The following is a 65174-nucleotide window of genomic DNA, read 5'->3' as shown; positions in this document are numbered from 1 at the left end:
GCTAAATGCTAGTTTAAAAAACATGTACATAGAAGATAGAAGTACTTGACTAATACTGAAATTGGGCAGGAAATAATAATAAAAGAGCCACATCTTGTAAAATGAATGTTCCTGATGCATTATTTCTAGTAGTGAGCTTTATTCAAGATTTTACAAGAAGGTCACAATAATCTTTTAACTGGCTTGTGAGGCTTGAAGCTTTTCTCTAAATGTCATTTTGGGAAAACTATGGTTTAGTCATCAGTTCCTTGCTTGTTTACCAAATGTCTCACTCCTGCTTATTGAATCTCCTCATGCCATTTGCTCACGTAATGGCCGTTTAAGCCATTAGTATATCCCGCTTTATCCATGTGGCATTTCCACTCTTTGCTGGCTGGGCAGCTCACTGGGGCCGACGCCGAGAGGCTCCTGCGTCACAGAGAAGTGAATACGCCTTTTCACATATATCACTCAAATGTCAGAAAACAATCACTGGCAATTATTTTTCCAAGTTGCTTTTCCATTAGACAACAAGGTACATGTCCTTGATAGAAACTAGGCTGCTTAGTGTATCACTTAGATTCCTAAATCCATTTGGCAACACACTTTATGTGACATCTGCCTAACTGCAGAGTGTCTGGAAATAGAAGGCTACATCGTTCTAGCTTATGGCATCATAGGGGAAAACATGTCTCTAAATGATGGTTGTAATTAGTAACTCATACATATTGGTTGTGTAATGAGTATGTATCATCATAGGCACATGGTGTAATAAAGATTACAATATATGTTATCTACGCAAGAGAGAAAGGAAAAGAGAATGTCATTGGGTGCTGTTAAATCACATAATTTCCTCTCGTAAAAACACCATTAAAGAGGCCCTATTATGCTTTTTGGTGTTTTCCATTTCCTGTCGTGTGTTATAGGTTTGTGTGCATGTAAATGGTCTGCAAAGGCTAGAATCCCTGTGTTCCCTCGAGAGGGAGTTTCTGGAACATAGTGACACCACTTTGTAACTCTTGCACGCTAGCACTCCAACACATTGTGTCTCTAAGCGGTTGACCAATCACAACAGAGCCGGCCTGCTAACCAATCAGAGCAGACTGGGCTCTGGTTTAAACAATCACAGCAGACTCTGGTTTCAGACAGAGGGTGACAAGAGGTGCTGCAGCACAGGCAGTATGAGAACAATAAAGACCTTTTTGAATATTAAAGCATGGAGACATGTCCCAGTAGAGACAGTTAAAGGTGGGGTAGGTAATTTTGGAGAAAGCAGCTCGAGTGCGCTAGAATTTGAAAATACACAACCGGAGAAAATCTGCCACTTCCTGACAGAGCCCCTCCTCCAACACACACGAACGCACACATGACCAATGAGGGCACGAGATAAGTTTGTGCACAGATGGAAGGCTGACAGGCAGGTAGGCCATCCAGTTACTTTAGCCGGGCCGGCTCAGATGATTTGTCGTGCTTTTTACAGTATTACGGCTTCCATAGATGAAATTTTTTTATGGATTTTTTGTCAAAGCACTTCAGATATTCATTGCTATCGGGATGTTAAGAGCATTCCATGGAATACAACAAAAAGTCTATCTCGAGCCAGTTTCTCAAACTTACCTACCCCACCTTTAATACAACTATGAACCTGAACAAGAGCATAGTACGTCCTTAACATTGTATACCTTGTGTTTCCTGCCATGGATGGGTTGTTATTATGCACTGTATACGGCAGAAGGGCCAAGATAAAAGTCACATACTCCAGTGAAAACCAATTCCATATTCGATTAAGCAATTGTGTGTGTTGCTTTTGTTTTATGCATGAGCATAGCTTGTTCTGAAATCACGTCCTGCTTAGTGAAATAGCCTCCGCTGTCTCCCAGGTGTCCTCGCGCCTTCACAACAGCAAAGAAAAAGTCAGGGATGAGGTCATTTTGATAGATGGCACAAATCATATTCTTGATTAAAACACACGTTTCATATTCACCTTGCAAGACGCCACAAGATCAATCTAAACAGCAACGCTCTGACAAAAGACGGCATAAACACCACCTCGTTATATTCACATCTAACAATGACAGCCTTGCCTTGCAACAGTGAATATGTGAAGAATAAATACATCTTTGTTAAACCAGCAGGTCTCTTCTGAAGCCCAAACAAGTAAAGGGCCTCAGAAAGGAGGCTTATCAAATATGTGAAGAAAGGTAGAAAAGTCATGCTGTTAAATGTCATGACGCTTACATAAAAAATGTACTAGTAACCTCAATTGGCGATAAAAAAAGGTGATGAAACGATTTAATTACATATTGGAATTCTTTCAATATTTTTTATTACAGAAAGTGCAAAGTCTGCATTTCCAGTTCACATCAGATCAATTCAGTCGTTATAAGCTACAGAGGAGGCAGCTAGCAAATCTGTCAAACACACAATGTAAATCCAACCAGTGACGTAGCGCTGTGGACAGCTAGGGGCCACATTCTTATTGATGGAGCCATAAACCCACCGTACACATCTCCTACATGTGTGTGGAAGTGTAACGCGTGGAAGAGCTGCTTTATGGTGCACACCGTACACACTCATGAAGACACAAACAAGTGAATAAAGGGAAAGCTCACACGGGTCGCTCACAGAAAATGACCAACACAAGGTGACCGGAGAAAAGTGGATGCCGCATCCAGACCTACAGCGAAGAATTGGCAATCATCAGAGAGCCACAGCAAAGACTTATGGGATAGAAAATGTGGGCCCTAGGGGAGGTGTGTTAGGCTGATGGGGACAGAGAGGGGGAAAGAGAGGGGGGGGGGAGACAGTCGTCACTAAAGTGTGAATGACACCGCAGACAGCTGTGAAGAGCCAGATAAGAAGGAAGCGGGGGAATGAGAACGGACATGCGAGCTGGCGGAGAGAGGAAGAAAGTGACAGAGTTTGATAGGAAGGGGATCATAAAGAAGCAGATAGAGTGAGCAGATAAAATACGAGAGGAGACGGAGCGATGAGGGGAAAGACAATAGGCCTGAATGGATGTGCTGTAAGGACAAGCTCAGGAAGAAGAACTAAAAAGCAAGAACAGTTTGTCAGTTTAAAGGACCGAGTTGAGTTAAGCTTAGTACTAAGTTCAAGTAAGAATGTGTTTATTGTACACCGGTAAATGTGTGTGCCCGTGCATGTTTCTGTGTCTGCGGTATTGTGTTTGTTGACTTGTGAAGCCCTCTGAGATAAATAGGATTTGTGATTTTGGGCTATATAAATAAACTTCAATTGAATTGAATTTAAATCATTCATAAATACATATCCATACATTTTCTGCAAACACACGTGTTGTCAAACATCCAGATCTAAAGCCTGCCGTTTCAAGATGAGCAGCAACAGGTGCCGTCATTCAAAGCCCAGTCTGGAAAACACATGTGGAGCACATTTAGATTAAATTAGATGAATACATTTTTCCCACAAATGATTCTTTATGCAAAAACAAATTGCACATACATTAAAAATATAATGTAAAATGTAACACAAACAGTAAATATACATATTGACAGTAAAAAGAAAAATATATAGTTTTTATCAAGTATCTATATCAGGGGTGTCAAACTCAAGGCCCTGGGGGCCAAATCCGGCCCGTGACTTCATTTTCTGTGGCCCCACAAGAGCTTGCAAAGAATATAATATGTTTGTTATACGGTTACATGCCGATTTACAGAAGCACGTTGCCCATAAACTACATGTCCCACAATGCATCTCAAATTTGACTTTTTTCTCAGAATTTGACTTTTTTTCTTCTAAATATGACTTTTTTCTTAGAATTTGACTTTTTTTAAATGTCACATGACTTTTTTTAAATGTCACATGACTTTTTTTCCAGAATGTAGCTTTTCTTTTAAAATCATATTTTTCCATTCTCACTGAAGAGACTTGCAATTATTGGCCCCAGACTTCTGCTTTCAGACATAGCTAATTATTAAGTTATTACCCTATCTGATAACAATCTAATGAAGAGGCAATGATGTAATATAATACATTATTTTATATATTTATATATGTATTTTTATATAGTCTTAAAGTTACAACCGGCCCTTTGAGTTTAGCCCTAATGCTGATGTGGCCCGCGATTAAATTGAGTTTGACACCCCTGATCTATACACAATATAAATATAACTGTTACCCTCCAGCCTATAAAGATGAGATTAAATGACAGCAGATTTAGTTTATTAATCCCTTATTTTAACTTATTTGTGTTACAGCAGCAGTTTTTCAAGGCTTTGTACTGTACGATGTAAAAATATCATAAAATATCATAAAATAAAACATAAACAGTAAATATAAACATATCAACAATAGAGCTAAATATGGAGTATATTTAAACAACATTATATAAATGTGCAATATTGAAAATATACTGACAAAATACATACAATTATGAAACAGATTTCAAACCAATATGAATGTTTTTGAAATGTTGTCAAGTTGGTGAAGAAGGCATATTGTGTTTTTTGGCAGTTTCTGGAACAGTAGCACGTTTCTACTAATGAAAATATGTGTGTCATTGTAGCGCATCTGACGGCCACCGTATCTCTGTCATCATATCAGTAGTGAGACCAGTAAACCCCTGGAACCTTTTCATTTTGGATTGGATCATGTCCATTCTTCTCAATCAGTCATTATTGCGATTAATTTATAATATTAATTCATGTTCTGGCGGCTTGATAATAAGACGGACAGATGATGAACCATTGAGGATTACTCAGATGTGAAATATAAGTAGCTGTCCTGCTGGTAAATGGAGGGTGAAGAGGAACACTGTCCATTCTTATCATAGGGGGGGGGGCTAGGCCATCAGAAGTAAGACAGAGTGTTAAAAGAAAGAATGAAATGGACTGTGTGGCGAGATAAGTGCAGAGATGGAGCTTAGTCATCTCTTCTCCCTCATGTCATGCTCCTGGCTCTCTTTACTCCGTCTGTCTTACATTTCCAATCGTATGGTTTCCATTCTCGCTGATTTGTTTGTCTTTCATTCTTTATTGACGCTTTTGTCGTCCCCACAGTGAACTGAGAGACATGGAGAGTCATTCATAAATTACATGCAGGAACAGAATTGTAAACAAATAAGTGAGGAAGATAGTCCGTGTACCTTCCTGTCAATTGTTTTTCTTTCTTTAACAAGTTAACAGAAAAGCCAATGCAATTCTTTTTTGGTTTATTTCTTTACATTTGCAAAAGGGAAATATGTGACAAGTCTAAATGAAAGAGGAACAGGTATTAAGCTGTGTATTAAAGAGCAGTGTGTGTGTTTATGTGTGTTATTTGTCAAAATGTCTCCTTAATGCAAAGAGGCCTGTGATGTATGTCATGGTTTTACTTCCTGCCCACACTTATAGTAGACAAATAAGGCTTATCGTTAGGAAGAAAAACGAGGTGTGTGTGTGTGTGTGTGTGTGTGTGTGTGTGTGTGTGTGTGTGTGTGTGTGTGTGTGTGTGTGTGTGTGTGTGTGTGTGTGTGTGTGTGTGTGTGTGTGTGTGTGTGTGTGTGTGTGTGTGTGTGTGTGTGTGTGTGTGTGTGTGTGTGTGTGTGTGTGTGTGTGTGTGTGTGTGTGTGTGTGTGTGTGTGTGTCATGCTTCTTGACAGCTCGAGCAGCTTCTGGCCTTTTGGCTGACCGCCGCAATCTGACCTCACTGGCAGTTAATCAAAGTCATATAAGCTACCATTCATCATCATGGATTTACACACACAAACACACACACACGTGCAAACGCACACACACATTATTATGTACATGGATTACATCTGTACAATCCTACACATGCACACACAGAGCAGCCTCAAGTGTCACATTGAGGAGACATGTTAAAGCCTACAGAACTTAAGGGTTACATGTGAGTCAGCATGTGTATGGCAAGCCATTTGAGTATTTATTCCATATCCTTGATATCAGACGGCAGCTGCCTTCACTAGTTGGCTCTTTGATTTCACTTGTTAGATATATGGTCTAGTTAGGCACTCTGCTTTACTAGTTAAATAAAACATTACACTAGTCGCTCTTTTTCAGCAACTAGTGGCACTTTAGTCCGACTGGTTACCACATATGCCTTACTAGTGACGCCAGGAGCAGCACTAGTAACGCCAAAGTCCCAACTTGTAAGCTTTTTGAAGAACTAGTCGCCCTCTGACCGTACTAGTGACTCTACATGTCTTACAAGTTAACTAGTGCGCTGCAAAAGCTCTGACATGTTAACTTTACACAAAAGAAGCAGAACTAGTTAACTAAGAGCCAACTAGTGTAGGCATCTGCCGTCTGATATCAAGGATATGGAATAAATACTCAAATGGCTTGCCATACATATGTGTGTTGGTGTCATGCTGACTCGTTGCATTCCAATTAACACACATGGATAGAGCAACATTTTACACGATAGGACAGACGACATGGGGGCAAAGAGAGAGTGAGATCATATGTACATGCACAACACCTGTATAAACACTACAGGAAATGGAAAACCTCAAAAGCAGAAAGAAGCCTCTTTGAGTTTGACACTTTGAACTTATCAAAGCACAGAGAGCGCAGCAACTCAACAGTGTATATATTTGTGCTCAACAGAAAGTAAAAGCATTGGAAATGGAACAGCATTCAACAATGGTCGTGTTGTATCAACCTGGTAAGGGTTACTTCTGTAGAAAATGGACTCAACCTCCTTACAGTGAGCCGGGCGGTTCTGGGCCGAACGCCCAGAGCAGCTTCCCATCGACAGTAAAACATTTACAGTCTTGACACCGGGGTTTTCCCATTTGTATGCTTTATATTTCTACTTTATTTCTCTCATCTTTATTCTTTTATCAGCCTGTTTCTCCTTTGTTTATGCATTGCATCCCCTATACACCTTCTCCCATTGCTTTCGTTTTTATTTCCCTCTTCTCTCCTTCTCTCGGTCTAAATGTTTTTGGAGAGCTGTTGTCTGTTGATAAATGTATTCGATTTCACTCCCTCTCTGTTTCTCTCTCTCTGCAGGAGACGACGGGTACTCTTCTTAATCAAAGTGCCTGGCCCAGAGCTAACCCAGCGCACTACAAAGTCGTATCATCATCAGCATCATCATCCATGGGAACCGATCAATAATTCAGCATGCTGCCCAGTGCATCACCAGACGCTTGGCCGCGTACAGCTGAGAGCTCTCATACATAGGAAACAGAGCTACTCACTGAAGACCAATAACAAGGATAAAATGGCAAATACAAGCCTATAATCCCCAGTAAGTGAGCAACGGTTCTAGCCCTGAGGCTTTAGGGCTCGCAGAAGTAGTGTACTTCATAGAGTGGCCTTTGAAAAGCAGACACAGTAATCAAGGGGATTTAAAGGAGCAACAGGGCAATCACAAAGGTCCTTCCCCTCGGGCACTATGGATAATATGGGAGCAAATCAAAATACTGTGGAGGGATTTATTTATCTTCTTGTTGCCATTTTGTTCCTTTTTTTAGTTCAGTGAAAAGCCTCACAATCTCCAGTTATACTTTTGCTTTTAGGAGCTGTTAAATCTGAACTTTGAACCTCAGAACAATCCAAAGTAGCATTAGCATACTCAAGTCAATCAGGATGAGCACATTTATCTCTATGTATGGGTATGTGTGCTTTATGGGCTTCACTAATCCACTTTTCTTTGGCAAAGAAAGGCAACAGAAAACTATGAGAGGTTACCTTGAAACTCCATCTGATCCGGAAAAAAAGGTTTGATCATTGCAGCTGCCAACAGTCAAGGTCTACTGCTTCTAACTTTCTCTGAGGAGGAGGAGGAGGAGGAGGAGGAGGAGGAGGAGGAGGAGGAGGAGGAGGAGGAGGAGGAGGAGGAGGAGGAGGAGGAGGAGGAGGAGGAGGAGGAGGAGGAGGAGGCTTTGTATTTTATTGAGTGCTTCTTCTGTTCTGTCCTCCTTGTCTCCAGGCAGAACCTCCTGGAGGTTATAAGGAACTCTGCTTCTTCGTCTTATGAGATGTGTTTTCAGTCAGCAGGGGGTTCTTGCCAAAGAAGCACATGTTGACCTGCACTGCTATTGAAAGAGGCATCAACAATATAGTGCTGAGCCACGAAGAGTTTCTGCAATTGACATTCTGAAGCTACAAAACACAGGGGTGAAAATCACATCCACAGGAAGGCTGACCGATCCTCTTCTTTTCAGATTTCACTCACTTTGACTGGACATCTTCTGTGTGCCTCAAGGCGGGACACCCACTGTTTCTCTCGGTGCACCCACAGAGCCACCGTGGAGAGCTGATGCAGTGATTTGCATCCTCGGGCCATATCAACCCAACTGTGAGGCAGCACTGTGACAGGTTAAAAGCACAGAGGGAGCAAAGAGCGGCCCGGAGCAGCCTCGTAAGGAAGCATCAGACGAAGGGAAGCGGGGCAGTTTACGACTGACATCACACATCCTTTACTCCTAAGTACGTATCAAGGGATTTCAAGCTGTTTGCCTGTTTGTGCTCACCGCCTCAGGGATGCAAGGCAGAAAAGTACCTTGTGGCCAACTTATTTTGTAAGGAGGAATTGCTAGCATAAAGCATAGCTAACCCTTCAGAGAGTGCTAGATTTCTTTTGTCAGGTGCATATGCCACAGTAGCTAAATTGTATCACATAAATAGTCCGTCAACTGAAAAGGCACGACCCTAACGTGGAGACATATCACTTGGGTGGAGAGGAAGCACTTGGTCCTTAATGTGCCCGAACTATGAAGAGTCTCCTTCTGGTAAGCATGGCTCCTGACGTTTGGCACTGATGAAATGTGGCAGCAATATACGTTTAAGAGGGAGAGAATCAAGTGCTTGAAAGAGTGAATTCAGCACGTCATTTTCGGAAAGAAAAAACAAACAAATTGTCAGGGATTTTACAATCACTGTGAGAGTTTATCCACTGAGCTGCCCTAACCGACTCACTGCTTTGTGTTCTGCAACTTCAAGTGGAAAAATATCCTTTTAATCGAAGTGCTATAACAGGGTGTCCGCGGGGTCTTAAAAAGTATCAAAAGTTGATAAATCAATTTAGCGAAAATGAAGGCTATTAAAAAGTATTAAACGGCATTTTCCAAGGTTTTACATTTTGTAGCTTGTTTTCAATAAGTATATAAATGGTCCAAAGAGGTTGTATTCTACAGTCTGCCTGAATGTAATCATTGCGTAGGTGTGTAGTGTGATTCTGTGTAGTTTATTGATGGCATCCCGTTGGATTTGACGTCATCTGAACAGGACATCGAACGCTCACTGCTTGATAGCGCGAAGGTCCGTTTACGCCGGTTGTTAAACAACATCGTTATGGGGAAATGCAAGTCTGCGTCCAAATGGTTGGAAGATAAGGAGGAAGGACAATCAATACTGTATATAGTCAATGTGAGTAAGTGTTGCCAATGTAACCGGTTAGAACTCCAAGTGGCGATGAGGTCTTAAAATGTGTGGAAAGGGTCTTAAAAGGTATTGCATTTGACTTCAGAATTCGTGCATATACCCTGTATAAAGATGGTTGGATGTCTCTCCCATTTTGTGTCATACTTTTATCTGATGTTGGGTGGGAGGGTGTTGTCAACCCTTCGTAGTTAAAGAGAATGGCAAAAACACAAAGCTACGCACTTGTGTTTGACCAAAATGCAGTCACAAGGATTACAAACAGCTCTTACTAAAATATTTTCAAATAAATAATTTGGAATTTTTCATTTTCAAGTGTCATCGGGATGATTGGGATCATACTGCCCCCCACAGGCTGGGGAGGAAGCAACATGTGAGAAAAGAAAAGTACTTTTAAAATCTTTTGGGTATGATGCAGAGGTACTTTTCAAGTACATGGACTGTCCTTCAACTCTTTCTTTGCTGCGCCTTACTGTCTGTGTCTCAAACACATGCCCATAAAACACACACACACACACACACACACACACACACACACACAGGCAGAATTGCTGTGCAACACACATAGTCATACACAAAAAAAACTCACACACGAGGAGACACAGTCACACTAAACTCTCAATCCCGCAGGGACTCAAACCTCTGATATGATAAATGGAGTATGTGTTCCTATTCAACGTGACAAGCACAAGGATACACACACACCCCCTCACAGCTGGACAGCGAGGAAAGTGTCAGGGGAGCTAATTACGAACAAGAATGACAAAGAGTGTGAGGTGTAACATGAGGGTGAGGGAAGGGACAACGCAGAAGTGGAAGAAGTCAAAGGATGAATACAAAGGAGATGCTTCTCGGAGGAGATGCCTTCAAAAGTTAACTTTTATACTGTAAATGGGATGTCCATCACCTATTAGGAGGTTAGCCAGTCTGCTGTATAGTGGTACAATAGGGGTAAATACATGTATGTGGTGCCTATAGCCTGAGCCCCATGATATGATAGGATTCAATACGATACCATACAAGACAATATGATTCGATCTGATACAAGATGACACAATACGATACAAGACGATGTGATACAACACGATGATACACGATACAATACAATGCAACACCATACAAGACGTTACAATACGATACAATGCAAGATTACAAGACAAGATAAAATGCCATACAGTACGATCCAATACAATAATACTTTACTTTCAAATCAAGTACGACATTTTTCTTGCGTTACAACAGCTCCATTTGCAAAATCAACAAGAACAAATATAAGGACATGAAACAAGGAAACAGACAATTAACATGCTCTTAAAATCACTGAGGACAATATGTTCAAGACCCTTTGCTGTACATTTGACCTGGGAATTAACTTTGTAGGATTGACTGCACAAAAGGATGTTCACATGCTTGTAATGACATTGCCCAATACTTTTCCGATCCAAAGTATATTCTGTAATGTAATGCGATGTAAGCCTACTGTAGAAACACCACAGGCCTACATGCATCCATCCCATGTTTTAAAAGTATTTCCTCAGTTTTTACATAATGAATGGGACTAAAACGTGATGTAATGAATTATTTACATTGGACACAGTGGCACTTAGTCTTGTTCTCACACCGAATAATAAAAGGTAGCCTAGGAAAAACCCATAACATGATAAGAGTCGCAATTATCCTCTTTTAGAAGAATCTAACCACCACTGCGTCTAGCTAATGCAAAGCCTACATTACTGGTCCTTCTATTAATTGGAGATTAATCAGTTATCCATAAAACTTCAAACTCCAACTATGTTCCATGAAGCTCCTGTAGCTAGCAGCACTAACTCAGAATCTCGTTAAATCTAGCAGAAAATTGCCAACTTTCTTCAAGGGGGGTTGTATGCATTACACATTGTAAAGCCCCTCAAGGCCATGTATTGTTTAATATTGGATTATTTATTTAGAAAAAACACAACCTGACACTTTTAACTGGATTTAAGGAAGCGTGGTCCATAAAAACACCTGATTCTGCTTCATGGAGAGCAGATGGCTATTTTTCCTGCACCCATTGTGTATTTTTCAGAATCTGAGATGCTGTATGAGGGCTTATTTTTCCAAACAACTCAGGTGAGCCTTCCTCCCACACCACCACAGGCTCTGGTACTACTGATGCACACTTGCACACACACACACACACACACACACACACACACACACACACACACACACACACACACACACACACACACACACACACACACACAGAATCACTACCTCAAACAAATAGACTGTAATGCTGTTACCGCAGGCCCAAATATTGCCAGCTCACACAGCTGATGAAATATTCTCTGTTTACTCTCCTCCAAATGTCCTGCTAAATCCAGCGTGTGTGTGTGTGTGTGTGTGTGTGTGTGTGTGTGTGTGTGTGTGTGTGTGTGTGTGTGTGTGTGTGTGTTGTAGAGTTATATTTGTATTTATTCATGTTAGCAAACTATGGATAAGCTTAAAATGAGAATAATTTGGGTAAAACTGTGAGCTGCATTTGGGGCCTGTTGACATGTGTTTTTGAGGACAAAGGAAGATGGGGGAAGGTGAGAGCATGTCCTGATTTGCATTCAACTTAGAACGAGCTACAGTGGTTGTGATGTTAAGAGAGGTCCCTTGGGTTTCTCTGGTGGTTATCAACAGTAGCAGTTAAGTGAATACTGTTCAAACAATACCTGTGTTTGTGTTTTATATTGATTTCTCTGTTTTATCCTTTCATAAATGTAAGGACTACAAATGGCTATAAACATTCTGGGCTGGTTGGAGTAAACAGGGTTTTATGGCTCTGTGGGGGAGGTGTAGGTATGCAGGCCTTGAGACCTTTTGTTGGAAAATGAGCCTGTTTGGTTTCCTGCTGCGTTTCCTGCTGCGTTGCGTCTCCCAATGAGATGACCTGAAAAGATGACCAGCTGACCTAACACCAAACCCCTCCTTCTTACTCTGGTATATATCCGGTGGATCCCTGGCGTTCGGCCTCTTCTTCACATGCTGCCCTCGGGTGAAAGTAGCTCTGTAGTATGCGGACTAGAGCAGGAGTAAGCCGGCATTACTCCTTAAGCATTACAATATAACTGTAATATATCATGTTGTATTGTAATGATTGTATTGCATTGTCATATTGCCATTAAAGTAGATTATTGTTAACGGTTACTTTGTAGATATGGATTCCTTCCTGTATTATAACCAGCTTCATAGGAACGCGCGGAGATTTGAAAAGCGGACCAGTTATCCCTCCAAATCTCCAACAGTGTGTGTGTGTGTGTGTGTGTGTGTGTGTGTGTGTGTGTGTGTAGAGAGTGGATCCTAAAATAACACAATGTAGCGAAGGCCGCTACCTAGGGCAGAACAACATTTAGACTAACATATATAAACACAAACAAACACAAGGATGACATGATTAATACGTTATTTCGTCCTATTGGCTGTTTCCCCTGTAAATATATCAAGGACGCATAGCCTCATTGAAACCCAGGCTTGACTGATAATTTATGTTTTTCCAGAATAATACATCAAAGATACTATTTCCTTCAAGTTTAGTTCCTTTGCCAAGGACGTCAGGTCCAATCCATATCGGAGAAAGTTTCCCTTTGAACGTGCCAAAAGGTGCAGAAATATCCACCAATGTGTGTAACGTTATATCACCTGCAATCCCTTTCTATAGCATTAGTTGAGAAGAAAGTTGTCCTGTAAAGGCTACCATTACTGTAAGTATAGTATCAGTTCTATATATCTTGTCTGGCACAATGGAACCAATCAGATCATCCCTCAGACCAGCTAGTTTGTCTTGCAGACAAGCTAAAACAGGCAATCAATGTGATTGAAGGGACATGAATACATCAGGGATTCGGCCTTACTGTTCATGCCCATTTTCAGTATTGGTATCTTATACCAGGACTGGATTTTTTTTTTTTTCAGATGAAATAACTTCATACAGGAGCAAACTCCAAAGAAAACCCTTGGTTGATAGTCATGTATTAGCTGATAATATGTCTTGATGTCTGAGGACACATTTCAGTTTATGAACTTGAATCAATTAGACGCCTAACCAAGAGAGGAAAAGACCGGAAACCACAGGAGTGATTTAACTAAAACGATAATGACACTCCTGGCAGATTAAGACAAACCTAAAAGACATTAAGATTTACAGCTGAGTTAACCTTTTTCAAAATTGCCTAAAGATGTAACAGGGAATATCGTGTGCTGAATGATGTCAGTGTGATGACATTCAGTCAGGGTGATTGTGGTATAAAGAAAACGTCTGTGTCCATACAAATGGCTTCATGTTGGGAACTAAATGCTAACATTAGCATTCTAACATGCTCACAATGCCAATGTTAACTTGCATATGTTTTACAAGTGTAATTATTACTATGTTCATCATTAGTTTATCATGTTTGAATACGAAAAATGTTGGCACAAAACCTAAAGTACAGCTGATGCTGATAGGAATGTATTTTGCTTTGTAGGTATATGAGTATATGGTCATCGATCGAAACACTATCAATCCCAGGGGGAAATAAGGTTTTGTGACAGTTTACCATTTTAGAATACAATAAGGGTTAGGGTTAGCAGCTTGGAGCCTTTCCTGAGTGGGATTTCCTCCTGTTTGTCAAAAGGCAAGGGAAAATGATAAACCTACAACAATTACCAACAAATTAGAGAGACGAAATTGACTGTACCTCATCACAATTGCTCCACATTGCTATGAACGTGAGGCTATTAGCTGAGAAGTCGGATGCCTCGGATGAAAAAGCAGACAATGAAGCTGACTCCAATAATAGTAAGCACAACATTTAACTGCTGATGCAAATGGGAGAAAAATTCAGTATGCAAACATATATTGATGTCCCTGGTTTCTAATTTCCCTTTTCAATTGACGTGTTTTCATTGCACCTACTGTTTGGATTATCTGACATTCCTGCTGGATGATTTTGAAATGATTACTTGAAATGCTTCGAATACGAAAACTTATTGCCAATTACCAAAGTCATTGCCGCTTTGTGAGTTTACTGAATGGGATTCCTCAACCAAGGCAGAAAAAGCGAGTGTAAACATGAAATTGGACTTTAATGATATCAATTACGCTGTGTTTTCTGTTTATGAATTGTATCCCATATGGAATACGTTTATTGTAACGTTTTCCGGAAAGTTTTCTGAGGATGTTAAAGTATCGTCTCTGCTTGGAAGCCTTTGGTAGGAAATCCATTTGATCAAATACTCCACAAACAAAAGGTGAAAACAGTTTGTGAGCAAGAAAAGGAGTATGTTATAGCGAAGAGTTAAATGTTGGTGTTGGGTGTTAAAACTAAGAGGCCATTGAACGGTTCATGGACCGGGCAGAATGCTGATGGTGACGCTGATGCAATATTCCAACTCGTTACTTTCCACAACTATTAGAGTCGTCTCCGATGAGAAATGAACGACGCGGAAAGGCATTAGGAATCGATTTAAGGACTCTCTTCACTTATGCTCTCTCTCCTACACACGCCACACGCACGGCTATGTTCATACACAGTCGCCCAGGTGCACCCACTCTCGCTGAAATCTCCCGGACAAACTCCTGCTTTCTCACACTCTGTGTAAATCAGTCAGCAAAAGCCCATTGCGTTGACAGCAGACATATGAGCAGCAGACACAGAGTGTGCAGGCTTATCAACCATTTAGCAGCCGATGACCTGCGCAGGGAATGGCCCCTATCATGATAAAGTGTCTGATCCTTACACATTCAATTACAGGTCAGAGGGCAGTGGGCACATCAGCGTGCGTCATCCATCACCTCTGCTATTGATTGCCCTGCGATAAGCCTGTATGTGTGTGTATTGGTCGGAGTGGCGGGGATATGCATGCTGCTGGAGGCAATGAGGGGTTGTCTTGATTTTGGTGGACACCATAATTCAATTTGAAGGGCACAAATGTGTTCTGGCCTAATTTAAGCAAAAATAAAAAATACATTTGGCATAAATGAAGCAGAAAAAAAGCATGATTAGATTTGTGAGAAACAGATGTTGGCAGACATTGTAGTGAATGACCTTTCTGTGTTTTTAATTTCTGTAATCCCAGTCCGTGGTTGTCGTCTGGAATTATGTGATTGCTTTAATTCCCCGACTTCATTCAAATGTTTCTTTTATCTGACTTGCACATATTTTTTATTTCTCCTTTATTCCGCTTTAACAGCACAAAATAAGTACAAAATTACGGTAACACTTTACGATACAAAGGTACACAAAATGTGCTTAATTACTGCTTAGTTACTGAGGAACTACTCATTAACTAACCATTAACTATCTAGTCGTTCCTGAGTAACTAAGGTACACAAAATGTGCTTAATTACTGCTTAGTTACTGAGGAACGACTAGGTAGTTAATGGTTAGTTAATGAGTAGTTCCTCAGTAACCAAGCATTAATTAAGCACATTTTGTGTACCTTATTGTAAAGTGTTACCAAAATTACAAATGTACAATATCCTCTTATGATCTAACTGCAGCAACCCATCTTTGGGGAAAATATTATAGAGGCCCTATTGTGCTTTGGGTTGTTTTCCCTTTTTGTGCATGTACATGGTCTGCAGAGGCTAAAATCCCTGTGTTCCCCCCAGAGGGAGTTCCTCTCCAACACACTCCCCTCCTGCCTGAAACGCCTCCATTGGACAAGATAAGTCCTATACTCATACTTATTATTCTTTCTAACCATCCTGAACGCACATCTTTTCTATTATCTATTGCCAGCCATTTATTGTGTAACATTCACAGTCTCTGAACCTCATTGTTAGACAACGTCTGAATAACACACACATGGTGAATCCTGTTGCTCATACCTCTGCACTCTTTAAATAGTTTACATTCAACATAGTATGTCGTACAGATGTTAGAAAAACACCGAAGGCTGATACCCTGCTTTCTATCATTTGCTATTTTCATATCTGACAGATGCACATGGCTCACATCTTCAAAAAAGCATTTATTTCCAGCATCATTCCTGAGATAGACTATCCTCCCTGCCTGGACACTAATCTCCGCTTACTGATCAGTCCACTCTCTCGCCGCCCTGCACATTATTATACGTGATAGATTTCATATTCTCGGCCACACTAGAGATTGCAGCTCATTTACTGGTCATTGGTCACCTATTGTTATGAAGGTTGGGGTCCCAACTGCATATCAGGCACTAATGAAAAGAATTAACAAACTGCCTAGCATCACTTCTTAACTGTAAAACAAGAATTCAACATACTTCACTTCAGAGCATTTAGTTGTGGATACTTCATATGCGAACACTGAACTGAGTAAATCTGCCCTCAATTGCTCTGCACTTATGGGAAGCTATGGTGTTTCATTAATTCAGAATGTTTGCAAGCTAAGATTTAAAGTTGCTCCATAACTTCAGTTTTTTGCTGCGTTTTGCTTCTGTCCGTCATACAGAAATAAGCAACTCATCCAAGATCAGTCAGCACATCAAGGGGCAAAAGGTATACAGTTGGTATTGGCGATAAACATAATATTACTTTTTGAGGGTGATCTCACAGAATCCCAACAACAATGATAATTCTGCTGCGAGAGCTAATTCATCTGATAAACGCATGAATGAACATAATATCAAAAGTCTATATATTGTATATGAAAGCATAGCACAAAGGGAAAGTGAGGTGTTGGAGTGCAATAACAAAACGTGTTGTCATTAGCTGAAACTGGCTAAAAAGAATACATGTCAACATTGGTTTTATAATAACTCTTACTGCCAGAACGGTAGACAAGTAGGCACTGCAAGTATAGGGGGTTATTTAATCATTCTTATTTAAATTACAAGAACCAGCGATAGTTAGCTAGTAAGCTTACATTCGCAAGCAAGCTTATTAGATGGCTAGCTTATGTTGGCTAAACTAACTTCATAGATAGCTAGCAAATGTTAGCTAGCTTGTAAAAGAGATGGCTTAATTTCGCTAGCTTGTTTGATAGATAGATCTATAGGATATATAGGCTTCTGTACATATATAGCTATTGTTCGCTAGGCAGCTGCTTAGATAGTTAGCTAATATTCAGTAGCTAGATAGCTAAGGTTTGATTGACAGGTTGATTTAATTAAATCTCTAGGTTAACTTGTTTTTATACATTTCAACATTGGGGACCTTTGTACATTGGCAGTGAGATTAAAAACCCTCAGTATTAGCTTTAGTATGGCGGCCGACCGGCCAAAATGCTTCGGTACTCTTCGGCACGAAATATACAACCAATAGAAATACATTGCTTCTACAATCGTTCTGTGTCAGAATAGTTTTTTAAATAGTTTTTTCCTTCAAATTTGTTATTATTGCTTTTAAAATCGTTCTGTGTGACACGAAAAAAATGCAGAAATCGTGTTGGTGAACACGAATCATTTGATTATTTTCGTGACTTTAACACGAAATGCCGTGACACTGTGTTGAATGCAGGGCCGGCCCTTGGCATAGGCAGTATACTGTAGGCGAATGCTAAGGGCGCATCAACCCATCGGGGGCGTGGAAAATTGAAAAAAATAAATAAATAAAAGTTAGAAATTCAAAAAATATATATTTTTTTAATTTCATAACACAATTTCCCGATTTTGGATCAACAAAGTACATCTTATTATCCTATACTAACAGAACTACGCCTATATTGCGTACAGTGCCCATAAACTATGGCACACCCCCCCCCAAAATCAAGTTGAACTGTCCCAGCCCCAGTAAAAACCAGAGGTTTATGTGAAATTGTTCTTTTTTGGAATAATGGTTTTAGTGTGCAATTATAGGTTTTAATTTTGTATTGTCTTAATTTAAAATAAATCAAACTCCCAAAAAAACGTACACAGCTTCTGTGTGCTTTTATTAACATTGGAATTTACTGCGTAAGCGGCCGCGGGGTGAGAGCTTCAGAGAGCTCTCTCCTGAAAGACTGAGAGGCTCTGATAACCTCAGCTCCGTGAGGTAAAGGCACACCTTTATATAATCATTATAGTTATAAAAAAATAAGAGAATAGGTGAAAAACAGGTATAAAATACTATATAACAGTACAAAAAAGTTGTTATTAATAAACAAGAATACAGTTTAAAAGGGCAGTGATTTGTAAAGTATCCATTAAGAAAAAGAAAATCTGCTACCAGTTCTGTTTCAAATAGATCTCCTGATGTTGCTCTCAAAGTGCACCAGATTGATGCTTTTAACTTCAATATTTAAAAAAATCCCCCCGGACCCCCCTAGAGGATGTTAGGTCCACCCCCCACTTAAATCATGTTCAAATGGATAGGATACTTAATACAGTTGCACACATCTTGTGTCCATATCTTTCTGTTTTGGTGGTCATGCCACAACCGTGCACGTGCATGCATGCGCGAGTCATAGTGAGTGTCTGCTTAGGCAAAATCTTGCCTAGGGCAGCAAATTGGTCAGGGCCGGCCCTGGTTGAATGTATACAATGGTGCAAGTGCTAAACCATTGCACATAAGCCTTTCAACTGGAAGTAGGGTTTCAAGTTTCAAGAGCAGATCTTGCAGAATGTTTCACAACGAAAATCTAAATTGCACTTGAAAAAAATACTGACATGAAATGCAAACACCAGATCTTAAATCCAAAGTAAAAGTTTAAAAAAGTTTAGGAGGAACAAGCTCAAAAGCACATGTATCTGGTTCTGGGTATCACTTGGGAGCATTTTGTATAATGTAAATGCATTAATTGAATGCAAGTTTATCTTTTCAAGAAAAATAAAACATAACTCATAGAAACATTGATAAAAAGCAGTAAAGATCTAACAAGAAGAGGGTATGAGAACTAAGAAAGGTTGTTGAAAAGCACTTATAAGCACGGATGTATGGATTTGTCCATGTGGCAGAGAGCTGTCAGCAGTTTTCCACATCAGCAAATTCTGTCTCCTGCTTCATAGCATGTGAATACGTCACTTCCAGCAACTCGAAGGCTCGGAAATGTCCTCATCATGTCCTGTCCCCCCTCCATCAGTCTCTCTCTCTCATTAAAAAGTATTCACACTCAGCATGTTGGCATAAAATCATAAATTCATGGTGCTAGATGATTGGCTCTCAACATACACACACACACACACACACACACACACACACACACACACACACACCAAACTCACGTGCCTACACATCTCAAAAGGTGGAGGCATTCATTCCAGGGAAAACCTCAAGTGTTGCTGTTTTTCTCTCGATGTCAAGTCTTTTCAGTTCAAAACAGTCAGTTCCAAAACAATGGTTGAGGAATTGCACAAGGAGACGTTCTGTCTTTGGTGGTGCAGAACTAATCAATATGCCGATACAAATTAAGAAGCAGCATCAATGGATATGAGCAGGAGATAAAAAAAGGGATCTAGTGCCTTGCTTCTTGTTTTGAAGTGGGAATATAATAGAGGTGTGAAAAAAAATAAGAGCAGAATAAAAGAAGAGACGAGTTTGGGTCTGCGCTCGTGTATTTATATGTACGATCTTTGCACAGCGGCAGTGCCTTAGCTCAGTAGCACTGGAGCATGTAGTGTAATCAATAGCACTTCAGCCAGAGAGCAAATCAATGGAGGCTGCGCTGTAATAGAACGCACGGTCAAGGGAGAAGCAGCGAGATAGAGAGCAACACAAAAATATGTGAATGGAGGCCATGAGAGACGAGGGAAAATAGGTGGGAATATGTGACAAGGAGTATTTGAGGATACAACATGTATCTGAGCAGGATGGAAAATAGAGGAATGTGAGTAAATATAGGTGCGATGTAGACAAACAGACATTTTTGCATAATTGTGCTTCATTGTGAGCTTGTTTAACCCCCTGTGAGGCTTAAGAGAAGCAATACTCAAAACTCACCTGTTCAAACTGGCATTTTCTTTATAAACTGTGCCCTGTTTCCTTTTGTGTCCTCCTATAGTCCATTTCCTGTTGTTTGTCTTGTCTTACCCCGGCTGATACTTCACTAAATCCACTGTTTTAATTGTTCCCTATATTGCCCCTATGCCCTGTAAGGTGTCCTTGGGTTTTATGAAAGGCGCCGCCCAAAATAAATGTATTATTATTATTATTATTAATACAAGGAACGAGAGGGAAATTAACAAAAGAACAGAAAAAGGACAAAGAATGAAAGCAGCTTGGGAAGCAGGTACAGACACGTATGGTTGCATAAGTCTGAAAGAAATGTGAGTGAATACAACCTTAGTGTAAGGTAGTTCTCTTTCTCCTGACCTGACCGGTGACAGCAATATGATGCAGACATGACTTCCGCCCTCTCAATTATTGGAGTTCATTTTGGGTCCACTGAACTTCAATCGGCACTGTCTTTTATTTCCTTTGGGATTTTTAATGGCAGTTTCACCATACTAGCCGTGGAACGACATATATTTGAAATAAAACACCAGAGCGCTCTTAAAGCCCAAGTTGTGTTTTCAAGTTTAATTGTATGGAACAGACTGTGAAGAAAGCCATTGTGGAGGCGTGTGTCACAGAAATAAAGCACTTTACAGAAGACTTTATAGATAAACACAGGTACTGTACAGCCACAAAAAAACACTTACAATGCAAATGTAACAGCGTTTAAATGACAGGCGCTGATGTGTTGAGGGAGGGTTGGATTACGTCGTATTGCTCATTCCTGCTCACTGGAGTATGCTTAGGGAAAATCTTTCTGCCACTCAAAATCTGTCTTGCATATTATATATCTTATCTGGCTGGGCAAAAACATGTCGAATCACAGAAAACTGAAGAAAGCTCTTGCTGGTTTGCTGTGCAGTGGTAAAAGGACGATGTAGATATTTTGTTTGTTGAAAATTGTTGCTGAGAACCATGAAACCGATGGTTGCATCTACTCCAGTAGGGAATGAGTCCTCACCCCAAGTGAAGGAGTTCGAGGGATGGGACAATGGAGCATGAGATGGGCTGGAGAATCAAAGCAATAGGAGCTTTACTCGCACCGTTGTGACAAAGAGAGCCAGAAGGCAAAGCTCTCAATATACCGTTCTACCTCCCTTCGTAAACTCACCTATGGTCATGAAGGATGGGTCATGAACCCAAGAACAGATAACAGCGGCTAAAAACTAAATTCTCTGGATCGTGGCTGTCATCTCCTTTAGTGATAAATTGAGAAGTTCAGTCATCAATGAGAGACTAGGAATAGAGCCCCTTCTCCTTTGCGTGAAAAGGAGACAGTTGCCTCCTTCTTAGGGAGGTGTTTCAGGGCATGCCAATGGGAGAAGACCGAGGGGCAAACCAAGGACAAATAATAGAGATATAACCAGGGATTATATCTCCACGCTGGCCTTGGAGCACCCTAGAATCCTCCAGTCAGACCTGGTCGATGTGGCCAGAGAATGGGAGTCTGGGGCCCTCTGCTGGAAACGCTTCCTCCACGACCCGACTGTGGTGGACAATGGATCAATGGAAAATTGCAACCTGATGTCAATAACCTCCACTAGAGGTGAACGTCCAGCATTCATTATTTTGGTTTAAAGGTCAGCTATTCAGGAACAAAGATTCTCTCTCTTTTTGTCCTGATCCATTTCTATAAAAACCTGTCTGAAAATGAGCTGATCAGATTTTGGCCACTTTATGATGTCATAACGATTTGTTGGCTTGTGTAACCATGAGCCAATCACCAACCAAGGTAACCCCCCCACCTTATCACCTGAATCTCCTCCTAGAGCACCATTGAGTTCTTTGTAACCAAATCTCTCTCAGAGGGGCGTGGGGAGGGGCTCCTTATTTTCATCTAAAGTCACAGACAGAGAATCAGCACTTTGGAAACAGGGCTGAAACAGAGGGGATTATGGGTAATGCTGCAATGATCTGTTTGGTGTTTGGAGCCAAACACTTCAGAGACATGTGTTAGGGAATAATTCTCCTGGACTCCTAGATATCTAACCTTTTTGCCCTTTGACGTTTATGACCAACCCTGACGTCTGTTATCTCCCTTAAGGAAAGGGGCTGCTTCAGCCATATGTTGTTGTTCCCATTTTATGACCAGGCAACTCTCGGTCACAAATGGTTTATTGTTGTGGGTACACTGGAACACTACCTTCTCTGTGTTTATGGGCTCCAAGGTGTGAAATCTTCGAGGCCATAATTGTCAGACGCAAGTAATTCAGTGTTCCCAGATGTTTAGGCTATCTCCTCAAATATGTTGATTACTCTCTGCTGAACCAGTTAAAAGGTTTAGCAAGAGAGAGACGCTTCAGAATTGACGTGGCAACTCTCCCGTGCAGTCAGATCGTGACTGTGTGAATTGTTTTGTGAATCCTCCGGCCGAAACTCCTAAATAAACCATCAGTGTTTGACATAAAATCTCCTGCTCATCATATCTCATTGATACACAGAAGTTTCTCCCACAACATGTTTTGAACATATCTGAGACGTATAATATAAGGATGAAAAACAGTATAATCGGGGACCTTTAAAGCTGAACCAATCAATATTCTAACACAGCCAATGGCTTTAATTACAATTGTTGGTCGGAGTCACACATCCACAGAGAATGATCACTCTGCTCTACAGAGTGTTTTAGCTTCATTCAGCCCATTGCTTTTTCCCCCTCACAGCAACATAACTATGTGGCCCAAGCTCCCAGCATTTGCATTTACAGCAAAAGCAGGCAGCTCAGTTCACCAGCTAAATGTCTTATAAATCTACTACACCTCCTTCCCCGGCGCCAAACAGCAGCTAAGGAGACATATGTTTCCCTAAGGAGTTGGTGGGAACCAGAATCAGCGCTCATATTGGACTTACATTCATCAGGAGGACAGAAACATGATACCAAAGTAAAGCTAATGTCGCTTAGTGACGGCTGGAACTGTTAGTAAGCCAATGCTTGCTAAAATATTACAGTGGTGATTTGTCAATGTTGTGTTTGCAGGTTGTTTTACTTTCTTTTAAGTGACCATAGCATCAATAAACCAAATGTAGGTTTAAGTAAAAGTAAAGAAGCAGCTTTAATTAGCAAAATGTTCCTAATCACTCAACATAACGTTCCCAAAATGAGTCAGAAATAGGTCCTGAAATCAAAGGACACATTTTGCATTGAAGCATCACTGTTAAGAAGCTAAGGAGTAGGAAACAAATGTGGGTCAAACTGTAATGTGATTCATTTGCGTCAGGGACGTGCACAGGTTGCCCGGGCAACGGCCCGTTTTCCCTTTTTGGCTGACCTGCCCCTCTGGAGAGAGCGAGAGTTTTTTTTGTCTTTCTGTTGTGGTCGAATCAACATGATGAGCCCACAATTAGTATTGTAATGTCTCGCTGCGGGAAAACCATGGGGAAAACACACCAGCTTCACTCTTCTTCTACAACTTATTTTACTTCTTCTTCTCCTTCCTCTTATATGTATTTGCCCCTACATTTTGAATGAAGAACTCGTTTCAGTGTTAACTCATTCCAAAGTATGACCACAAAAGTGTTTTAAACCAGGTAGGCCTACGTTTTTATTATTTATGTTCTATATCGCTAAGTGTGTGATTACACATGTTACGTAGGCTATTATATATATTATATTTATCATAGGCTACTGTATCGGATTTTGGAAAATGGACTTTGAGTTTTCTCATGGGAGGGACTTTACTTCCTCTTGACACCGTCGGTTATTTACAAAAAAACACCTACATATACCTACTTGTTATTGTGCTTCTGTCTTTCTGTGTCTTTCCATCTGCTCCGTAAACTCCTATTAAACATCCATGATAAACTCCCTCAACGGGGCCGCCCTCTCTCAGGAGAACACTTCACTGTCCCGCTTCATTGTAGGATTTCTGCCTTGTCTCCACTTTAGTTTGAGCATCTCTGTTATTATGTTAGGGAATACTAAATACATAACTAGTTAGATACCTTACCGTTACTGCGCTCATAAAGAATGATAAGAATAATGCATATTGAACTGGTTTAGGCAAGGCAAGGCAAGTTTATTTATATAGCACTTTTCAACACAAGGCAATTCAAAGTGCTTTACAAAAAATGAAAGAGATTAAGAAAATTTAATTTAATTAATTAGTGAGTTTATTTAAGGTAATTAGAGAAGCCCTATTTGATCAGTATGTCTGTTCAGCAGTTACAATGGTCAAACTACATTAGAACAGAATTTTCCCCATTTTTTCTTTAATAGTTTCTAACATTAGATAGTTTAATGAGATATGGACCGCAAAACTAAATATGTCCCTGGTTTTCATTTTAAAAATCAAGTCACCGAATGCAAGTAGTTGCCTACTTATTTTGTAATGAGATGATGATGTGAATTACTGTTCAAATCAGTTAATGTAATAATCGTTTCAGTCTTATATTTTTTTTGGGGGGAGGCCCTTTTTCCAGTTTAGAGCAATAGCCCCTCCAAATGTCTGTGCACGTCCCTGATTTGCGTTTTCTTTTGTGTCAACAAAACATTAACAGCCCTAAAAAATGATGTGATTTCACCTGGGACTAAATATTAGGGATAACATAAAGTCCTGGTAAATAAAGACACGTATAATGAAGCCAAGTATTAGTCATAAAACATTTATTAATGCCTTATTCTACATGACCATATTCTACATGTAATAAGCCATTAGTTGAGAGTTTTTCCTCAATAACCCTCTAATTAGTGCTTATTTATTGCAAGTAAGGATTTATTGCAAGTAAGAAGTACATGAGTTTAGGTCTTAATATGCTCAATATGGGCCTAATAAGGCAGTAGTACCACAAGAATAGTAATTCTCCCATAATAACACTCAACAAATATGATCTATTCTTATGTAACAAGACATGAAACTATTAGTGTTAATTGTGTCTAAATAACTCAAAATTAGGTATTTATATCGAAGAATATGTTTTGGGGTATTGACAGTTCAGCTACCAATAGCAAGGTGATGTTGACCTGTATGTTTCATATTTGTACATTTATATTTTTGTGACATTTGTACTGAAGGTTAGACAGGAAACCGGGTACAGGAAGTAGGAGAAAGTGAACTGAATAGCATGGCAGTAGACTGCTACTAATTTTCCCTATGCAACCTGAAGAGTAAAAGCGTCAAGTTCGTCATAAAGCAATGACTGTACAACACATAACATTACTGGCTAATAAAGAGCCAATATACTGCTAATATGCATGTTAATTAACAACTAGTTGATGGTTAATTTGTGTACCTTAATATAAAGTGTTACCCAATGCAGAATTTACTTGATACACTTTGAACTAGGACACACCTCTTTTTAAAAAGATTTTAGTTTTTCAATTGTGTATAACTTATACAAATGAGTGTTTTTGTTTTAAAAGTCTTATTTCTTTTCAATAGCTTTCATGTTTTGTGAATGAATGACACCAGATAAATTAAGCATTGTATTACTATTACTGGACAAACAAGACAAACCTTTTTTATTGGATTTTAATGACTCGTCTGTTTTATATGAATATTGTTATGAACATTAAGCAGCTAATTTTTTGAAAAGCATCATTTATTTTCTATAGCTTCAATGTCATGTTACCCAAAGCCTCCAAATCAATGCAGCATTTTCTGTTTGGACTGGATCAGTAGGACACAACTCTTTGTAATAGTCCTAAGAGCTTTTTGTATAATGTAAATTATTAAATTAAAATGCGCATATATTTAATTGAAAACTACATTGATTCAAAATCAGTTGTATTACTATACACTGGACAAGTAAGACACACCTATTTTGTCAAGGGGTGAACTCAGATTGGGATTTTGTCACTTTTTAAAGTTAAGATAGCTAACCGTTAAACTTACCCTGCTGGATTTATTGAGGAAGAAACAAGAACATATTTATTTATTGCTCAAATAAAAGTTGTTTATAGTCATCTAACTTTGGTTTCTGGTAAGTATTTGTTTACCTCAGCCAATGACCAACCTCAGTGAGAATACTTTATCTTACTATGTCATTAATGTTTAAACAAGTACAGATCAAGGTTCGAGGTTTTTATTTTCATATGTACGTGTAGTTATGACAATGAAATGATGAGGTCAAAGGCTCCTCCAACAGTGCAACACAATAACACAGATAATAGTGCAAGTAAATAAAATAAGATATAATAAAAAATAATGTTATCGTTCAATAAATATCAATATATGTGCATTTTGTTATTTAATCAAGCTCAAACTGCAAAGCTGAAAGAACTGGAGTTACAGAAGACTGAGGTGGAGAGGCTTAAACAAGAGCTTCAAGGTAATGTGTCAAGATGTAGCCCTGATCATGTTGAGCAATGACAAATAATGCAATATCAAATTCATGCATGTGACGTACTGTTTTATATTTTTGTTCAAGCACAAGCAGCTAAACTTGCAAACCTGGAGTCACAGAAGACTGAGGTGGACAAGCTGAAGCAACAACTTCAAGGTATTGTGGAGAACATCATGGCTCTGACAATTTGTTCTGAAAATTATTTATGATATTTTATCTTAAGCAAAGAAAAAACCCTGTTTTAGCAGACAGAATATATTAGAATAAATATATCAGAAATATCTTAAAATACATTATATGTATTAAAGAAAATGTTCCATGGTCAAAGCTAATCTGATGAAGACAGTGATGATGAAATACTATGTAATATGTGCACATTTAAAAACTTAAATTCACAATAGGTAAATAAAATCTCTCAGTCAAACAGGTGGCTTTCTCAGCCTCTCTGTTGGCTTCAGGCTCAGGAACTATCGGACCATTTAACACTCACACTAATCTGGTCTCCAGAAACGTCTTCTCAAACATTGGGAATGCCTACAACCCAAACACAGGTACTCAAACTTATACAATTTGAAAATTGTAGCAGGTGTTAGGCTTTGCTGAATTCAAATACATGATCAACAAACAAATCTCAAGTTACCTTCACTGACAAGAAATGTCCCACAAGTTTTTTCATTGCACCGGTGAGAGGAGCCTACCACTTTGAGTTCTACGTATATGATCTCGGTCATCCTTCACATGGTTCAGGTGCTGCTGTGTTGATCAAGAATGGAGAGAATGTTTGTGCTGCATATGAATATCAGCCGTCAGGTGCTGGGTCTTCTGCAAATGGTGCCAGACTGCTTCTAGAGGTCGGACATGTTGTGTTTTTGCGTTTGCGGCAAAACAATCAAATGCATGACAATGAAAATCACCATTGCACTTTCAGTGGTCATCTGCTTTTCACCGTGTAAAAGGGAAACTCATTTTCTTCCGCTATATGATCTATTTTTTTTGTATTAAAGCTTTGCTTTTTTATTGACAATGCTGCACAACAACCAAAAGGACTGTATCAGTAGCAGCAAATTATAAATATTACATATGTTTTTTCATGTTCTCTTACATTTAAATACAATCATAGACATATCACTCCAATACTATTTGTCGACACACAAAGTTGATCATAAAAAAAAAAATTCATACTGTTAGTAGAAAACAAAAAAGATGTGTCTTATCTGTTTCTGAGAGATTAAATAATCACCAATAGTTGTCTCAGATGTTGGTGAGATCTCAGGCTCTGTGAACATAGTCACTGATCCATTTTCAGCTGAGAAGCTTTGCACTTTGTCATATTTTGACTTTCTGACTCAGCACTTGTCTTTTGTTTTGGGAAAGACTGGTTAATATCAGTTAGAACAAATAATGTTGTGTTAAAAATCTGATAAAGCGCACACAATTCTGCTACTTCCTGCCTGTAGATGTTTTATAACTTTGTGTTGTTCTTTAAAAGTCAGATTTTATAACTATACTGGATTTATTGAGGAAGGAAAGGGAGAAAATATATTTTATAGTCATCTTCATTTGGTTTCTGGTAAGTCTTTTATCATATGACCTGATGGACAGCCTCATTGAGGTCACTTTATCTCACTGTCATTAATGTTTGAACAAATGGATGATCATTATTTTGTTGACATTATTTTCACGGACCTGCCATGAAGTGATTTTAATAAACATTTTATAATATTCGATAATCCACATTATATTTTTGTAATTGTTTCATTAAAACATAAAATAATACCATAAGATTTCCTTCACACCAATGCATTGTAATTGTTATAATAAACAATTTTTGGGGGTAAAAATCAAGGCCTTTAGAGTTAATGAAAATGCACATTGGCCATTAAATGTGTTTGAGTTTATATATATTGTACATTGTTGAACCGTTCAGTTATTTAATTTGTTCTTCAACCTTGTAAATAAGTGTATGTATGTCTCTGTCGCTCAACCTAGATATTGTTTTGCTGTGTTAGAGAAACGTCTGCCATCACTGTAAGTCTTTCTCTTTCTTTGTCTCTGAGCTTCTGTAGAGCCTGCTCCTTCTCACAACAGTAATCTACTTCCATCCGTATCTCAAACTATATCAGTGAATACATGTTTTAACAATGTGATGTACACTCCATCATACAGGTACTAGTACATCATTTATGTTTGTGTGCTGTGTTTTTATTGTTGTTTTCCTGATACGTCGCTCAAAGTACTAAGTGGTTCAGGTTCTGATTTGAAAAGCGTCATTTCTTTTCTATAGCTTCCATGTCATGTCACCCAAAGCCACTTTCTGTTTGGACTGGATCAGTAGGACACACCTCTTTTGTTTAACAATTCTAAAATCCTTTTGTATATCATACGGAAATTATTAAATTGAAATAAAGCACATATTCATTGAAAACTACATCCACTCAAAATCTCTTTTTGGGGGGGATTTTGTCCCATATTTTATTTTATATTAATATTTATAAAAGTTTTTGCTTTTTAAAGTTAAGATAGCTAACCTTTAAACGTACCCTTCTGGATTTATTGAGGAAGCAACGAGAAAACATTTCTTTATCGCTAAAATTACATGTATTTTATAGTACTTGTTTATCTCAGACAATGAACAACTTCAGTGAGATCACTTTATCTTACTATGTAATTCATGTTTAAACAAGTACAGATGATAATTATGTTGTTTACATTGACTTACTGACACTGTTAACTGCCACTATGGTGATTTTAATGTTTGTCTATTCATATTGTAGTTTTTAAATTGAAACACATATTCCCTACACACACACACACACACACACACACACATTGTAATTGAAACACAGATTCCCTAGACACACACACACACATACATTGTAATTGAAACACAGATTCCCTAGACACACACACATACAGTACACATACACACACACACACACACACACACATACATACATCAAGAATCAAGAATGACGTTTCAAAAATAAGTCAAAAGTAAAAGCTTGTTTACTATTGTGTGCTGTGTTTTCAAAGATATTTTCCAGATGCTCCAATATGTTATCAGAAGGTCATTTTTTTACATTTATGAGGCTGCGTTGGGTCCTTGAATTTGAGGTCATATGCTCTGTTGAATACTTGACATGTCCTAGAATTTGATTTCTAAGAAGCTGTAGGAACACTAAACTGATTAAGTTTGAGCCTAACTCCATCAGGCACTGTAATTGTAGATAAGTTATGTTTGTGTAATAATATATATAATATAATAATAATATTGGGAGGGACCCTCTTTAATGGTCTCACATGCAGAGCACACAGCACACACAGTGACATTTGTTCTCTGCATTTAACCCATCCTAGTACCAGGAGCAGACCAGCTATTGCACAGCGCCCGGGGTGTGTTGTGTTTTTACTGTAGTTTTCCTGAGAACATGCTCAAAGGTTTTTTTCCACATGTTTATGGTCAATATTTTCAGTAATGATTGATCAGGAGAAGACACTATAAAGCTGGGATTACCAGAGACTCTAAAGTAGGTCTGAACAGACTGCCTCTTTGAGAATGGAGATGACCATGTGTTTTCCTCTGTTGCTGCTGATCTGCTCTCTCTCTACGGCTCAGCTTCAGTCTGACAATGACATTGTTCCACATCCTGCTGAATCCCAGGGAGGAGAACCAACAAATGTGTCTGAGCACCAACAGACCTGTCCTCAAGACATCCACGCTGTGCTGAGAGAGATGAGCGCCTCTTTGGCTGAACAGAGGGTGTAGACGAGGCACCTTCAGAGAGAGAATGAAGGTACTGTAGAGTGTAAGGTGGGGAGGGAAGACATATGGGAACCACTTTTTAAAACAACATATTTTTTGTTCATTCACAAATTACAGAGCTGTTGTTTGTGAAGAATGGGTTTTACCGTAGAATCTTTTTGTATACCTTTCTTCTTAGCACATGCAGCTAAGCTGAGAGAACTGGAGTTACAGAAGACTGAGATGCACACGTTGAAGCTACAGCAACAAGGTATACGATGAATATATGTCAAATTGGAGACATTACATTTGTCCTAAATATATTCAAAACATTTTTTAATGATTTAATGACATCTAACTAATTTACTAGAACACATTTTCAGTTGCTAATGAAAGCAGTGATGTTGAAATTCTTTAAACTGTCAAAGATTGTCTTCATTGCAGAATTTATTTCACATTGCTACTGTATCACATTATTTTAGCCCAAGGTGGGGAAATATGGAAACCGTTCTTGGATATAAAGTTGTTTCACTATACTATTTTACATTGCAGAATACATGTAGGCCTATTAACAGATGTAACAACTTTCAGTCTGAAAAACTATTGATACATGCTTGTTCACCTTTTTATTTTAAAACAACAATAATCTGATGTTGCAGAGAACGTGTCCGACAATCCCATTAATTGTCTTATATGTCACACAATTCATTTCTAAAGAAAGGAGGTTATCAAAAGACTAGCTTGGCATGTTAGCATGCTGCTATCATATGCTAATCAGCACCCCAGTAACATACAGCTGAGGCTGTTGGGAGTATCTGTAGTTGAGTTATAAACCGAGCTATTGGACTTACTACAATGTTGACTTGATGTGTCCAACATGCCCAATGAAACCCAGTTTGTCACTCAAAATGTCTTTCTGGTGGCAGTAACATCACAATGTCTGTAGCAACTGAATAACCCACAGTTGCCTATCCAGAGTCATACTGTTAACATGGCTTAAATAGTAACTAAACAAGTAACTGAAATATTAAGGGACGATGTGCAGCGAGGCGATCGTTAATGAAAAAAGAACACTGGGTGATCATGGAGCCCAATGTGAAGCGGAGGGATTTTGATCCCCCCAAACCAACGACTTGAGTCACAATATTAACTTCAGAATAATTGTTTCGACTTAAAACGTATCGTATTGCTTGTAAAAAATGCTCCGTTCCACTGCGTACTGGAACTGGGGAGTGTCTGAACTTAAGATGAATGGCAGCACTGATCGGGGTTAACTGTTACTGTGCGAGTACATTCACATTTTATTGTCGACTAACAAGTCCTTAAACAATGCCAGAACAGCCCATAACGTGTTCCTGTTAGTGTTTACTTCCTGTCTGCCATCTTCTGTTAATTTATCTGACGTCCAACGCTCTGTCTTTAAAGCTCTCTCCTTATCTCCCTTTATTCTCCTTAGCAACGGTCATTATTTTTTGCTAAGCAGCTGTGTGTTATCTTGTATTACCAACCTCTGCAATTTCAAAATTGACCTATCAGAATCGAGTATTCTACTTAGCTGTGAAATAAACGAAAGTAGTGCAGGAATTTTATTTTTTTTATTGTTCAATAAATAGCTATACATTTATTTTATTATTTAATAAAGCACAAACCGCTAAGCTGGAGTTACAGAAGACTGAACTGGAGAAGCAGAAGACTGAGGGGGACAAGCTAAAGTAACAACTTCAAGGTAATGTGTGGACAAGATCGTGGCTCTGACAATTTATAGTGAAAATGATTTATTATATCTTAAGCAAGGAGAAAACCCTGTTTGAACATGTATTTTTTAAACATAAATGTACCATAGGCATAGCTAACCTTGATGAAGACAGTGATGATGAAATACTTGAAACTATCAAACTCTATTTCTGTCAGACACAAATATGTAATCACTTTTTTCACAGTACAAGCAGCAGAGATGATCACTGTGAAAGCCAGGTCAAATGTCACAGAAAACCAGGTGGAGGCTCTGAAGAGAGACGGAGAAGGTAAAACATCTAAATAATAGGTTGAATTTGTAACATATGTACGTATTTTTAAAGCATGAATTAACAGAAATAAAATGTCTCTCTCTCTCTCTATCTCTCTCTCTCTCTCTCTCTCTCTCTCTCTCTCTCTCTCTCTCTCTCTATCTCTCTCTCTCTCTCTCTCTCTCTCTCTCTCTCTCTCTCTCTCTCTCTCTCTCTCTCTCTCTCTCTCAAACAGGTGGCTTTCTCAGCCTCTCTGTTGGCTTCAGGCTCAGGAACTATCGGACCATTTAACACTCAGACTAATCTGGTCTTCAGATACGTCTTCTCAAACATTGGGAATGCCTACAACCCAAACACAGGTAGGCTACTCAAACTCAATCATTTAAAATTAGTTTTAGGTTTTCGGCTATGCTGAATACAATACATGATCAGCAAACAAATCGATAGTTACCTTCACTGACAAACAAATGTCCCACAGGTTTTTTCATTGCACCGGTGAGAGGAGCCTACCACTTTGAGTTCCACGTATACGGTCCCGGTGATCCGTCACATGCTTCAGGTGCTGTGTTGTTCAAGAACAGAGAGAGAGTTTGTATTGCATATGAACACCAGTCTTCAGGTGGGGTAAAATCTTCTAATGGTGCCACGCTGCTTCTAGAGGTCGGAGATGTTGTGTTTTTGCGTTTGTGGGAAAACTCCAAGATACATGACAATTCCAATCATCATAGCACCTTTAGTGGTCATCTACTTTTCACCATGTGAACAAATAAACCGTGGTTGTTGTGTGTCAGTACTTGTTGAAAAAAGTGTAATTTGTTTTTCCTTGAAAGCTGATAACAACACTATATGTGTACATTTAAGTGTCTTGGCTAAATGTAGAGATCACAACAGTCATTAAGTTAATTTGTGTACCTTAATATAAAGTGTTACCATAAATAAAAAGTGAAACCTTGTAAAACATTAGTAGTTATGTTAGTAATTTGCCTTTTATGGGCAATAGCATTTACATACATTTTTTAAAATGTACGAATGACAGATGAATAAACTAATGATAGATAATGAAAGCTGTAACTGTAGGCCAATGTCATCCCCCACATATGGCCTCTGAATGCTTTGCGATTTCCACTTTCCCCCATTGGTAAAAGACAACAGAGCAATGAGTCACCAAAGTTAAAAAGCTTTCCCTCTATGGAAATGAACTGAAGTGTCTCAAACTGCATTAAACACTTATTATTTGTTTGCTGATGGATGGCTCTCCTTCTCTCTCACTTCGTGTTCGTGTGTGTGTGTGTGTGTGTGTGTGTGTGTGTGTGTGTGTGTGTGTGTGTGTGTGTGTGTGTGTGTGTGTGTGTGTGTGTGTTTAATGTGTTTTGATGAGCTAGGAGATGAGAGGGTATCTCTCTCAGCTGCATACATATTAATAACAGTTGGAGTATTTGGTGGGAATACTTATCCTCCAATAGTGCATCATACAGACACATCCACACACACACACACACACACACACACACACACACACACACACACACACACACACACACACACACACACATACACACACACACACACACACACACACACACACACACACGTCTGAACAATCATGATTTTCTCTATGCATCTCTACGTCTCTCTCTTGCACATGCATCCACATTAGGATGGATAAACGCGGCAAGTATTTCCACACACACACGGACACACACACACACACACACTGGTATCTACTCTCTCTGGGTCTGATAAACTTGCTTATGACAGCTAATAACTCCCCTATTCCCTCTGGTCTTAATTAAGGCCGGTTATTACGGAGTGTGTGATGCTCCTCTCCCTCCTCTTCACACTGTTGCACAGCTTGATTCCTGCATGTTGTCGAGAGTCAAATGTGGAGAGAGGGGAGGCAGGACAACTTCCCCAAACTCCTCTCTGCTTCACTGTTGGGGGTCCGGGCAACCAGTCTGCATCCCACACATGTATATGCATGCAAACACACACAAATATAATTATCATTCCCTGCTTCTTTTATGCTTTGCATTTAAGTGTCTTGGCTCAACTTGGCTCCCTGCAATGTGTAGATGTTTTGGCAGTTCAAAGTTAGGAGCTGTGCGATGGACGGAGGGAAGAAAGCGGTCATAAACTGGACTTGAACCCTCAACATTTCCAATGCCAAGAGTGTTCCTTCCCATCAGCAGAAAAAAGTGTTTTCATAAATGTTTTCTAATTAAACAGCCCAAGGACATAAAACGTGTTCAAACACACAAAAGAGGAAAGCCATGGATGGAAACGTTGTCGTCAGATATATCCTGGTGCAGCCATGCTTCTGTAAAGTACATTAAACTACACCCCAGATATTCTGTCTAACTCCTAGCTAACGCCATTAGCTCGTCCATTCCATTAGCCAGTGATCTTTTGTTGCTCATATTGAGAGTGTCACGGTGTGTGAAGCAGGTAGGACCCAAGTAGGACCCAAATGCAGATTAAAGTGAAAGTTCCTTTATTTTAAGGCTAGGTGATAACACAGACAGAACAGAACACTCACCGATGAACTAGTCATGACACAAGACGAACCGACAAAGACAGAACTTAAATACACACAAGACTAATCACACAAACAAGACACAGGTGAGGAGGGAGGAGAAAACACAGGGGCCACAGGTGAACACAATCGGGTAATCAGACACACCAGGGAAACTAACGACAGGGAACCACAGACAAATCCAAACAAGACACAACGCAGACAGAAACAGGCAAGACAGGAGGTGAAGACCTTACAAAATAAAACATGAAACAATGAACTAATCGAAGATAGTTAAAAAAATGATAACAAGTAAGATAAAAAAACAAGGCTAACATTTGAGTAGTAAAAAAAAAAGGTAGGAAGAAAAACTAGCAGGAGGAACTGCAACAGGCTGCATGCATGGCCAAAGGCTCACATGGCAATTTATTAAACCATAACAAGGGTTTTTACTAATAAAACTATTGGTAGTATATCTCAATATGTTGTCCAAGGAGATTCATGGAATTACATCTTTATTCTTATATTTTTTATATCCGGCCCACTTCTATCTCTTCAATGCCCAGAACTTATATAATATATTTAAACCACTCAACATTTGATAAATGCCTGTCGTGTTTGGCACATTATAAAAATACAAAATAAAACAGAATGCATTAGAAAGAAATGGGAGGGGGACCAGAGGGAGAAGAAAAGAAGAGCAAGGACAAGGACAAGAGTTTGAACCAGTCGTAGCTTGATTTGACGAGCGGGTGACCTCATGAATTATAAAGAAATTATCTTTGGTCCCAACATGATGTCATGATCAGAGAGGGGCATGTAGTGAGCCTCTAAACATCAAATATTCATCACACACACACACACACACACACACACACACACACACACACACACACACACATACACACACACACACACACACACACACACACACACACACACACACACACACACACGTCATCTTACAGCATGTTAATTGGCTTTTTTGATTGCAGTAGTCTTGAGTTTCTATATTTAACCCGCAGCTGACAAAAATTATTTTAAAGAGCAATATGAGATCATTTGTTCGAACAGCTTGTTATTTTATGGATTTCTTTGAGTGGTTTAGTTATTTGTTGTAAACTGCCAGAGCTTGTTTTCTGTCGAGTAATGACCAGGATGTCTGTCTTTTTACGACACGCGTCTCTGTGCCTGCAAAATGTTTCACTGTTAGATTTGCTTTGGCAGCAACAGCAGATGACCAGATGGCACAGCTGAGCCATAATCATCCCAACATCAATGACTCTGAAACAATTACATCACTGTGCCCTTTGCCACCAGGGCTAGAACATATATTAGGAAAAACACAACAGCCAAATGGAGATATTTACCTAAATCTAAAATGAGTTCATTGTCAGTGCAGAATAAATAAAGATCAGGTAACATAGATTCATTTTTGAAGGCTTTATATTTTTGCTTTGGTGTTTCCCTTTCCTTTAGTGCAGGGGTGTCAAACTCAATTTCATCACGGGCCACATTCGCGTTATGGTTGCACTCAAAGGGCGTAACTTTAAGACTATATAAAAATACATATATAAATATTTAATATATATAAAATAATGTATTAATTTATATTACATTATTGCCTCTGCATTGAATTATTATCGGATAGGGTAATAACTTCATAGTTAACTACGTCTGAAAGCAGAAATCTAGGGAAAATAATTGCAAGTCTCTTAGGTGAGAATGTCACAAAATGATTTAAAAAGAAAAGGCAAATTCTGAGAAAAAAGTCAAATTTGAGATGCATTGTGGGACATGTAGTTTATGGGCAACTTGCTTCTGTAAATCGCAATGTAACCGTATAATGAACATATTATATTATTTGCAAGCTCTTGTGGGGCCACATAAAATGAAGTCACGGGCCAGATTTGGCCCCCGGGCCTTGAGTTTGACACCCCTGCTTTAGTGTGTTACTGTTTATATAGATGTGTATGCATGTAAATGTCTGCAAAGGCGAAAATCCTTGTGTTCCCTCCAGAGGGAGTTTCTCTCCCAAACACTCCCCCCTTGCCTGAAACGCCTCCATTGGACTCCTTTGTTTACAGAGCCAGCCAGCTAACCAATCAGAGCAGACTGGGCTCTGGTTTCAGACAGAGGGTGAAAAGAGGTGCTGCTGCACAGGCATTATGAGAAAAATAAAGACATTTTAAACACTAAAGCATTACACGTTAGAGCAAACATTACACAGTATAGGCACAAAACGAAAAAAAGAACCGAAAATGAGCAGAATATGTCCCCTTTAAGAAAGAAAGCAGGATCACAAACACTGAGCAAAGGTGGAAGTTGTAGATTTTCCTCCTTCGAATGACCTTTTTTCGAGCGAAAAGTTTGTTCAGCTACTAGTCTTAGCTGGCATTAACAACCAATTTTGGTTTTGGTTGTTTTTATGCAATCTGGCTTATTGCTTTTGCATGATGGATGCAGTCATCCATGTTTTACTAAGTCAGTGGCTTCATGTTCCAGCGAGCTAACTTCATCCAAGAGTGCAACCTGTCTGCCAGCTCAGTGATCATAAACGTTGATCTTGTTTATCTGAGCTGACAGGAGAGCTGAAGTCTTTAAATGGTTTCGCAGGGGCAAAATAATCCATACAGTACTGAGGGCTGTGGTCTCTCTCCCAGTGTGCCAATTCAGTGGTTTTAATTTCTGCTTTAAACTTGGAAGTGTCAATTAGAGTTTCCAGGGATATCATTAGTGCTCGGTCAGTCTTTTGCATAGTTTCCGGGTAAATCGAATGGGTTGTAATTGTGTGTCGTGGCAGAGGACGAGGTTGTAAACTGCGATCCAGACTGATCATGGCCCAGCGGGTTATAACACACATTAAGGGTGACAGGTGGTGCTCAATTTGAGAGGCAGTGTAAGCAGAGCCGGATAATATGGAAATACATATCATCATGCAGAATTAACTTTACGGGCCTGTCTACACTCACATTTTAATATTTGAAAAACAAACAATATTACTTTCTATTTAAAGAGTACATAAAGTATAATGATCATTTTCAGGTTATTATTAGTATTTTGTGCCTCTACTGGGACATGTCTCCATGCTTTAATGTTCAAAAAGCTCTTTATTTTTCTCATACTGCCTGTGCTGCAGCACCTCTATTCACCCTCTGTCTGAAACCAGAGCCCAGTCTGCTCTGATTGGTTAGCTGGCCGGCTCTGTTGTGATAAGTCAACTGCTAAGAGATATCCCGCCCTTAGCCTATCACATACAATGTGTTGGAGGCTAGCCAATAGAAGCGTGAGTGTTACATAGTGATGTCACTATGTTCCGGAAATCCACAAAGTAGTCCAATGGAGGCGTGTCAGGCAGGGGGGGGAGGGTGGATGAGAAAACTCCCTCTTGAAGGAACACAGGGATTTTAGTCTTAGCATTTACATTCACACAAACCTATACAACACACTACAGGAAAGGGACAACCTCCAAAAGCATAAAAGGGCCTCTTTAACTTTAACAAATGTAATGCATACAAAAGGACAAGGCCTTCTCCTGAGTCCTTAAGTTGTTCCTCCCCTACAGAAGATGTGTCAGTCGGGTTCAGGAGTTATTCAGTGTCTCTTCTGCCGTCTGACAAAATCCAACTCCTCCGCTTTCTTTTCCTTTTCACGACCATGTGATTCATGGTATACATCCACACTGGAATTACGGGAGGGGATCGAACTTGGTAATGCGATGACTTTGAGTTGATTGTTTTAGGCGTTAAGGTTTCTAGATTATTGCGAGCATTCACGCGTTACATTGACAGCCATGTAGTAATATATATTGTTGTGGCGTGTCATAACATGTCAACGTTGGGGTTTACTATATAACAGGAGATGCTTGGTTAGATGATAGATGGACTGTGACCTTAGTGTACTGTAATCACCATTAACATGACATGCATAGCACTAACACTCAGTGCCGGGAAACTGTGTGTTGCCATAACTTTTATTGAAGCAAGCACATACACACACTCTCACACACACTAATGAATCTCTCAGACTTAAGCTTGGATGGCTCATTGACTTACCATTAAAAGAAGGAGCCTTCATTAGTTAGGATGTCCCTCCAATCCAACTGTTCATGTGTGTGTGTGTGTGTGTGTGTGTGTGTGTGTGTGTGTGTGTGTGTGTGTGTGTGTGTGTGTGTGTGTGTGTGTGTGCGTGCGTGCGTGCGTGTGTGTGTGTGTGTGTGTGTGTGTGCGTGCGTGCGTGCGTGCGTGTGTGTGTGTGCGTGCGTGTGTGTGTGTGTGTGTGTGTGTGTGTGTGTGTGTGTGTGTGTGTGTGTGTGTGTGTGTGTGTGTGTGTGTGTGTCAGGGGGTTGTTGTCTGACATAAATGCATAACCATTCAACCGGTCCCCCAGCACAATGCGAGCCCAGGAAGGCGTATTTATTACAGGAGGGGCGGCCATTCCCCGGCACTTGGAAGCTCAGCGAAGCGTTCATGGCTGCGGCTGGATGTAGAGAATAAAAACATATTGGGACAGATTCAGATGAACAGAGTGGAAGAACACAAGCGGAACATTAAGGAGCGTTTCAGAGCGAGAGACAATCAGGAACAAACAGGATTGCAAATGAATTCAGGCAGAAACCTTAGGCATTTTCCAGGCTAGACATTTTACAACAGGAAGGACGAGTAATGACAGAAATTATGTTCAGTGGCTCGGACATTATATAATGGTAAGTAAGCTTCTATGTCAAGGACAGATTTTCTCTCACCGCCTCTCATACAGAGAACTGTGGTCATCACTCCACGTACTGCCTTGAAAGAGCTGAAATACATTTGGATTAGTCTCACATGCTTTTCTTTTTTCAAATCCCACCAAATACTTCAAGTTAAAAGAAACTAGAATATATCTGTCTGTCTGCTCACATTTTCTTTTCCATTAACCAGTCTTTAAACACTGCCAGAGCCAATATCGTGTTCCCTTTAGTGTTAACTTCCTGTATGTCTTCTTCTGCTTTTCCTGTTAGTGTTACTTCCTGTATGTCTTCTTCTGCTGTTCCCTTTAGTGTTTACTTCCTGTCTGTGTTCTTCTGCTGTTCCCTTTAGTGTTTACTTCCTGTCTGTCTTCTTCTGCTGTTCCCTTTAGTGTTTACTTCCTGTCTGTCTTCTTCTGCTGTTCCCTTTAGTGTTTACTTCCTGTCTATCTTCTTCTGCTGTTCCCTTTAGTGTTTACTTCCTGTCTATCTTCTTCTGCTGTTCCCTTTAGTGTTTACTTCCTGTCTATCTTCTTCTGCTGTTCCCTTTAGTGTTTACTTCCTGTCTGTCTTCTTCTGCTTTTGCTGTTAGTGTTACTTCCTGTCTGTCTTCTTCTGCTGTTCCCTTTAGTGTTTACTTCCTGTCTATCTTCTTCTGCTGTTCCCTTTAGTGTTTACTTCATGTCTATCTTCTTCTGCTGTTCCCTTTAGTGTTTACTTCCTGTCTATCTTCTTCTGCTGTTCCCTTTAGTGTTTACTTCCTGTCTGTGTTCTTCTGCTGTTCCCTTTAGTGTTTACTTCCTGTATGTCTTCTTCTGCTGTTCCCTTTAGTGTTTACTTCCTGTATGTCTTCTTCTGCTGTTCCCTTTAGTGTTTACTTCCTGTCTATCTTATTCTGCTGTTCCCTTTAGTGTTTACTTCCTGTCTGTGTTCTTCTGCTGTTCCCTTTAGTGTTTACTTCCTGTATGTCTTCTTCTGCTGTTCCCTTTAGTGTTTACTTCCAGTTTGTCTTCTTCTGCTGTTCCCTTTAGTGTTTACTTCCTGTATGTCTTATTCTGCTGTTCCTGTTAGTTTTACTTCCTGTCTGTCTTCTTCTGCTGTTCCCTTTAGTGTTTACTCCCTGTCTATCTTCTTCTTCTGCTGTTCCCTTTACTGTTTACTTCCTGTCTGTCTTCTTCTGCTGTTCCTGTTAGTGCTTACTTCATGTCTGCCTTTGTATCTGATGTCCAGCTCTCTGTCTTTAAATGTCTTTCCTTCTCTTGTTCTATTTTTCTTTTCTTTTCTGGGGACAGTTTAGCCATCATGAAGTTTTGTGCTCTCCACAAATTTATAAAAAAATATTTAAAAAGTATTCAACTGTATTTTCTGATGAAGAAAACAAATGTCTGTTGTCCACAGCTGACATTAAATAATATAACAGACCCCTGAATGTCCCAATTGACCAATCAGAATCGAGTTTCGAACTACGCCATGCACTAAGACTCAACTTTACTGTCGACCTACGTGTAACCTTGTGTTAAATTTGTTGCATTTTATTAGAAATCCCCACATTGCAGACTGAGCCTCAGTTAAAAGGAGCAGCTGCCTGTTAAACAGTGTTTAAAGCAGCGGAAGAGGAACAGATAAAGACGAGCAGATGAATCACCACTTGTGCGTAAAGATTATCATCACCATTGTTAGGGCGATGTCTCCCCTCACAACCCTCATCAAAACCAACTCGGTATATAATGATGCTGGAGCTCAGGATTAGTCGAGAGGACGATATTCTCGCTGCGCCACGGTGACTGTTGTTCAGCCGCCCTGAATCACGTCTGTTAAACAATGAGTGTGTCGTTGCAACGGCAGATGTTACAGCCCCAGTCGTCCAGCAGCAGCATGTGCTATGGATGTGCATGATGATCAGATCACATTAAATATGACATGCTCATATAGTGACGGTAATGCTGTTATACAGACACCTGCGCCGTGTTTATGCTTTCGTCAAGATGAGCTTTCAGGGTAATGTACTTTCTCATTCACTGATTCGATTGTTGTGACAGCTTTAAATGAGTCCCTCCACCTTTGTACACTTCCTTCAAACGGCTATGTTGGAAAAAAGTTAGTGGATGCAGTTCTTGTAGTTTATAATTAGATATATTGTTAAAGCAGCAGTACATATTAGGAATTATTACACGGCTTAGTTGAATACTCGATTCTGATTGGTCGATTTCAAAATTTCAGAGGTTGTTAATACTCGGTAACACACTGCTGCTAAGCATAACGTGACCTTTGCTGAGGATACATTTACTTTCTTATTATTTTCCGCAGTGATTTGGAAGAAAATAATGTGAAAAACTAATTCCCCAATCTCAGATTTACAACCACGTAATACAACACATCATCAGCTTCAATCAAGTTTTTGAAGTGTATTTGTTCTGATCCTTTTTAAATCACAAATAGTGTTGATGTAATGAACACAGCAGTTTGACACTCGTCCACTTGAACACTAAATACGTCAACAAAAATAACTTGAAATGTGTTGGCTCTATAAAACCTGATGTATTTATATGATTCTGTTTTCTTCAAGTTTGTATCTTCTTGGTCGAACGCACTTATTGTAAGTCGCTTTGGATAAAAGCGTCAGCTAAATGCAATGTAATGTAATGTAACAAAGAGTTGCACCACAAATGCCCGTATTTACACTTCACACATGAGTACAGGAGGAGAGAGTGAACATAAACTAACCTTGGAAGTTTTGAAAAGCATTAACTCCTCCAGAGTACAACATGACTCATACATATGAAGTACCTTTCTCCTTGGAGACAAACTCCTAAACAAAACAGTTATCCTACGCTGAAACTGTGAACAGCAACAAGTTCCTGTGTCAGGGTGAAGGCTCTGGCTGTTTATCAAGAAGTCAAACCCTGACGGTGCCACAACAAAAGCAAGTTCTTAGTAAATCCACCTCGACGATCACAGAGAGCTGTGGGTAAAAGACAAGGTTTGAGATGGATAAGGATTAAAAGCGAAAAAGACATGGATTGTGCACGCTATTAAGTAAAATGCTTGCTTAACTGCACATCAAGATTAAGTAACCCCCATTGGGGCTTTGAACAAGCATTACGCAAATTGGTCCAAACTGAGTGCAACCTGTGTCTCAGAAAACCCATTGTTTGTTCTGATTTAAGTGTTTTTATCTTATTATGTTTTCATTATTGTATAATCACATTTAACTAATAATCCTTCAGTGTTGTTACCTTGTTGATTTGTTAGCCCATAATATCTAGATAGAAAGCCAAGCCTCTTCCATGGATTTCACTGTCGTGTTTCTACACAGAACAGACAAACCAAAACTACGTCTCTAGATAGATCTTTAATTGTTTGATTAACCCCGTTAAGCCCCGAGCCTGTTGTTCAGGTCTCAGGCTCGAAAATGACATTCCCAGAACAAGTGACTATATCTTCACTTCTAAAAGGGGTAAATTAATAATCTTTTTTCTTAAAGGAATGACAAACCTGTGAGTTGGATGTAGAAAAGTCAGAATCAATATAGATGTTTTTATTTTAAAGTAAATTCAGATTGAACATAGTAAAACAAATTAAATGATAGTGTCCGTCCAAAACAAACCCATTACTTATAGTGAAAACCACCCTTGAATGATGGGATAGTAGACTAAAAGCTTTAGGAATCCAAACTTTAACATATAATAAGTACCCTGTATCAAGATTGATGCAAAACAAGTGACATTTGACCTTTTTAGAGAGGTTTGGCAACAAAAGGGTCATTTGGGTGCATTTTCCATATCTCTGGCCCCCCTCGGTCGATTTTGATGATTGACACCTCTTTTTAACCGTTAGAGCCAATAGAATCGAGGGGAAGTTCCTAAAATCCATCTAAACATTACCCATTGGTAAATGAGTGATGCGTAGCCAGAATGCCCAAAACAAGAAGCTGTCATACTCTCTGGTAGCAGCTAATATGAAATCTCCGTTATTGACATAAATATGAAGACGGATTATCAATAATCATTTCAAAGTGACACAGACACATTGGATTAACCTTCAGCAGCGTTTTATTGTTTTAATTCCATTGAACACAACTTTTGATCAGAAACAGCAAAGGTAAGAATATCTCCGTGTTTGCTCCGCAAAGCTACGTGGTGTGATGCCTGGGGTTGCTTCCCCTGTCGCGAGTTCTGATCGCTCAGTGATGATACTTATATTTCTGGAATCTGTGGAATCTCAGCTTGATAATCGATATCTTGTATGTGCAGATTCGATAAGTAATAAGGGTATTTTACTGTGAGTTCTGTGCTAAGTGTGTTAGCATTTTTTCGCTCAGGGCTAATTCAGAGCCTTTGTTATTACCCTTGTGTTTTGTTTAGCTAAAAATTGTTAATATTGTCTGAAAGCTGAGTTTCTTCCCGTTAAGTGAGTATGACACATTCATAGTTTATTAAATGTTAAGAGGCCTCAGACACTGTTTCTTGCAAGATGTTGCGTTTTGCCTTATGGCGTGTTTCCACTGCAGCGGGTAGCTCGCTTTAAGCGTGCCGAGCCGTGCGGGGGCCCGTTTTTGATTGCGTTTCCACTTGGCCTAGTACCGGCTAGCGGGTCCTAATTCACAGTTTTTCTGGCCCCATAAAATCGTGGTTCTAGGGCCAGGAACAACCAGGCTGAGTATGCTAAACTAGAGAGAGATTCGCTGGCAAGGGGGCTACAACTACAACAAGATGAACATATTTGACCGTGATTTAATTGTAATACACGTTTCAAAATGATGCCGAAGTAACAACATACTGATACCGTAAAAACCATGAATTAATGCTTTGACAAGTCTGTAGACAGACGGCAGGCGGAAAACCTTTTTAAAATGCGTCTTTTCTGAATGGAGCTTGGCTAAGCTAACGCAGTATAAGCTCCGACCGTCCACACTCACAACAACGGCCTATACAGACATAAATAAACCAGCGACTGTATTCGCCATGACACAGGCAGTCTGTGGTTTGTACTTGTTTAACTTTTGTCTAGTTTCTGAACAGATATGAGGAGCTGTGTGCTCTGAGTGCTAAGAGCTAACGGCTGTGTTGTTTTTCTGGGGCTCTCATTGAAGATGACGTCACGGCTCCGCCTACACTGCGTTACTATAGTAACTGCCCCAGTTCCTAAACTGTAATGGAAGCGCAGCATTAAAGTGAGCCGGGCCTAATAAGGCCTAACCAAACCGAGCGAGGCCGAGCGAGGCCGAGCGAGGCCTGCAGTGGAAACACGCCATAAGTTCCCAACATGCTTGTAAAGCTGCTTCAACGCCAGTCAAAGCATGAATTGAATTGCTCCTTCACCAGTATTACGGTAAGGATGGCTTCAGGTGGATTGTGATGAAGAGATGACTTTGTTACCACGGTTTTTTACCAGGCAGAGAGGCACAACATACAAATATAAACCGGAAAATGAGCCCCTTTAAGAAGATTCATTAAATGTATGGAATGACTCAGCTACTTATCATTCTTTTTCTTTCATTTGATGCTTACATTCTCTCTTGTTGCTAATTAATGTCCTTCCTCCAACCTTTTAAGTAATAAAGAAAATAACTGAGTTATACAAGTGTGTGTGTGGGGCGAAATGGGCCAATCTGTCTTTCAATGCAACTCAACGCTCAACTCGCAGATGAAATATTAGCCAGTGACTTTTATGATGTAGAAATGTACCCTCTATTTCTGTGATTCATGCAGTGCACTGACACCAAACAAAAGGAGTGTGTTTCTTCATATGTGATTGAAACGTAGTGCAATAAAATAGTATCCCCAAGAAATCTGGTTAGCCAAATCAAAGAATAAATGTTCCTTATCACATGCTGCCATGCATGTCATCCATCTCATTATCGTTTGCCTTTTCCCAGGATTTCAGTTTGCTCTTCTTCAGATGGGTCTCCATGCTGAGTGGGTAGATGAGCCTCATGAATTTACTCCTAAAATGCTATCAGAGCACTTCTTCATTATTTCCACTGCAGCATCCATCATTTCTCAGCCAGAGGAGGCACGGATAAGTGTAGAAAGGGAACAAACCCAACTCCAGGAACAAATGTTGACGGATTACTCTGTATCAGGTGACATGTACGGTGGCCGACAAGTGAAAAACGCGCTACAACGGGCCAAAACATTTCCATGAGGAGAAACACGCTGCAGCTTCAGAAACAATCCTAATATGAAAACACAAATGTACAGCATTAGGAAAACATGCATCATCTTAACAGTTGTGTTGACAAACACAAAACGCTGCAAGAATCTCAAAACACAACGGAAACCATGGGGCATTAAAAAGTGATGCACACAGCTGGGACCGGAGCTGGCCTTAGAACGTAATACTTTGGATAAACGGCCTACAGCTTATAAGTCACATTTTGTTAGGTGGATTTCTAACATGAGGGGCCGTGCAAATTAAGTTTATGTTGCCGCTTGGCATGACCGCCTGGCACTGGGTGTATCCTGTTGTTGCAACATTGAAGGGCGTGTCCACATTGACAAAATGGATTAGAATGTGCAAAACATATTGCATTTGAGCTACCCTTTAATCCTTATTGATGTGTGTGTGTGTGTGTGTGTGTGTGTGTGTGTGTGTGTGTGTGTGTGTGTGTGTGTGTGTGTGTGTGTGTGTGTGTGTGTGTGTGTGTGTGTGTGTGTGTGTGTGTGTGTGTGTGTGTGTGTGTGTGTGTGTGTGTGTGTGTGTGTGTGTGTGTGTGTGTGTGTGTGTGTGTGTGTGTGTGTGTGTGTGTGTGTGTGTGTGTGTGTGTGTGTGTGTGTGTGTGTGTGTGTGTGTGTACAGTGCACAAGGACAGATTGACCTTTGTAATTGTGGTGGAGATAGATGAACGAGCAGATGAATAATAGATAAAGAGCAAATCGAAAAATGTGCTACCAATGATCTATTCACTGACTCACATGTTAATGGAGATTATCACACACACACACCCACACATGCAAACATTTGTGAACAGGTGTGCATCAGCCATTACCTGCCGTTTTCCCAATGTTCCCAATCATTATAATTCAACAAGAAACACTGTCTTTGTTTGTGTGTGTGTGTGTGTGTGTGTGTGTGTGTGTGTGTGTGTGTATGTGTGTGTGTGTGTGTGTGTGTGTGTGTGTGTGTGTGTGTGTGTGTGTGTGTGTGTGTGTGTGTGTGTGTGTGTGTGTGTGTGTGTGTGTGTGTGTGTGTGTGTGTGTGTGTGTGTGTGTGTGTGTGTGTGTGTGTGTGTGTGTGTGTGTGCGTGCGTGTGTGTGTGAAGAGAGGTGCAGGAATGAGGCCTAAACATGGAAATGAGTTAGCATTTCCAGGCTCCTCCTGTCTTGAAGTCAATGTATTTTTGTTGTTTTCTCAAAATAAGGTCTGTGATTGAAACAAGCTGAAGAGATTTCAATGTTTTGTCCTACAACATAAATGAAGTCAGTAAATGTCCCACTGGTAAATGTCTAAAGTGTGTCTTGAATACGGTGATTGGTCAGTGCTACTCTTTCAGCAAGTCCAAAGTCCAAGTACTGTATGCAACTACAGTATAGTTTATTGTGGTTGTGTCTTCTCCTACCTACCGTATGCTGGGTGAATCAACAACATGCACTCTGAATGAACCCAGTTTCTCTCTGAGCATTTCCTCTTTGAAAACACAAAACGGGCAAACGAGACGACTGTAGGGACAGCCAAGACGTGCCAAAAGAAAGTGACAAACAAAAATGGTTTCTTACATCTAATTTTATTTGAAAATCAGAGTAATCCTGGATCCCTAAATAGATGATATCATACATCAGTCGCCCCATTTTCATGGTGTCTCACGGGGAACTGATTTCAAACGCAGATCTGATTGGTCGTTGGAGCCGCTTCCCTCTGTGCTGCTAATTAGCAGTCTCATTGCTTCCCTCAGGTCCGTAGTGAAGTTGGTGGGACAACAGACTTTCATACTGAAATACACACAAATGTGCCTTACTTAGAGATGTAACCAGGGAAAAAACTAGAAGCAGGAAGTCAGTCAACTCCCATTGCAAATGTATGGAAACTGAATGTCACGAAACACACAAATCCTGGAAAATAAAAGACACTCCCCCTCCCACAGCAGTTGTTTCACTATATGATGAAACCACATCCTGCTTCTCTTCATCTTTCCCATCTAACTCACTTCCCTCACCTTCCTCTTTCCTTAACTCTTCACCGCCTGTCCTCTGTTCTGTTATTCATCTCCTCTTCGTGGTAGCGATAACACTGTTTATTGTTTTTTACCTCTCCTGCAATGGGCTTTAAAACGTTTCAAGAGATGTATTTACAGTAACTCTAGTGGCAGAAAGCTCTGCAGTATGTAGGTGTGACGGCCCCAGAGCCTGGGGCCTGTGAGTGTGCAGGTGTGTTGCAGGCCCTGCGATGGGGGTGGAGCTGAAGAGGCCAATCAGCATGACCGGTGTTGTGTTTGGAACTGTCACAATAAAAGTGCCGTGGTTTTGGGAACCCTCGAACGTCTCTCTCTCTTTTCCTGTTGTGGCCTACGGGCCGGTCATAACAGTAGGTGCCATTATAAACACTGGGAAAGATGTTTAGCCTCTGCAGACCATTTACATGCTAACCTAACACACTACAGGAAAGCGACAACCCCTAAAAGTATAATCTGGCTCCTCTAAAGGAACAGTTAAACATTTTAAGCTAAAAAAGATTAGCGTAAGCGTATTTTAGCCATCATGAATAACAACGTTCATGCTCTCCACAAATGAATAAATTATTATTAACAAATGTTCCGTGGCGTTTTACCATCTAATGTTTGTTGTTCACAACGGTTTAATTGACCGGATGGACATAGTTCCTTTAGCCTCCTTAGCAACAGTCTGTTGTCCTAGCAACGGTCTGCTAGCAACAAATAACCAACCTCTGAATTTCTAAATTGACCAATCAGAACCTAATATTCAACTTTCTTATGTAATAAGTGTACTCAGTTACTTTCCACCACTGGGTAGAAGAGAGCAAGAACCAGATAAACAGTCGGTGAAAGATATACAGTGTGATAGCGAGATAATAAAGATGTGAATAAAAGTGAGACAGCAAAAAGGTTGGAGGCGAGGAGGGGGATGTTTATCCTCCCCGTGATCATGTAGCCGTCTGTCTCTCATTTAGCCCAAGGTTCTGATTAAGTCGTTTGTGTTTAAAGAGGAGGAAGCCTATAATTCCCCTCCTTTCATCTAATTTAATTATGTGCTCTCTGTTTCCTCCTTAGAAGGATAAAAGCAGCTTAAGCTTTTATGTGGAGCTTTAATGACAGCGGCGAGGAAACTTTACTCACTGATTGCCTAGCCTTAAGTGTGTTTAGCTTTAACACAGCGCGGCACCAGTTGTGTACGCGTCCGGCGATACACAAGCTGTTTTCCACACACAGGGTGAAGCACAAAAGAGTCTTTTATGTTGAAGTGGAGTTCAGTCAGGGGGCTGGAGATGCTCCGTGACACGCAGCCGCGTTCAGGTTTATTCTCACTGTTGGGTTTTGAAGTTGTTAGCATCGTGCGTCAGGCGTCTGCTGGGGTTTTTCTGTGTGGAGTTTTTACATTGGTTTGTGTGGATTTCTTTTAGTAGAAAATGGGAAGAGGACATTTCCCAAAGATGTAAAATTGTGTGTTGTGCAGGAAATATTACATTTGCTTTAAAAATCAGCACAAACAATATCTGAAATGAATACAGTACAGTTTTACTCAATTATGATGAAACAGTATCAAAGAAAAAAATGATTAAAATGTAAAAAACATGAAAAATATAAAATGGTCTTTTCAGTAATTTGTTAATGTTATCGGTTCCAACTCGTATATGTTCTCTCCCTTTTTAAAATACTGTTACTTTTTATTTCCGTTAACATTTGTATGCCTTCCTCCCTCCATGTACCTTTTATCCGTATGCGGCTCATCATAAAAGAATAAAGGTTTTCTGATCCTGAAACTTGTTTTCTGTTTTAATTGTTGTCCTTGTATGTCATAGAGTTATTACACCCAGCTGGAGTGAACGTATACACCGATGTCATGTTGTGGCAACCAGTATTTATGTATTTAAGTTTTAACTTACTTAACCGTTCAAAATCACTCAAGAGTACACACAGTGATCACCTGCTTTTGTGTTTCAGGAGTTAAAACCAATTGTTCAGCATTAACAAAGGATGGTTCAAGCATATCTCTGCAGTAAACACTAACCACAACAATTATTCCACAATGATACATTCTTTGCAATTAGGGCAGAAAAATAGATATTGCAATTGTATTTTTTAAATTTATTTATATCTTGCAGCCCCAATAAAACATGCAGGATTATTTTTAAATTGCCATCTCCTTTAAAAGGCTGTTACTTACCCACTACTGTAGTGAAGTGTGCCCCAGCTGCAGGATAAGTGCTTTAAAAAGATTTAGGGAAGAACAAAAAAACATTTCATTCAGCCCTCTGTGAATTTGAGAGGAACAGAGAAGCTTTGGAAACTTTTCACAACACTGCAGGAAATGAACACACGCTGTGCAGTGTTTCTAAAAAGCATTGAGAATGAGGTAACATCAACACTTTCAACAGTATTTCCAAAACATCCTGGGTTATTCGGTGTCACATATGGATCAGTATATACTTTATCTTGTATATGGCACAATGGACTACTGTCACGATTTCTGTCTCGGCAAAGTAATAAATTATCCAACTATCCAGAGATCTGCAAGCATTTCTGGGAAAGTTAATTAGGACAACAAACCACATTTTTATACGAACACTCACATGAACTAACGCTAACGCTTGCATTTTCCCACACGCACACTGACGGGGAGCTTCGTTAATAATCTGGGCATGTCTACACTACACAAAAATAGTCATCTCATCCCCATCAAAAAGTACGTTTAGAGACATTCATCAAAATATCGTACAGCCGCGGCTTAGCAGTACGAATCAGCTGTATAAACAGCACTGTACGGGTGGGAGCGAGCCAAATCAGCAGAATATCTTTAATTAGGATGAGGCTATGGGTGTAGTGGCAGAAACAAACAAGCCATTAATCAACTCATTGGCATTCTCACACACATACTTTACTTGTGTGTGTGTGTGTGTGTGTGTGTGTGTGTGTGTGTGTGTGTGTGTGTGTGTGTGTGTGTGTGTGTGTGTGTGTGTGTGTGTGTGTGTGTGTGTGTGTGTGTGTGTGTGTGTGTGTGTGTGTGTGTGTGTGTGTGTGGCCTAGCATTACTATACTTGTGGGGACCTAAATCTGTTTACACAGTCACGTGTGGGGACTCGCCTCCCTTATGGGGACAAATTGGAGGTCCCCATGAGGGGAATCATTAATTTTAGGGTTAAGACTTGGTTAGGTTTAGGATTAGGGTAAGGGTAAGGGTTAGGGTTAGGGTTAGGGTTAGGGTTAGGGTTAGGCATGTGTTGGTTATGGTTAAGGTTAGGATAAGTCTCCAGGAAATGCATGTAAGTCAATGTAATGTCCCCTGAAGTGATGTATACATGGTATGTGTGTGTGTATGTGTATGTGTATGTGTGTGTGTGTGTGTGTGTGTGTGTGTGTGTGTGTGTGTGTGTGTGTGTGTGTGTGTGTGTGTGTGTGTGTGTGTGTGTGTGTGTGTGTGTGTGTGTGTGTGTGTGTGTGTGTGTGTGTGTGTGTGTGTGAGGATGAAGACAGAAAGTGAAGCAGAAGTCAGAAAGAGCAGTGTGAGAGAAAGCTTGATGCTGATAGGACAAAGTGAACGAGGACGGCCCAGTTCCAAATAATGTAGTCTCAGTCTCAGCTGAATGAGGCTACTTTAAGGTGGAGGGTATACAGCAGCAAACTTTGGAACAAACTCCTCTCTCTCCGGCAGAAACAGGAACTGTCGTAACTTTTAGTAACCATGCTGTACAATCAGCATCTTTCTCTCTCTAGTTAGCCTCTTTTCCTTTTTAAATCTGATGTGTATGACATGCTTCGTTTGGGAAACAGTCCCTGTGACTACACAGAACTTTTGGAGGCGGGGCTTAAGGAGAACTTAAATGTCCACTCTCTATGGGTACTTTAGGCGCTTTAGGCGCGTTCACACCGCAGTACTTTTCCCACTTTAGTTCCGATATAGTTCCGAAATGTCGCGTTCACACCAAAAAGAGCCGGAACTAAAATGAGTTCATGAGAACCTTTTTACCCCCTTTTCCGTCCCTGCTAGAGAGCAGGTACTTTCGTGGGAGAAAAAGGTTCCTATGTCTGATTGGCTGGGCGGATTGCAAACCACGCCCCGTAAAACTCTCAAAAAGTGTTGTGAAGCCGCCATTTTATTATCCTCGCATTAGCATTATTAGCATTAGCATTAGCCCAGCGCAGAAACGCAGAGAGACTAATTTATGGCAACACAAAATAAAACGTGGGAGCGGTGGAGATGAGGAGGTGTCGGCGTTCTGGCGATTTACTCGGAAGGCTTCAGTAGAAGCTGCTGGGAGTCCCAGCAGCTTCTACTGAAGCCAGTCCCCAACTCCGGGGACTTCCGGCCTGGGACGTCAGCGGCTTCATTTGCCTAATCCTCCCCCAGGGAACTTATTCCAGTGTGAACGCGATCTGTTCTCATGAACTAAGTTCTGATTAACCTTTTTGGGAAAAGTACTGCGGTGTGAAAGCGCCTTTTCACTCTCAGGAGACAGGCCATTTTATCTTCATGCGCCACTGAGCAACTTGTTTAGGAATGAACAAGGTACCGCCTCCAACGCTGTATCCAGTTCTCTTTATACATCGATGGCTAAGACAGTTAACAGTAAAGCTTTCCAGTGAAAATAAATGTGGAGTGTTGGTTTCTGTTTGCCAATGAATAAAAAGAGGTCTGTGGAAACTTCTAACCCGCCAAGGTTGCACATTAATAAGTAAATATGTAGGCTATCCAGTACTTGTTTTACTTGGCATCAACCTTGCGTGTTTGCACAAACAAATAGGCTTGAGCATAAAGGTCAATATAGCAGTTACATCTGAGATGCTGGCAAACAGCTGCAAAGATTCAAATGAGAGAACATACAAATCTATCTGGTACACTTGCAGTCTAGAGGGGAGACAATCATTTTTCATATGTATTCAATCAAACATTACAACATTGATCCTATATATGTAGTAGATCTGCTCTCCACTCTACTTAATGCCCTGTTGTAGTTGAAGCTGTAATCATTACATGGTTGGTTGTGAAAAATGACCCACAAACATGCTCTCTCTCTATGGGATTCATCTCATGCAAATACAAGACATAAAGTTTACTGCACTCTAAAATCATTTCAATGCAGTCTACTCGTGGTTCTTGAGAATCGACAAAACATTTTTACTTCTCCATTCACTAAACTTTCATCTCTAACGATCTGACATACCAAAGCATCACCTTCTGTAACACCTCCTGCAACACCTCCTGCGTCCCCGCCCACACCAGCAACTCCATCATAAAGTTCGCTGATGATACCACCGTGGTGGGCTGCATCTCGGGGGGTGACGAGACCGCGTACATGGAAGAGGTGGAGCAACTGCTAGCGTTGTGCAGAGTGAACAACCTGCAGCTGAACAAGCTGAAAACCCAGGAAATGATCATTGACTTTAGGAGGAAGAAGACCGACATGCAGCCCCTGTACATTGATGGAGGCTGTGTGGAGAGAGTCTCAGTGATCAAATTCCTGGGCGTTCACCTGGCGGAGGACCTGTCCTGGAGGACCAACACCACGGCAACCGTCAAGAGGGCGCAGCAGAGACTCTACTTCCTGAGAATACTCAGGAATTACCACCTCAGACAGGATCTGCTTGTGTCCTTCTACCGCTGCGCCGTGGAAAGCATCTTCACCTACTGCATCTGCGTGTGGTTCTTCAGCTGCACAGCCGCAGAGAGGGGTGCGCTCCAAAGGGTCATCAACTCGGCCCAGAAGATCATCGGTTGCCCCCTCCCCTCCCTGGAGGTGCTGTACAGCTCTCGTTGCCTGAAGAAGGCAGTCAAAATCCTCAAGGACCCACACCACCCGGGTAACGAGCACTTCGTACGGCTGCGCTCAGGCAGGCGCTTCCGTACCATGTCTTCCCGGACAAACAGACTCAAATTCAGTTTTTTTCCCAGGGCCATATGTGCACTAAACGCTGCTAATATTTAAATTATATAAGCCTTCCGTGCAATACGAGGGGAATCGTGCAATTTAATTTATTTATTATTTATTTACATATTCCCTATCATGTATTTTTTAAGTCCCATTTATTGTTTTTATTGTTTTTATAGTGTCTTGTTGTTTTTATATTGTCTTGTGGTTTTTATATTGTCTTGTTGTTGCGTGTTGGCACCTTGAGTCTATTGTAATTTTGTTGTACCCAATGACAAATAAAGATCTATCTATCCTGAAAATTGAAAAAAGCCTGTCTCAAAAAAGTATATATTATAATAATTGAACCACAGCCAGCGGGTACACACCTGCACGTACACACACACCCTGCACAGGAGAGGGACTAGGAGTCTAATGGGACCTGAACAAGGGATGCCTAACGAGGAGCTCTAACAGGTGTTTCTCATTAAAGCAGGAAGACATGAGTGCAGTGCAGAGAGAGGCAGAGAGTGTGTGTGAAGAGGAGAGGAGCAAACGATGAGCTGATATATTCCCGTGTTATTCATTAGTGTCTTACAGGCTGCTGATGTTAATGATGCACTGTCCATAAGATTCCCTTCTCACACACACACACACACACACACACACACACACACACACACACACACACACACACCAGTACATCACCCTCCTCTCCTCTCTCTGGCCTCCTGCTCTCTCCACGCTGATATACAGATTTATATTGTCTACATCTGCTTTTCGTTGTTTCTAATTTTGCATCATATCCCCCTTTTCTTTTTTTATAAATCCTGCCACCACCTCTCTTTAAGGGTTAACTTTTTCTGGAGTTGGATCGGCTAAGGGGCGGGACATCTCAAAAGCGATTGACCAATCACAACAGAGCCGGCCAGCTAACAAATCAGAGCTGACTGGGTTCTGGTTTCAGACAGAGGGTGAAATACCTGAAAATAAGCATAATATGATCTCTTGAATGTTACTCTTGCAATCTGTGTGTGCGTACGTGTGTGTGTTTGTGTGCGCGTGTTTGTGTGCACGTGTTTGTGTGCACGTGTTTGTGTGCACGTGTTTATCCATTGATCATCTGCAAGAATTGGGTTAGCATTTAAAGACTGCAATTGATGAAACTGCAACTGCATAAGGTTACCACAATTAAGTTGTCAAGCTGTGAGCTAATAAAAGCACTCATGATGATATGCTTAGACACACACACACACACACACACACACACACACACACACACACACACACACACACACACACACTTTTACCTGTACTTAATCCACCAGCTGGAGCCATCCGTCACCTTGGGAACTGCTCTGATTAACCCTCAACACCCCAACCCTGCCTTCCTTAACCCCCCAACTCCCTCACCCACCAACCAGCAGCTGCACTTCGCTGCACATGGACGCCTCCGCTCCATTAACCGTTGAGCTGGACTCTCCCTAAGCCCTCATGCAAAAGAAGGAGAGGAGGAGGTGGTGCTCTCATTAAACACTTTGAGCCCCGACAGAATCAATTACGGTGATGTATCGATTTGTCAGCAGTTCCCGGTGGCTCAGTCAGGGCGCTGGGACCTGCCGTAACATGGAACGCAGAGGGAACAAATGGAAAGATTAAAAGGAGTGGTGGGAAAGGGGAAAAGACGGGTATGGAGGAAGACATAAGGGAACGAGAGGGAATTGGGAATGGAGCATTGCCAAGGAGGGGAAGATGAAGGGTAAAGAGGAAAGTGTTGAAGGAGAAATGGTGGAGTGAGTGGTAAAAGGAAAGGCCAAAGTGAAGACAAGAGAATGTCGGAGCGAAGATGAAAACATGTAGACCTTTTAAGGACTCAAGGCGGAAAACAATTTGAGGTTGGAACAGGAAAGGACAGAAATTGACGAAGATAAGGAGAGCAATATGGGAAGATGAAGAAGGAGGATATGAAGAAGAAAGCTAGAGCGGAAAAGTATAGAAAAAGGAAAGATGTAGCAGAGAGAAAGATAGAACTGTAAAAGGACGAGGGGTGGAACAAATTGAAGAGGTCTGAAGAGGAAAGTGCAGCATTTGAAGAAGACATAAGAGAAGGAAGGATGGAATAGGGAAGGGCGCAATGCTAAAGAGAGAAAGCCGAAGAACGTGAAGGAAGAAAGCTGGGAGGACTAAAGGGATGGAGTTATAGGAAGAAAGGTTTGAAGGATAAATGGTGGAGTAAGTGTTAGAAGGAAAGACCAAGGTGGAGAAAAGAGACAGGTGGAGCAATGATGGGAAAATATCAGTGGCGAACCGTCAGGGCCTTCAATGTATTCAGAGAATACCCTGGAACACTCAGAAAAACAAACAAAAAATCGATTTAATTATATAAATAAAATGTATATAAAATGAATAAATGAGAATTGTATCTGTCGTTGATCCGTAATATTACAGTGTTACGTTGATTTGTTTGTCCTTCTCGGACCATGCACTACGCATTTCAGTGGTTTTGTGTTAGAAAAGAAAGCAACCAATCAGATCTTGTCCTTCAACCAAGGTATGCTACATCCTTGATCGAATGCCCTGGCCGTTGCACTGAATGAGAGCGTACGTTTGGACTGACAGTTTGATCAACCAATCATATATTGATTTGTAGCCAATGGGCGTATTCTTTCAGAGTTTCCCTCGGTTCCAGGGTATTCTAGAAGGCCCGCTAGTTAACTGGCTCGAGACAGAGGATCTAGATCAGGGGTACTCAAATACAAATCTTAAAGGTCCAAAATAAATGTTTCAATAAGACAAAGGTCCGTTTATTACGGTCATTCAAACTTTTAAACAATTGCAACAAGATTCTTACCACGAGGTTGCAAAAACAAAAATAATCTGTATGCAGCAGTTTTCATTGTTATTGTGTCTGTGCTTGACCCCTCAGAGTCGCAGTGTAAGAGCTGCACAGTTATGAATAAAGGCAGCTGCACCCTCTTTCATTCAGCGTTCCCATTATTGCTTTATAAATGTATTCCCCCTTGTGTGTCCACTGAGGTTCGTCAGGCCCAACACATCTTCAACAAACTCCCCCTTTGCCTCATCATAACAACTCACAACACCAGCAACTGAGCATTGTCAGTGGTGTCAGTGGACTCACCCACAGCTAAGGAAATGCACTGTGCATTTTTTATTCCATCACAAAGCTGATGAATCAAATCACCAGCCAGTATTTATGTTCTTCTGGTTGCTGTGGAATCTGAGAGGGGGATTTGCTTGATTTGACCTGTTATTTCCTCTTTTTGTTTGCCTTCAACATGGTCTCCATCACTTCAGTCATGCATTCTTTTATACTTCAGTTATTATCCAGTGGAAAGCCCTTACCTACTGGCCTAGTTAAATCAAAGTGGTTACTTTTTTTTGGCTGGGCAGTGTAGTTTTAAACACCGTCTGATTTGACTTTCTCAGGACTTGAAACTGTTTTTTGGGGGCAGACCCCCTCAAAGAAAAAAATATATTTACACACGTAAGGTCATCATCTTAATAGTTGTGTATGCTCATCCGTGAGCAGAGCATCAAGTTGACATGTCTATTACAGCTGAATGCGGCGATTACCATCTTGTTCAGCAAAACGCCTCACAAACGTATTAAGATCAACAGCTTTAGTGCGTTTTGATTCAATGCTGAGTACAGCCACACTGACAGTCTCTTCTCTGTCAGTGTAGACCTCAAATACCTCATTCCTTCAGTGCTTGGGTCCGAATGCTTCTCGTTTTGCGCCGTCCAGTTAAAAATGAAATCGCCGCCAAATCGTATATCCACGCTCGCGCCAGGACCGGGGGAGGGGTTACATGACGTGCATCTTGTGCTGCATTCACTTGCACTCGGACATTAGAGACTTTCTCTCATAAATGTCCGATGAGCCACAACTTTTCTTTCAAAACAAAGCTGCCAACTGGGGTGGCAGCTGGGGTGGCAAGGCCTATTTTTAGGGTGTCAGTTGCCACCCCGGTAGGTGAAACTAGGCTACTAGCTACAGTACAGATGGAACTAGATGAGCTGTTAACTCTCGCTCTGAATTTTTTTAGTTTTTTTTTTAATTCTCGCTCTGACTTAGACAGGTTGAAAGAGACACACACATTTTTCCCACCCGCATTCCGCGAAGACCCGCCTACTGTGCTTCTGATTCGCAGATTGTTTGGGGGGAAAAACGCTGACTGGATGCTGAATGTGATTGGACCAAAGCGTTGACACACACAGGTGGAACACAGTGGAACAGTCAGACATGCAGAGTGCTGTTTGCAGTGGACATAGCGGAGAATTTTGACTCGTTGCGAATGCGTTGTGGCGATGTCTCACATATAATACAGAGAGATAATACATATGAAAAGTATAATTTGCTCAGAGTCCGGAGACAGTGCTGGTTCGGTCCGGATCCGGACCGGAGTCCGTAGTTTGAGGATGCCTGATCTAGATGAATGCGACGAAGCAATTCATGCCGTTTTATTGTTTTCAACGTTGAAATGACAAGTGCAACAGGTGAAGATGAAGTTGTTGCGGAATTGTTGTGAGTAACCTTTTAAAGACGACAATTCAGTGAAAAGACGGACATTATAATGCCGCGGAGGGGGGGGGGGGGGGGGGGGGGGGGGGGGGCGGCGGCGGGAGGTGTGTGTGTCTACAGAAGGTCCAGTTGTGCTGGACACGGTTCGCCACTGGAAAATATAGACCTGTAAAGGGACAGCGGGCAGAAATACTGTAAAGGATTGAAGAGGAAAGGAGAGAATGACATAAGGGAAAGAGGGATGGAATTGGGAAGGACGCATTGCTCAAAAGTAGAGGATGGAGAAAGCTGGAAGGACTAGGGATGGAGCTATAGCAGGGGTCACCAACTACATTTATCCAAGGGCCAAAATGTATCCAATAGACACTTTCGTGGGCCAGCACATTTTATATAGCCCAGAATTTCGAAGTTGTGGACCGGGGGGGGGGGGGGTGCTAGTGGAACACGCTCAGGTTGTGCGGAGCGCATAAAGTGAGTCTCTTCACGCTAACGAAGGATCACCTCTAGGCTACTGTCCCGCAGCTCCTGCCTCTCTCTGTTGGACTCTGTCGTAGCGGGGCTACTGCTGCAGAGCGCATAAAGCAGACTCTTCACAACGAAGGATCACTTCTTCTTCAGGGCCGGGAAGTCTACGCAGTACGCAGTCTACCGTCCCGCAGCTGCTGCCTCTCTGTTGGACTCCGGTACTGCACATTACTCACCAGACGATGTAAAAGAAAAAATTAGTGGGGGGCGAACACACTAACCACTCCGCCAACGCCACAGTCACCTCCGTCGTGCGGGCCGGATGAGCATGTCTGGCGGGCCGGATGTGTTGCCCGCGGGCCGCCAGTTGATGGTCACTGAGCTATAGGAAGAAAAGGTTGAAGGAGAAATGGTGGAGTAAGAAGGAAAGGCCGAGGTGGAGGAAGGAGAAAGGAATATCGACCTGTAAAGGGTTAAAAATTGAGAGGTTGAGAGAGGAAGGAAAGTTGGTACGACTAAAGAGGTGGAGTTATAGAGAGGAGATGTTGGAGAAATGGTGATGTGTTAGAAAGGCAGAGGTGGAGAAATGAGGAAGACAGTGCGAGGGAGAGAAATATAGAAGATGAAGGAGAAAGTAGGGAGGACTTACAGGATGGGGTTAGAGAAAGGTTGAAGGAGTGATGGTGAAGTAAGAGGGAAGAAGTGGAAGATGAAGAATGGCTTGAAAGAAAAAGCAGGAAGGACAAATGGGTGGAGTTATAGGAAAGAAAGTAGGAAAGGGCAGAAATGTGGAGAAAAAAGATTTAGGCGTGAGGATAAAGAGAAATATGGACCTATAAACGGTGAAGGGCGGAAAAAATAATGGAAAATACATTTCATTATCAAACTAGAAAGCGTTCTCTATCCAAGTGCCGCCCCATTTCTTTCATGTCCTTCGTTCACCTTTCTTTAATTTCCTCCCACAACCTCTCCGTTCGTTGTATTTTCTCACTTCATCTCCCTCACTCCTCCCATCCGTTATAACTTTTTCTCTGCCTGAACTCTCCGTCCAGGGCATACTGTACTTCCAGCGCCAGCATTGGAGGGTCATTTCTGCACAGACGGGGCTGTAACCTTGAAAGTTAATATCGAGTTAAAGCTGTGCAACATGTGGGGACGCCGCAGGGACATGACCGCAGAGACATAATGTCACTGTGCACGAAACAGAGTTGATTAAAGTTGGAGAAATATGGACTCCTTTGGGTTCCCGGGTGATAAAACTTTAAGATAGCTGACAACTTTATCTGTGCATTCATCTATACTGCAAGATGGTGCCATTTATGGCTTTTACATGGGGTGTACTGTTCATATGTGCAAAATCCCATTATTATCTTCCTATGCCTGAATCATCTCACACCTGTGCTGCTCTATTCCGAGCCTGGGAATAATGGGCTCGACACATACGGCAGCCTGCACAAGCTAAGTAGCGGTGAGGCTTTTTATGTTGCACAGATGACAGACAACACGTATTCTCCTTCTCCTGTAATGAGGACGGCAGGGCTCCGATAGACAACATGGGACATGATTAGACGGCACATTCACGGCGAATATGCCTCCAACCTGACAACCACTGAAGGAAAGAAGCCAGTCATTCATGGCGCAGTGTTGAAGAGGCGTGGAGGTTGAATATAAAAGACGGATGGTGTATGTTTCGCTCACAGTGTGTCTTTTTACAGGAACAAGGGTAATCATGTTGTTGAGCAGTACATAGAAGTATAGCACGCTGAGGGAAAGTGCATTCTCTGCAACCGCAGGCTACATGAACATAAAGACATAATAATAGAACTGGAGTGGAAAATACTCTCTTAAAATCTTTATTTTTCTCATACTGCAGCACCTCTTTGTCTGAAACCAGAGCCCAGTCTGCTCTGATTGGTTAGCTGGCCGGCCCTGTTGTAATTGGCCAACCGCTTAGAGATATCCCGCCCATTAGCCTATTACGTACAATGTGTTGGTGCGCTAACCAGGAGCGTGTGTGTTACATAGTGATGACATTCTGTTCCGGAAGTAAATATAGGAGTCCAATTGAGGCTTTTCAGGCAGGGGGGAAGTTTGGGAGAGACACTCCCTCTGAAGGGAACACAGAGATTTTAGTCATTGCAGACCATTTACATGCACTAAATCCTATTTAACACACTACAGGAAAGGGGAAACCCCAAAAACCATAAAAGGGCCTCTTTAAGGGTTAAACTGAGACTCTGCTTGCCACACATCTTTGCATGTAAACTATTATTTTCATATTTTTGAAAAACGATGCAGCAAAAAAAAATGGCAAATGTGAGTTTTTATAATGTCCTGCTTTTTCAGTCCAAATCCCAAAGTTTTAGTGTAATATTATATTTTTTAATAAAAGACAAAAAAAACTGCATATTTTAGAAGCTAAAAACCGCATTTTCTGACATTTTTGCATGAAAAATGCCAACGATTATCCTGCCATTAAAACAGAAGGTGATTCATTTTCTGTTTTCTGTTTTTGCAGCTCTAACAACACACAGTTTGCCCAACGATGTGAAGGCTACAGTGCAAGATTTCGGAGCGCAGCATGCCACCTGTCATCAATCAGACAGACACAACAAAATACATTACATTCATGCAAATACAAAAATGTTATTAATGCCCTTATTTTTGGTCACAATGGGACAATAGTTGGACGATAAAACTGTCTTCTGAAAGCACATTCGACTGTGTTATTCTGTAGAAAAATGTCTAAAGTATCACACATTTTATAATATTTAACAATAGCCACCATCTTTCCTCATACGAATGCAGGATGCAACCTGTGACATGTTTGCACTGTATTCTCCTGAATCACCCCATAAAGAGGGTAATAAGTGAAGAAGTAGTAGGAGAAACAACCGCTTTCTACAGTAGTGTGCCATTTCTTCCATTTGACCAGTTTATTTGTGGACTCAAATTGTCCCATACAATACAGATGCAGCTGCTGCCCCTCGCAGCTCGCTGTAGATGACTTGTGAGCCTCTGTGAAACTAGCAAAGTCCTTTCAGGGCATTGTGGTGTGAGTTAAACTTAAATAGGTTTTCATCAAAAGACAAGCGAACATGCAGCCAGAGGCAGAGCGAAAATGTTTCCTACGTGCAACTTCCTGTCAAAGACAATGCCAAATTCCATGAGGTCCACAATAACTAATGTGGTAAAAATAAGAGAAAAGGAAAAGGAAGCCACATTAGATTTACTGTTGTGTTTAAAGGGGCCCTATTCTGCTCATTTTTGGGTTGATATTTGTATTTTGTGCCTTTACATGTCTCCGTGCTTTAATGTTCAAAAAGCTCTTTATTTTTCTCATACTGCATGTGCTGCAGCACCTCTTTTCACCATCTGTCTGAAACCAGAGCCCAGTCTGCTCTGATTGGTTAACTGTCCGGCTCTGTTGTGATTGGCCAACATCTTAGAGATGTCCCGCTCCCTAGCAGGTACAATGTGTTGGAGTGCTAGCCAATAGAAGCGCAAGTGTTAACCTGTTGAACCCCATCGACCTATCCCCAGGCGGAAAAACGCATCATCTGCAGGAAACAGCGTCTGAGGGCTTCTTAATCAGTGGCGAGCCGTCAGGGCCCTCTAGGCCCTCTGTGAGGGCCTAATATATTCAAAAAAATAATATTTGAAAACATTAAGAAAAAAAGAAAAAAAATTTAAATATTTTTTTTTACATGTTGTTGTTGTTGTTACATTTTTAATTAGTTTTACCAAAATAACTTGATTTAATTGTATTTAAAATAATATTTCCAAAGAAATAAATCCTTCGAATCTGCCTGTTCAGTTTCTGTTGGAATGTGAAGGGTTAAATGCCGTCTCTGCGAGTTATGTGAAGACGGGAGAGCTTGTTGGTCCCTCTGTAGATTCACAGAGGGCCAGCTATAGTAACTCAACGAGAGAGTAATGTGAAATGACAGTACAATTGACCAATCATATCTTCCCTCTAAATGGGCGGGCTTTATTTTCGCGGACTTTATGACAAGTTCCGCCCGCTGTGAGGTCTATGCAAGTGGTGCAGTGACGCGTCCTATAACCCGGAAGTAAGCTTCGCCCGGATTCCCTCGACAGAAAGCAGTGGGATTTCTCCATAGGATTTTGGAAAATAGCTCGAAATAAGGTCTGTGGAAAACGAACCTGTTAGATAAATGCACGTTTTGTTCAGCCGGATAATCTCCACATGTCTACCCTACTTTTATTATTTTTGAATCATAAATCTAAACGATAGATTTATAATTAGCATAAGTTCGTTCATGATGGCTCACTTCAGTGATAGTGATGACATCGTTACGAAATTATTAACCGAGTCATTTTCAAGATTGAGTTACAATGATAAACTGGAGTGGCAAAGGATCAGCTGCATGACCCGCCATCAAGTGCTTCATCCAAAAGGACAGGAGGATGGACTTTGTGTTTAAGTGATTTGATCATCAAAAGTAGGCCTAAGTCATTTTCATGTGGGCCGCCGTGCCGACTTAATTCATTTGCAATTGTTACTTGGCTGTAAGGGAGCCTGTCATGATAGGTGTTTATATAAATGGTGTTGTTTTGTGTGGTAGAGGGTCGCTGTCATTGATGCGTTTTGCACCCCGGGCCGCTGTTTTGATATTCCGCTGAAGTATACGCTGTGACGTAATATATCTTCTTTTTTTCGAGGGCCTAGGTATAAAAGTCACGGCTCGCCACTGTTCTTAATATGTAATAAACTATTAATGTTTCATATCTATGTAACGGGAAGAAACTCAGCTAACTACAAAAAAAACAAAAAAACACACAAAGCTAGCTCCGAGCCTCTGAATTAGCCAAGAGCGAAACAATCTTAAGGCCGTTAGCACAGAACTCTAGCTATACCGATCGATATACGTATTGGATATGCACAAGCTTAGATAACATCCTGAGAGTCCACAGATGATAGAAATATAAGGATCATCATTGAGCGATCAGAACTCGCGACAGGGGAAGCAAATACAGACAACACACGACGTAGCTTTAGGTAGCAAAACACGGAGATATGCTCACCTTAGCTGTTATTCTGATCAAAAGTCGTGCTCAATGGCATTAAAACGAGAAAAAACGCGGCTGAAGGTTAATCCAATGTGTCTGTCACTTTGAAAAAAATATTGATAATCCATAATTCAATTTGTATGCAAAAATCGGAGAATAAAAATTAGCTGCTAATGGTAGCCACCAGAGAGTGTCACAACTCCAGTTTTGGCTACGCGTCACTCTCACTCCTTATTTGGTAAGCTTTGGTGTATGTGGAAACTTCCCTCGATTCCATTGGCTCTAGCGGTTAGAAAGAGATGTAAATCAGCATAATTGACCAAGGGGGGCCAGAGATAGGTCAAATCCACCCAAATGACCCCAGTTTTTTTTCTAAATCTCTCTAAAAAGGTCAAATGTCACTTGTTTTGCATCAATCTTGATACAGGGTACTTATTATATGTTGCACTTTGGATTCCTAAAGCTTTTAGTCTACCATCCCATCATTCAAGGGTGGTTTTCACTATAAGTAAAAAATAATTTTTGGACGGACACTATAATTTACAGTTTTTTAATATGTTCAATCTGAATTTTATTTAAAATAAAAAACATCTATATTCAGGGTTCTTACATCTTTTCCAAGGTCAAATTCAAGCACTTTTCAAGCATTTTCAAGGTGCATTTCAAGCTTACAACTTAAAGTTACAACCGGCCCTATGAGTGCCACCATAATGCTGATGTGGCCCGCGATGGAATTGAGTTTGACACCCCTGCTTTAGTTCCACCTGGAGTAAATTCACAAGCTACCCTGCAGTATACAAAGTCATTCAAACTAGCTGCACCTTTACCAGCTTTGAAAACACTTTAATGATCAATCATTAATTATAAAACATATCATATATATTATTCTGAAATGGAGCCTCAGTGACCTTTGAGATATCACCCTCTTTCAATCCCAAGAAAACATTCCTCATCAAAGACACATTCACCTCTGACAGACTTTCACTTGTGGACTAGAGTTATCCTGTGGATTAACTCAAGAAACACTATCTCCGCCTACAAGGCCTTCCCCTTCCCTCATTTCCCAAAGTGCAGCCTCTCCTACTAATAGGTGCAGATAACTTTCACCTCATACCCCAACCAAAAGAGTCTCTTTGGGTCCACAGGGGGCACCAATAGCCCTCCAGCTAGGTTCAAATACAAGATCTCACGCATCCATCAATGCATCCACGGGAACTACTCTCCTCACAAACCTCCACACGCAACCTCCATTCTACAACCAACCATCTGCTTCCCCCCCCCAGGACCAAACTCCGCACCATGGGGGGGTTTTCTGTTCACCTGTGGAATTCCCTCCCTGACAAACTGAGGACTCCACAGACCACTGACTCCTTTAAGAAAGGCCTAAAAAGCCTTTTAAACTTGAGATTACTTTTAGCAATGAAAGGTGCTTTACAAATAAAATGCATTATTATTATTATTATTATTATTATCATTAGGTTGGACACTCCAAGGGCCTCCCCTATTCAGGAGCCATCGGATGCCCCCCAGATTCTCTTCACCCCAACTGGAACCCCCGATGCCGAACTCAGTCGTCAGGTGGAAAAACTATG

General features: G+C 40.7%; 1 protein-coding gene and 1 long non-coding RNA gene across 2 annotated transcripts; both read left to right on the top strand.

Annotated features, from left to right (window-relative positions):
• Positions 1-8027: 8027 nt before the first annotated feature.
• On the top strand, positions 8028-32280 carry LOC117535625. The gene is made up of 7 exons (XR_004567444.1): positions 8028-8399; positions 26449-26520; positions 26620-26691; positions 30197-30329; positions 30477-30548; positions 31920-32003; positions 32218-32280. It is a non-coding gene; the product is annotated as an uncharacterized LOC117535625 (long non-coding RNA).
• Positions 32281-32337: 57 nt separating this feature from the next.
• On the top strand, positions 32338-33085 carry LOC117535624 (complement C1q-like protein 2). The gene is made up of 3 exons (XM_034200158.1): positions 32338-32343; positions 32519-32642; positions 32762-33085. Exons 1-3 carry the CDS (start codon positions 32338-32340, stop codon positions 33043-33045), a joined length of 414 nt encoding a protein of 137 aa, XP_034056049.1. The 3' UTR covers positions 33046-33085.
• Positions 33086-65174: the final 32089 nt, after the last annotated feature.

The sequence above is a fragment of the Gymnodraco acuticeps genome, unplaced genomic scaffold, assembly GCF_902827175.1.
Source record: "Gymnodraco acuticeps unplaced genomic scaffold, fGymAcu1.1, whole genome shotgun sequence".
Lineage (NCBI taxonomy): Eukaryota > Metazoa > Chordata > Actinopteri > Perciformes > Bathydraconidae > Gymnodraco > Gymnodraco acuticeps.
The sequence above is the reverse complement of the archived record's forward strand: the minus strand, read 5'-3'. Positions and strand labels throughout refer to the sequence as shown.

What these genes read in the sequence shown, in the direction of transcription:
- LOC117535624 (XM_034200158.1), top strand. An exon ending in TGCCTACAACCCAAACACAG is followed by an intron (nt 32,643 to 32,761) that starts GTAGGCTACTCA and finishes AATGTCCCACAG; the next exon opens with GTTTTTTCATTGCACCGGTG.